The 72,089-nt window shown below is 38.5% G+C and overlaps 1 protein-coding gene and 1 non-coding gene across 2 annotated transcripts in view; both read left to right on the forward strand.

Annotated features, from left to right (window-relative positions):
- The first annotated feature begins 23,175 nt into the window (after positions 1-23,175).
- Positions 23,176-23,283, forward strand: LOC112724614 (small nucleolar RNA R71). Its single transcript, XR_003163769.1, has one exon. It is a non-coding gene; the product is annotated as a small nucleolar RNA R71 (small nucleolar RNA).
- A 45,168-nt stretch (positions 23,284-68,451) lies between these two features.
- The window catches only part of LOC112722256 (protein NBR1 homolog), a 4,937-nt gene continuing 1,299 nt past the window's right edge, over positions 68,452-72,089 (forward strand). Inside the window, exons 1-5 of the mRNA XM_025773244.3 lie at positions 68,452-68,795; positions 69,605-71,250; positions 71,356-71,476; positions 71,584-71,898; positions 71,995-72,089. The exon at positions 71,995-72,089 is cut by the window's right edge and continues 55 nt beyond it. Coding sequence (XP_025629029.1) covers positions 68,772-68,795; positions 69,605-71,250; positions 71,356-71,476; positions 71,584-71,898; positions 71,995-72,089 — 2,201 coding nt within the window. The 5' untranslated portion in view covers positions 68,452-68,771. The remainder of the gene's footprint in view (positions 68,796-69,604; positions 71,251-71,355; positions 71,477-71,583; positions 71,899-71,994) is intronic.

The following is a 72,089-nucleotide window of genomic DNA, read 5'->3' on the forward strand; positions in this document are numbered from 1 at the left end:
AAATGCCACAGACACATAATTGGGTGAACCTTTTCAGATTGTGACTCAGCTTTGCTAAAGCCCCCAATTAGAGGTGTCCAGGGTTCTTAAGCACACTCTTCTCTTTGCTTTGGACCTTGACTTTAACCGCTCAGTCTCAAGTTTTCACTTAACACCTTCACGCCACAAGCACATGGTTAGGGACAGCTTGGTTTAGCCGCTTAGACCAGGATTTGATTTCCTTAGGCCCTCCTATCCACTGATGCTCAAAGCCTTGGATCCTTTTTATTACCCTTGCCTTTTGGTTTTAAGGGTTATTGGTTTTTTCTGCTTGCTTTTTTTTTTTGCAAGCTTTGTATTCACTGCTTTTTCTTGCTTCAAGAATCATTTTTATGATTTTTCAGATTACCAATAACATGTCTCATGTTTATCATTCTTTCAAGAGCCAACATATTTAACATTCAAGAACATCAAATTCCAAAGACATATGCACTGTTCAAGCATTCATTCAGAAGACAGAAAGCATTGCCACCACATGTAATTAATCAGAATTTCTTGTATTAAAAACTCAAAAAATATTGCCTGCTTTTCCTAAAGAAAATCTTCTATTTTATTCATGTTTAATGATGATGAGAAAAATAAATTATAGCTTAATTGGAGATAAAATCAAAATATAGCTACTAATTACTACTATATGACTCCTAAGGTAAAACTCAAATAAAAAAAATTATCACAAGGTTAAGGTTAAGATCAGAACTCAACAACCTTGTCTTTGGGAAGCGGATGCCTCTTTAGTCTGTGGAGTGCTTGGCCCTTCAAGAGATAGTTTCTGACGCTTTAGTTCTCTTAATTCATGCCCTTGCACTTCTTGTTCTCTGAGCAGTTTGCAAAGCATGCTGTTTTGATTTTGCTGTTCTTCCTTCATTTGGTCCATGGTTTCTTGCAACTTAGTGACAGATGCCTCAAGATGCTCCCAGTATTCAAATTGAGGGAGTTCTGGTAGGAATTCTTGCGCCCTCCTCTTGATGGGGTCATCCTGCATTTGTTGTTTTTCCATTGTGATTTTAGTGATTGGTTGCTCCACTGAGATATACTCTGTTATTCCCATCTTTACTCCAGCATCTTTGCAGAGCATAGAGATTAGGCTTGGATAAGCCAACCTGGCATCCTTGGAGTTCTTGTTGGCAAGTATGTAGAACTCAGATGGGATCAGTTGATGAACTTCTACTTCTTTTCCCAACATAATGCAATGGATCATTACTGCTCTTCTAATATTGACTTCAAAACGGTTGCTGGTGGGCAATATAGAACGCCCAATGAAGTCCAACCATCCTCTGGCGACTGGTTTGAGATCTTCTCTCTTGAGTTGATTTGGGACACCCCTCGTGCTGGTGGTCCACCTGGCTCCAGGGATGCATATATCCTCTAGAATCTTATCCAGGCCCTTGTTTGTTCTCATCATTCTCCTATTGAAGGAGTCTGGGTCATCTTTCAGCTGAGGTAGCTTAAAGATCTCCCTGATTTTGTCAGGGTGGATGTGAACAATCTTTCCTCTGACCACAGTCCTATAGTCATAGAGGGCAGCTCCAGATATTCTCTGCCTGTCTGTTTGCCACAGATTAGCGTAGAATTCCTGAACTATATTCCTTCCCACTTTTGTTTCAGGATTAGCTAGGACTTCCCAGTTCCTGTTTCGAATCTGCTCTTGGATCTCCGGATATTCATCTTCTTTCAGATCGAACTTGACTTCCGGGATCACAGATCTTAGACCCATTATTTTGTAGTAATGGTCTGAATGTTCTTTGGTTAAGAACCTCCCTTGATTCCAAAGTGGTTTTGGAACACTCTCTTTCTTGCCTCTTGGAGTGGGTTGTTTTCCTTTAGGAGCCATGATCTTAGTGAGTATAGTTTAGTGATCACGGATAAACACACCAAACTTAGAGGATTGCTTGTCCTCAAGCAAAAGAAAAAAAAGGAGAGGGATAGAAGGAGAGCTAGTGTTGAATGGTGGATGAGAGGAAGGAGGTCGAATGTATTTTTAAAAGGGAGGGGGTGGGTTTTCGAAAATAGGGAGAAAGATAAGATAGAAGATTATGATTTAAAAAGAGATAAGTATGATAAGAAAAGATATAATTTAAAATTGAAGAGATATAAAAGATATTTGAAAAAGATAAATTTGGTTTTTTGAAAAAGATAATATGGAGATTTAAAAAAATATTGATTAGTTGAAAAGATTTTAGATTGAAAAGAGATAGATTTGTTTTGAAAATTTGAAAAAGAGTTGAATTAGATTGAAAAAAAGGACTTGTGCTTATGGATTAAGATACATTTGATATTTTTAAAGTAGGGTTTTTAGAAATTAGGGATTTTAGAAATCAGGGTTTGTAACATGTTTATGCAAGAAATCATGAATTGAAACATGAAAATTAAGATAAAAATGAAAAATATGAAGTAAAAATGAAATTACCTCCTCCCCACCATCCTGGCGTTTGAACGCCCAAACGCTGCATGTTTTGGGCGTTCAACGCCCAACTGCTGCTTCTCCTGGGCGTTCAACGCCCAGCTGTTGCTTCTTTCTGGCGTTGAACGCCAGGAACTCCTTTGTCACTGGGCATTTTTCTGAACGCCCAGGACGCTGTAAATCTGGCGTTAAACGCCCAGAAGGAGCTTCTTTCTGGCGTTCAACGCCCAGAAGATGCTTCTTTCTGGCATTTAACGCCCAGATGGCTATCCTTACTGGCGTTCAACGCCCAGTGGATGCTTCTTTTGGGCGTTGAACGCCCAAAATAGACTTTTACTGGCGTTTTCTTGCCAGTGAGCTCTTTTTTCTGTGTTTTGTGTGCAGAATCCTTCTGTAACCCTGTAAACTTATACAATTGACTCTTTACCTTAGTATCAATGAACTTTATATAAACAAATAAAATCACGAATAGGGAAAAATGCTTAGAGGAAGTGATGCCCCATGGCTGGGTTGCCTCCCAGCAAGCGCTTCTTTATTGTCTTTAGCTGGACCTTGCTGAGTTTTTAATCTAGCCTCAGCCTTGAGCACTCTTGCTCAACATTGCTTCAAGATAGTGCTTGATTCTCTGTCCATTAACAATGAACTTCTTATCAGAATCAATGTCTTGAAGCTCCACATAACCATATGGTGATACACTTGTAATCACGTATGGTCCCTTCCACCGGGACTTCAGTTTCCCGGGGAATAGCCTGAGCCTAGAGTTAAACAACGGAACCTTTTGTCCTGGTTCAAAGATTCTAGATGATAGCTTTCTGTCATGCCACCTTTTTTATTTTTCTTTATAAAGCTTGGCATTTTCGAAAGCAGTGAATCTGAATTCCTCTAGCTCATTCAGCTGGAGCAATCTTTTTTCTCCAGCTAATTTGGCATCAAAGTTTAGGAATCTGGTTGCCCAGTAGTCTTTATGTTCCAGTTCCACGGGCAGGTGGCATGCCTTACCACACACAAGTTGGTACGGAGAGGTGCCTATAGGAGTCTTGAATGTTGTTCTGTAAGCCCACGGAGCATCATCCAAGCTTCGTGCCCAATCCTTTCTACGGGTACTTACAGTCCGTTCCAGGATTCTTTTTAGTTCTCTGTTAGAAACTTCAGCTTGTCCATTTGTCTGCGGATGATATGGAGTTGCCACCTTATGGCGAATCCCATACCAGACCATGGCAGAGTAAAGCTGTTTGTTGCAGAAGTGAATGCCCCCATCACTGATTAGTACCCTAGGGACACTAAATCTGCTGAATATATGTTTCTGGAAGAACTTTAGTACTATTTTAGTATCATTGGTGGGTGTGGCAATGGCCTCTACCCATTTTGATACATAGTCAACTGCCACCAGAATATAAGTGTTTGAGTATGATGGTGGAAAAGGGCCCATGAAATCAATACCCCATACATCAAACAACTCAATCTCCAAGATTCCTTGTTGAGGCATGGCGTAACTGTGAGGCAAATTACTAGCTCTCTGGCAACTGTCACAGTCACGTACAAACTCTCGGGAATCTCTGTAAAGTGTAGGCCAGTAGAAACCACATTGGAGGACCTTGGTGGCTGTTCGCTCACCTCCGAAATGACCTCCATATTGTGACCCATGACAATGCCATAAGATCCTTTATGCTTCTTCCTTAGGCACACACCTATGGATTATGCCGTCTGCACATCTCTTAAAAAGATAGGGTTCATCCCACAAGTAGTACTTTGCATCAGTAATTAATTTTTTCTTTTGTTGCCTGCTGTACTCCTTGGGAATGAACCTTGCAGCTTTGTAGTTTCCAATGTCTGTAAACCATTGTAATTCCTGAATGGCAAACAAATGCTCATCTGGAAAGGTTTCAGAGATCTCAATAGAGGGGGAGGACGCCCCTTCCACTGGTTCTATCCAGGACAGATGGTCGGTCACTTGGTTCTCTGTCCCTTTTCTGTCTCTTATTTCTATATCAAACTCTTGCAGAAGCAACACCCATCTTATGAGTCTGGGTTTTGAATCCTGCTTTGTTAGTAGATATTTAAGAGCAGCATGATTTGTGTACACAATCACTTTTGATCCTACTAAGTATGATCTAAACTTGTCAATGGCATAAACCACTGCAAGCAATTCTTTTTCTGTGGTTGTGTAATTTTTTTGGGCATCATTCAAAGCACGGCTAGCATAATAAATGACATGTAGAAGCTTGTCATGCCTCTGCCCCAGTACTGCACCAATGGCATGATCACTGGCATCACACACTAATTCAAATGGTAATGTCCAGTCTGGTGCAGAGATAACTGGTGCTGTGACCAGTTTAGCTTTCAGAGTTTCAAACGCTTGCAGGCACTCTGTGTCAAACACAAATGGTGTGTCAGCAGCTAGCAGGTTGCTTAGAGGTTTTGCAATTTTTGAAAAATCCTTTATAAACCTCCTATAGAATCTTGCATGCCCCAGAAAGCTTTTGATTGCCTTAACATTGGCAGGTGGTGGTAATTTTTCAATTACCTCTATTTTAGCTTGATCCACCTCTATTCCCTTGTTTGAAATTTTATGCCCAAGGACAATCCCTTCAGTCACCATAAAGTGACATTTTTTCCAGTTTAAAACCAGGTTGGTCTCTTGGCATCTTTTCAAAACCAGTGTCAGGTGATCAAGACAGGAGCTGAATGAGTCTCCATATATTGAGAAGTCATCCATGAAGACTTCCAGAAAATTTTCCACCATATCAGAGAAAATAGAGAGCATGCATCTCTGAAAGGTGGCAGGCGCATTACATAGCCCAAAAGGCATCCTTCTGTAAGCAAATACTCCAGATGGACATGTGAATGCTGTTTTCTCTTGATCCTGGGGATCTACTGCAATTTGGTTGTAGCCTGAATAGCCATCCAAAAAGCAGTAATAATTATGACCTGCTAGTCTTTCTAGCATCTGGTCTATGAATGGTAAAGGAAAATGATCCTTTCTGGTGGCTGTATTGAGCCTTCTGTAATCAATACACATGCGCCACCTTGTAACTGTTCTTGTAGGAACCAGTTCATTTTTTTCATTATGAACCACTGTAATGCCTCCCTTTTTAGGGACAACTTGAACAGGACTCACCCAGGGGCTATCAGAAATAGGATAAATAATCCCAGCCTCCAGTAATTTAGTGACCTCTTTCTGCACCACTTCCTTCATGGCTGGATTCAGCCGCCTCTGTGGTTGAACCACTGGCTTAGCATCATCCTCCAATAGGATTTTGTGCATGCATCTAGCTGGGCTTATGCCCCTAAGGTCACTTATGGACCACCCAAGAGCTGCCTTGTGTGTCCTTAGCACTTGGATTAGTGCTTCCTCTTCCTGTGGATTTAAAGCAGAGCTTATGATCACTGAAAAAGTATCACCTTCTCCCAGAAATGCATATTTCAGGGATGGTGGTAATGGTTTGAGCTCGGGTTTAGGAGGTTTTTCCCCTCCCTGAGGAAATTTCAGAGGCTCTTTTAATTCCACTGAATCCTCTAGATCAGACGGAACATCTTTAAAGATGTCTTCCAGCTCTGATTCGAGACTCTCAGCCATGTTGATCTCCTCCACCAGAGAGTCAATAAGATCAACTTTCATGCAGTCTTTTGGTGTGTCTGGATGTTGCATGGCATTGACAGCATTCAACTTAACCTCATCCTCATTGACTCTCAGGGTGACTTCCCCCTTTTGGACATCAATGAGAGTTCGTCCAGTTGCTAGAAAAGGTCTTCCTAGAATGAGAGTAGCACTCTTGTGCTCCTCCATTTCCAGCACAACAAAGTCAATGGGAAAGGCGAATTGCCCAACCCTGACAATCATGTCCTTAATCACGCCTGATGGGTATTTAATGGAACCATGAGCAAGTTGGAGACATATCCGGGTTGGTTTAACTTCTTCAGTTAAACCAAGCGTTCTGATGGTGGATGCAGGTATTAGGTTGATGCTTGCCCCAAGATCGCATAAAGCTGTCCTGGTGCAATTTCCCTCTAATGTGCATGGTATCAGAAAGCTTCCGGGATCTTTGAGCTTTTTAGGAAAGCTTTTCAGAATGACTGCATTGCATTCTTCAGTGAGGAGAACTCTTTCAGTTTCTCTCCAATCCTTCTTATGACTCAAGATCTCTTTCATGAACTTGGCGTAAGAAGGTATTTGCTCAAGTGCTTCTGCAAACGGAATCTTTATTTCAAGAGTCCTGAGATAATCTGCAAAGCGAGCAAATTGCTTATCCTGCTCCTCTTGGCAGAGTTTTTGAGGATAAGGTATCTTGGCTTTATATTCCTCAACCTTGGTTGCTGGAGGTTTATTTCCTACAGAAGTGGTTGAAGAAGCCTTTTTAGATGGGTTGTCATCAGCACTTGTGTGTGTCTGATGCCTCTCTGGCAATTGAGTGCCAGAGTTAGAAGCTGGAGTGATGTTAGACGCTAACTCCTCATCTATTCCTGGCATCTGAACGCCAGAACTGTGCTTCTTTTGGGCATTCAACGCCAGTTCCTTGCTTGTTTCTAGCGTTGAACGCCAGTCCTGAGCATGGTCTGGGCGTTCAGCGCCAGCCTTCCACCCAATTTCTGGCGTTTTAACGCTAGAATTATTTTTTTCTGGGCTCTTACTGTCCTCAGATAGATTTTGGGTGGTTTGCTCATTTCTTGGCTTCCAGCTGCCTTGAGATGAGGTATTTAATGTTTTCCCACTTCTTAATTGAACTACTTGGCATTCTTCTGTTGTTTGTTTTGACAGCTACTGTTTTGTTTGCTTCAATTGTTCTTCCATATTTATATTAGCCATCCTTGTCTCTTGTAGTCTATCTTTGAATTTGGCTAACTGCTGTGTTAGAAAGTCCAATTGCTGATTGAATTCAGTAGCTTGTTCAGCAGAACTGGATTCAGTAGTTACTGTTTTAGCCTCTTCTTTCATGGTAGATTCGCTGCTTAGGTACAGATGCTGATTTTTGGCAACTGTATCAATGAGCTCTTGAGCTTCTTCAATTGTCTTTCTCATGTGGATAGATCCACCAGCTGAGTAATCTAGAGACATCTGAGCTCTTTCTGCAAGCCCATAATAGAAGATGTCTAACTGAACCCACTCTAAAAATATTTCAGAGGGGCATTTTCTTAGCATCTCTCTGTATCTTTCCCAGGCATCATAAAGAGATTCATTATCTCCTTGTTTAAAGCCTTGGATGTCCAGCCTTAGCTGTGTCATCCGTTTTGGAGGAAAGTATTGATTCAGGAATTTCTCTGTCAGCTGTTTCCATGTCTTTATGCTAGCCTTAGGTTGGTTATTTAACCATCTCTTGGCTTGGTCTTTTACAACAAATGGAAACAGTAATAATCTATAGACATCCTGATCTACTTCCTTATCATGTACTGTGTCAGCAATTTATAAAAATTGTGCCAGAAACTCTGTAGGTTCTTCCTGTGGAAGACCGGAGTACTGGCAGCTTTGCTGCACCATGATAATGAGCTGAGGATTCAACTCAAAGCTACTGACTCCAATGGAGGGTATGCAGATACTACTCCCATATGAAGTAGTAGAGGGGTTAGCATATGACCCCAGAGTCCTTCTGGACTGTTCATTTCCACTTAGATCTATGATGGAGAAAGGGAGATGATGTAAAAATAAAAAAAAATTATTTTTATTTATTTATTTATTTATTTTGAAAATAAAATAAATTAAAATAAAATAAATGAAAATGGGTGAAGATTTTTGAAAAAATGAGGAGAGAGAAAGTGGTTACGAAGTTTTGAAAAGGATATGATGATTTTTTGAAAAAAGGTTTTAAATTTTGAAATAAAAATCTGAATTTTAAAGGTAAATTTCGAAAGTTTGCTTTAAAATAGAGAAAAAATATATTTTTGAATTTAAAGAGGAGAGAGAAAAACAATAAGATAGCACAAGATTTAAAATTTTTAGATCTAATGCTCCTTGTTTTCGAAAATTTTGGAGGAAAAACACCAAGGAACACCAAACTTAAAAATTTTAAGATCAAGACACAAGGAAAACTTAAGAACACTTTGAAGACTCACAAGAACACAAGAACATGAAGAAAGAACACCAAACTTAAAATTTTTAGAAAACCAAAACAAGATTTTCGAAAACCAAAGAAAAATCAACAAGAAAACACCAAACTTAAAGATTGGCACAAGATTTAATGTAAAAATTATTTTTGAAAAAGAGTTTTAAAAAAGAAGGTACCCAATTACCAAGAACACAGACCAACGCTCTAGCCAATTGGGCAGTAAATGTAACACTTGTTTTGAAAAAGTATTTTTAATAACTAAGAAAAAATATTATTATTTTTTTTTGAAAAGAATATAAAAGACTCTGACTCAAAAGACAAAATTTTCCTAATCTAAGCAACAGGATTCACCGTCAGTTATTCAAACTCAAACAATCCCCGGCAACGGCGCCAAAAACTTGGTGCACGAAATTATAATGTCAATGTTCACATTACTCTCTTACAACTTCGCACAACTAACCAGCAAGTACACTGGGTCGTCCAAGTAATACCTTACGTGAGTAAGGGTCGAATCCCACGGAGATTGTTGGTTTGAAGCAAGCTATGGTTATCTTATTATTCTTAGTCAGGATGCCAACAACTGTGTTTTTCAAGTTCAATTGTAAAGAGTGAGAGGGCATAAATATAAATACTTATTGTGCAATAATGGAGAATATGTTGGAGTTTTGGAGATGCTTTGTCTTCTGAAATTTTGCTTTCCTCTGTTTTCTGATTCACGCACGCAAGTCCTCCTATGGCAAGCTGTGTGTTGGTGGATCACCGTTGTCAATGGCTACCATCCATCCTTCCAGTGAAAAGGATCCAGGTGCGCTGTCACCGCACGGCTAATCATCTGCAGGTTCTCAATCGTACCAGAATAGGATTTACTATCCTTTTGCGTCTGTCACTACGCCCAGCACTCGCGAGTTTGAAGCTCGGCACAGTCATTCAATCCCTGAATCCTACTCAGAATACCACAGACAAGGTTTAGACTTTCCAGATTCTCTTGAATGCTGCCATCAATCTAGCCTATACCACGAAAATTCTGATTAAGAGATCCAAGAGATATTCATTCATTCTACGGTGGAACGGAAGTGGTTTTCAGGCACGCGTTCGTGGGAGAATGATGATGATTGTCACGTTCATCACATTCATGTTGAAGTGTGAATGGATATCTTAGATAGGAACACGCATGTTTGAATGGAAAACAGAAATACTTGCATTAATTCATCGAGACACAGCAGAGCTCCTCACCCCCAACAATGGAGTTTAGAAACTCATGCTGTCAAAGAGTACAAAGTTCAGATCTAAAATGTCATGAGATACAAAATAAATCTCTAAAAGTTGTTTAAATACTAAACTAGTAACCTAGGTTTACAGAAAATGAGTAAACTATGATAGATAGTGCAGGAATCCACCTCTGGGGCCCACTTGGTGTGTGCTGGGGCTGAGACTAAAGCTTCTCACGTGCCTGGGCTGTTTTGGGTATTCAACGCCAGGCTGTAACCTGTTTCTGGCGTTGAACTCCAACTTGTAACGTGTTTCTGGCGCTGGACGCCAGACTACAACATGGAACTGGCGTTGAACGCCAGTTTACATCATCTATCCTTGAGCAAAGTATGGACTATTATATATTGCTGGAAAGCCCTGGATGTCTACTTTCCAACGAAATTGGAAGCGCGTCAATTGGACTTCTGTAGCTCCAGAAATTCCATTCCGAGTGCAGAGAGGTCAGGATCCAACAACATCAGCAGTCCTTTTTCAGCCTAAATCAGATTTTTGCTCAGCTCCCTCAATTTCAGCCAGAAAATACCTGAAATTATAGAAAAACACACAAACTCATAGTAAAGTCCAGAAATATGAATTTTTCCTAGAAACTAATGAAAATAAACTAAAAACTAACTAAAACATACTAAAAACTATATGAAATTAACCCCAAAAAGCGTATAAAATATCCGCTCATCAGGTCTCAATCATATAAATGCATGAATACACAAAATGATGGACATAAAGAATCAAACAAATCAAAGATTACAATCATAGAAAGAGAATAATTGCACACAAGAAGAAAAATAAGTGATTATAAGATGTAACCACACCATTAGGCTCAAATCTCACTTGCTTGTGTTCTTAGCTCAAAACATGATCCACAATATATATAATTCAAGAAAGTTCAATGAAAAGTTTTTACTCAAATCAATTGAAGTGCCCTATAGATGGAAATCTTGAAAAATTTCATTATTTTGACTAAGCTTAATTGTGTATATATATGAAAAAATTAAGAAAATGTAAGTAAAAATCCTAAAAGACCTAAAATGAAATGCAAAAGTGTTGGGATTAGAAACTTGTCACCCAAAATTGTCGATTCGGTCAGACGACCTCCCCACACTTAAAAGTTTGCACCGTCCTCGGTGCACTCAATGATGAGCAAGGGGGTACGGCGACTTTCCGAGTTGCTACCTTCAGCTGGTAGATCAACCGGTTGCTGCATGTTCTTTGTCCCACTTCCATGGTTACTTGTGGTGCATTAATCGTGAAAAGCAAAAGTATAACACCATAAGATGAGAAAACACAAAAGCAAGGAAGCATACATTGTTGGAATGAGGTACTAATCACTAGATTTGAGTGAGTGAATTAGTGTGACATTAATGACAAATAAGTGTGTGAATTATAAATTGCACAGTTTAAAACACACATTAGCATAAAAAACGATATCACAAAAGAAGCATGCACGTCACTCATCTTAATGTGCTTGAAATACTTTAAGTAAGCTTGTAAGATAAAACAAGAAATAAAGAAGCATGAGAGCATTAAAGCTAAAAGCATATGGATGTATATGATTATGAAATACAATGCATTAGGATAAATGCACAACATCCATCAAGAAATTGCCTAATCGAGTAAAAGGATTATGATTACATGGTGGCCAAATCATGTAATTCAATAAAATCTACAAGCTCGAAGGCGATTCTCATCACTTGGTATTCTCAAGATGTAGTATGAACAATTCAAAACCAAGTAGCAAAATATAACCTCAACAATAGACTCCAACAATGAATAACCAAAAACAATTATGCTAAGATAGCATTCAATTAGTAATAAGCAGCAATGTATGGTAAACAAAATTCGTAAACCAACACTTATAATGAAAAAGAGAAAAGAAAGAATGGAAACTAAGCTAAAACTAACTAATCAACTAACTAACTAACTAATTAACTAACTAAAATAGATGGTTATCAATGGCGTTTGGAAGTGTTGGATGAGGGATAGAAGAAGGGAAGAAGAAAGGAGAAGGAAAGAAATAGAAGAAGGAGAAGAGAAGAAATGTTTGAAAGAAGGGCATCCGCGTGTACGCGTGCATGGCGCGCGCGCACGGATGGTGGTGCAATGGCCACGACGCGTACGCGTACATGAAGCGTGCACGTCGATGGCTTATTTCGAGAGTGACGCGTACGCGTCATGTACCGGTACGCGCGAGTTGGCTTGCGCGAAAGGCACAGTGCACGGGCAACATTTGCACAACTCTCGGGTCATGTATGGGGGTGGAATTTTTCAATCCACGCGTACGCATGCATGGCGTGTGCGCGTGGGTAGGCGAAAATGATTGATGCACGCGTACGCATGCGGTGTGCGTACGCATGGATGGTGCTCTGTTTTTTCAAAATATTTATATGTTTTTGCACCAATCCAAGCATTCCAAACCTCTAAACAGCTACCAAAACACCATAAAACCTTATTCAACATACCAAACTACCAATTAAACTCAACTAACTAATCAAAACATGAATTTAACTAATTCTATCAATATGTACAAAAGTAAAAAATGAAAAGAATTTACCATGGTGGGGTGTCTCCCACCTAGCACTTTTGTTTATTGTCCTCAAGTTGGACTTATGGGGAGCTCCTCTCAAGGTGGCTTGTGCTTGAATTCATCCTCGAACATCCACCAATGCTTAAGTCTCCAATAAGCTACATTCTTCAATTTTAACATCTTCAAGCTTTGATGGAGTTCTTCACGAACCATGAGCTCCCAAATATGATTTTTGTAATGACCCAATTTTCAGTACGCCTTGGACATACCAGAAACTGAGTGCTACCAATTTGTCACCTAATTATTATCTATTATTTATTATATGAGCCTGATTCATTGTTAAAAGCATAGTTAGTTAGCGAGGTACTTTTTTTTTGAAAATGTTTGAATTAATAAACAGAATTATTTATAATCAATTCACAAATAATAACAGATAAAACAGTTATAAACAACCACACATAAATACATCACAAGTAGTTGACAACATTCGGTGATTCAGCCTTTATTAGAATATAAACTATTAGTTAGAACACCCCTAGATATAGCTAGATAATATCTATATACATATATACATACAACATCCCAGGTCCTGACCTGTTCAAGAGGTCCCTAAGCTGGCACCTAGGCTAGCCTAGACTCTATACTCGTCTAGTCCCTCTAAACTACTAAAGCAAGGGAAAGTACATTCTAGGTTTTCAAAACTCAAGTCAGGTGGAACGTCACCAAAAGGTAGAACATCATCTGCTACTCCTCTGCACGATCAGACTTTTCCACAGGACGTCTCTCTGGTACCTCATGAAGTAGCCACACAACAGGAGTCTCGTACACAGGATTTAAGTTAAAGTTCAAGAACAAACGGGGTGTAGACATTGGCTGGTCTCACAGTATATACATATAAACAGGGAACGATATTCACCCTAGACTCAGAAGACTATCTAGAGCAGAATCCTCTTTGCAGACCCATCATCAACGAGCTACTGTAAGGTACTCTTACTTCCATCTGAAGGGGGAAGGGAGAGAGAAGGGGTAAGAACTGGGGAGTTCTTAGTAGGGCCGGGGTTATTAGTTAAGTTCATTAATTCTGTGTCGCTTAGCAGACATATAGCAGAATACAGAGAAACAGTAAACAGAAGATACAGATAAATAAAGAAACTAAGAAAGCAAAACACAAACAAAAGAATACAAGAAAACAAAACACAGACACAGAGAATAGAATGAAAACAAAGAAAGCATACATTCAAACAACAATCATAACAGAGGAAATGCGCAACCAAGTATGATGCATGTCTGTCCTATGCAGGCCATGAGCTCACGTGTCGGTTTACACCCTGCAGCCCGACATTACCTAGGAACTAGTCCTACATATGGCTTATTTTCTGTAAGTGAACTTCGGCCTACAGAAATAGCACTCCCGTAAGTGAACTTCGACTTATAGGAATAGTCTAAACACAACACAACAACTTTCTGTAGGTGAACTTCGGCCTACAGAAATAACACCTCTGTAAGTAAACTTCGGCTTACAGAAATGGTGCCCCTGTAAGTGAACTTTGGCTTACAGGAATAATATAAACACAACACAACAACTTTCTGTAGGTGAACTTCGGCCTACAGAAATAGCACCTCTGTAAGTGAACTTCGGCTTACAGAAATAGCACCCCTGTAAGTGAACTTCGGCTTACAGGTATCACAACTCTCTGTAGGTGAACTTCGGCCTACAGGAGCAATACCCTGAGATACACAATTGATATTCACTATAGGTGAACTTCGGCCTACAGGAATAACAACTTACTGTAGGTGAACTTGGGCCTACAGGACCTCTAGGGCCAATGGAAAAGCAGCAGATGAATATACAAATATCTATGGAGTTGCCTTAACGCAACAAATGACCTTTCAACAGGCCCTCTGCTTGTTCTTTATTCTCTTTATCATATTACTCTTTTCACTTTGAATTTTTACTCTGCTCTGATTACTCTTTTCTCTATATCTCTTTACTTTTCTCTGGTTACTCTGTTCTCTGTGTTTTCTTTACTCTGCTCTGATTTCTCTGCTTAACGTATGTATTTAAAGCTTATGTAAATTTCGGTATGAATAGTATACCTATCCCAAGTATAGGTTCATTAAGTCTATACTGAAACAGTTTAACTTTTCATATAATACCTAACCCTAGTCGCAACTCAAGGACTAACTATGTTGCCCTAGTTCGTTCACTAATTTCTGTCTGTTTTTCTGTCATTAATACTTTACAGACTTTTACTTCGATTTTTATCTTTTTTTCAACTTTTTTATCTTTTATTTATCTTTGCCTCACTAATATGTTCTTACCACTCCCTAAGTATCTTATGAAGGTAATTATGAGATCCTGCGCTTAAAGCTGTCTTTCTAAAGCTTTTACAGAAAACTGTCTTTTCTGCATTATTTTATTATTTTTATTAAAATATTATTTTTAATTAAATATTACTATTTAATATTTTATTATTATTTATTATTTTATCATTAAATTTTCGAAAATTAACTTACCTTTTACTTTTAACCTTTAAAATTAACTTTTTACCACCCGTAACTTTTAATATTTCTACTTTTACCACCCTACCTTTCATAAATTACCAAATAACCCCTTAAACACCAAAAATTTTACTTCCTTGCCCTTTCTAAGATCTAAAAGGTGTTCTTCAATGTTCTTCATCACACTCAAAGTGTTCTTCGTGTTCTTCGTATATTCTTCATATTCTTTCTCTGTTTTTACCCGTTTTTCAGTCTTTTCAGCAACCGATTTTTACCATAATTCATAATACATTAGCAGCCACTAAAACTCCATCTTTTCTACATGATTTCAACACAAATTGAACCTTAATTTAAGCCTAGTGTTTCGTTTTTCCAGCTGCTCCAAGAACATGAACTTAAAGCTTGAATTTCATCAAATTTCATCAAAATTTCACCAAATTTTCACCAAGAATCAATCATATATGCAACCAATTTTTAGCACAGCCAAATTATACAACATTCACACGACTCAAACACAAATAATCAAGATTAATTTCGTGACACCCTACCTTGATTTGCTGCTCCAAATCCGATTACTCTTTGAAGTGTTCTTAAAGCACTTTTTCCTCCTAAAACACATCAAGAACAACTTTAAAACTCTAAAACATCAACTAAACAAACTTCAGAAGCATCTTAGGAAGGTTATCCTCACCTTAAATGTGCAGGAAATCAAAGATCTTTGGCCCACAAGTCAAGCTAAGCAAGAGATCTAAGGAAGAACATCAAGAAAACACTTGTTTAAGCATGTTTCCTTGAAAACCGAAATTGAAGAGGGAGGGAGACAGCCATCTCACCTTATTTACAGCCTTGATAAGTCACATGGTTATGTAGAGGAAGAAGAGAGGATCATTTTGGTGAAATCGGAGTTTTGATTTGAGTTTTGGTTCAGAAGAAATCAAGCTTTGAAGATTAAGTGTTCATGAAGTTTTCTCTCTTTTCTCTCCTTTCAATTTCGGCCAAAGGGAATAAATGACCAGCCTTGGAGTGTCTTGGGGGTATAAGGTGAGTTGTGATTGGTTGGCTTGAAGGTGGATTAAAATAATATTAAAATATCTCAGGTGTATAACTACTAAAGCTAGATGTATCGGAACACTTGTAAAAACATCTCTAAAAATTATTTTCTGAGCTACTAGCATAAATAAAACTAGTAACATATTTATTATGAGAATAAAACATGTATGATGAGGCCTTAGCATTGCTAAAGTCATCAGAGAGTGCTGGTGCTAAGCTGTACCAGTAAACTGTGAACCCGGTTAAACTGATTTTCTGTTTTTAACTAAAACAGACCAGGTAACCTTATAATATCATTCAAGTATTTTCTAATACTAATATAATGATAATATTATACTATTATCTCTCTCCTCTCATGAATCGAGTCTAGTTCGTCAAACAGAGACTATTTACGAAAATCAAAATCAAAACTGCCAACCGATACGGTTCAAAAACTAGGTTCTTCGTGACTGCGTTATCGAGCTTGCCTCGGAAAAGGTTCTAGCTTAAGAATAACATAATGACAATGAGGATTGAGATACTTGTTGATATAGAAGAGGTGTTCCCTTTACTGATCTTCTGGCAAAATTCGTGCCTTCGGAAAAGATCTCGCATACTCAAAAATCGGGGTTGTTACAATTTTCCTTGTGCGATCCAGGATCCCACATTTTGTTTTGACACCCGTCCTTAAATTGATCATCATTATTCCAACCGGGTGGCATAACCTTATAATTCTCAAAGAAGCTTCCAAAAAACTTCCTAGACCTATGCAATTTGGTTCTCCACCAATCATTACTATACAACTTTGAGCATGCAACCATCATGAACTTAGAGTGATGTTTCCAACCACTACACAAGTCTCTTCTACTTTTAACTCCACAAAGAGCTCTAAGTTGACCATCATTTTCAATCAAATCATATTCAAGTGAGAAAGTAAAGCTTAGGGATAAGAATTTTACCCACTTGAACGTTGTGTGGGATGGTGACTTAGGGAGGGGTGGTCCTAATGATCTTACAAGCTCCACTCCCATGTGCTCTTCCTTAACTATCTCCACCTCTTCGCAAGCTTCTTCAATTTCAACATTTTCCCCCTTTATCACTTGACTTGGTGTTGTCTTCAAGAACTTCGATTTCTTGCTCAATGGGAGGTGATTCAATTTTGGATAGGAATTCATTGATGAATGAATTCATCTCTTGATAAACCTCTTCATATTCTTCAATTTTGATATACACCATTTCAACCTTTTTCCCTTGGCAGCTCTCTTCCGATTCACTCTCTTCTTCATTGCTCACCAAGGGTATGGAGGGTTGTGCACATTCTTTTATAATTTCAACTTCATGTCCAATGGGAAAGGATTCAATTGTAGATAAAAATTTACCCATGATTGAATCCATCTCTTGATAAACCTCTTCCAAGTCTCCAATGATGATATGCCTTGGTGGTTGCGCGCCCTCCTCAACATCAATATCAAGCTTCTTGGAAGAGTGCTCCATGATGCTACATTCCCATGGACCTTCAACATCTCCTAAATCTTCAACCACTTCTTCCTTTTCTTCAATAACCATAGACTCCTCCAATTGCTCTAATACAAAATAACATCCCTCATTTTCCACCGGAGTTTCTAATCTCTCCTTCATGCTATGCTCTTCAATTGATTCTTCACATATGGCTATGGAAGCACCTTGAGTTTTCAAGCATTGGTAGGCTAAAGTATGCCCTACCTTGGTCAAGTTAGTCACAAACTCTAGGGTGTTTGGTGCACGAAATTGTGATGTCCAGGCTCAAACTATTCCTGGCACGTGAGCAACTTGGTACGCGTAATCGTGATTACACATTCATAATTTGTCACAACTTCGATACAACTAACCAGCAAGTGCACTGGGTCGTCCAAGTAATACCTTACGTGAGTAAGGGTCGAATCCCACGGAGATTGTTGGTATGAAGCAAGCTATGGTCACCTTGCAAATCTCAGTCAGGCGGATATAAAGTGATAATGGTGTTTTTGAATATTATATAATAAAATAGGGATAGAGATACTTATGTAATTCATTGGTAGGAATTTCAGATAAGCGAATGGAGATGCTTTTCGTTCCTCTGAACCTCTGCTTTCCTGCTATCTTCATCCAATCAGTCTTACTCCTTTCCATGGCTGGCTTTATGTGATACATCACCACTGTCAATGGCTACTTTCGGTCATCTCTCGGGAAAATGATCCAATGCTCTGTCACAGCACGGCTAATCGTCTGGAGGCATCACCCTTGCCAATGGCTTCATCTTATCCTCTCAGTGAATAATATGCTCACGCACCCTGTCACGGCACGGCTATTCATCTGTCGGTTCTTGATCATGCTGGAATAGGATTTACTATCCTTTTGCGTCTGTCACTAACGCCCTGCAATCGCGAGTTAGGAGCTCGTCACAGTCATTCAATCATTGAATCCTACTCGGAATACCACAGACAAGGTTTAGACCTTCCGGATTCTCTTGAATGCCGCCATCATTCTAGCTTACGCCATGAAGATTCTGGTTAGGAGATCTAAGAGATACTCATTCTAGCTTAATTCATGTAGAACAGAAGTGTTTGTCAGGCACGCGTTCATAGGGGAGATGGTGATGAGCGTCACACATAATCATCACCTTCATCACGTTCTTGGGTGCGAATGGATATCTTAGAAGCAAAATAAGATGAATTGAATAGAAAACAGAAGTACTTTGCATTAATCTTTGAGGAACAGCAGAGCTCCACACCTTAATCTATGGAGTGTAGAAACTCTACCGTATGAAAATACATAAGTGAATGTCCAGGCATGGCCGAGATGGCCAGCCCCTTATTGTGATCTAAGATAGCATACAACTGATCAAAGATCAAAAGCTGATCAAAGATACCTAATACAATAGTAAAAGGTCCTATTTATAATAAACTAGCTACTAGGGTTTACATGAGTAAGTAATTGATGCATAAATCCACTTCCTGGGCCCACTTGGTGTGTGTTTGGGCTGAGCCTGAGTGTTTCACGTGTAGAGGTCTTTCTTGGAGTTGAACGCTAGCTTTTGTGCCAGTTTGGGCGTTCAACTCTGGTTTTGGCTCCTTTTCTAGCGCTGGACGCCAGGTTTGGGTAGAAGTCTGGCGTTGAACACCAGTTTACGTCGTCTATTCTTGGCCAAAGTATGGACTATTATATATTGCGGGAAAGCCCTGGATGTCTATTTTCCAACGCAATTGGAAGCGCGCCATTTCGAGTTTTGTAGCTCCAGAAAATCCACTTTGAGTGCAGGGAGGTCAGAATCCAACAGCATCAGCAGTCCTTCTTCAACCTCTGAATCTAATTTTTGCTCAAGTCCCTCAATTTCAGCCAGAAAATACCTGAAATCACAGAAAAACACACAAACTCATAGTAAAGTCCAGAAATGTGAATTTAACATAAAAACTAATGAAAACATCCCTAAAAGTAACTAGATCCTACTAAAAACATACTAAAAACAATGTCAAAAAGCGTATAAATTATCCGCTCATCACAACACCAAACTTAAATTGTTGCTTGTCCCCAAGCAACTGAAAATAAAATAGGATAAAAAGAAGAGAATATACTATAAATTCCAAACTATCAATGAAACATAGCTGCAATCATATGAGCGGGACTTATAGCTTTTTGCCTCTTGAATAGTTTTGGCATCTCACTTTATCCATTGAGGTTCAGAATGATTGGCATCTATAGGAACTTCAGATTTCGAATAGTGTTATTGACTCTCCTAGTTCAGTATGATGATTCTTGAACACAGCTTCTTTATGAGTCTTGGCCGTGGCCTTAAGCACTTTGTTTTCCAGTATTACCACCAGATACATAAATGCCACAGACACATAATTGGGTGAACCTTTTCAGATTGTGACTCAGCTTTGCTAAAGTCCCCAATTAGAGGTGTCCAGGGTTCTTAAGCACACTCTTTTTTTACTTTGAACCTTGACTTTAACCGCTCAGTCCCAAGTTTTCACTTGACACCTACACGCCACAAGCACATGATTAGGGACAGCTTGGTTTAGCCGCTTAGACCAGGATTTTATTCCTTTAGGCCCTCCTATCCACTGATGCTCAAAGCCTTGGGATCCTTTTTATTTGCCCTTGCCTTTTGGTTTTAAGGGTTATTGGCTTTTTCTGCTTGCTTTTTCTTTTTCTTTCTATTTTTTTTTCGCCTATATTTTTTTTTCTGCAAGCTTTGTTCTTTGCTGCTTTTTCTTGCTTCAAGAATCATTTTTATGATTTTTCAGATAAATAACATGTCTCCTAGTCATCATTATTTCAAGAGCCAACATATTTAACATTCTTAAACAACAACTTCAAAAGACATATGCACTGTTTAATCATACATTCAGAAAACAAGAAGCATTGTCACCACATCAATATAATTAAGCTAAGTTCAAGGATAAATTTGAAACTCATGTACTTCTTGTTCTTTTGAATTAAAACATTTTTCATTTAAGAGAGGTGATGGATTCATAGGACATTCATAACTTTAAGACAAAGTTACTAACTACTAATGATCATGTAATGAAGACACAAACACAGATAAGCACATAACATAGAAAACGAAAACAGAAGAAATAAGAACAAGGAATGAATCCACCTTAGTGATGGTGGCATTTCCTTCTTGAGGAACTAATGATGTCCTTGAGCTCTTCTATGTCTCTTCCTTGTCTTTATTGCTCCTCCTTCATTGCTTTTAGATCTTCTCTGATTTCATGAAGGATGATGGAGTGCTCTTGATGTTCCACCCTTAGTTGCTTCCAATAATTGTGTGGAAGAAAATGTATCCCCTGAGGTATCTCAGGGATCTCTTGATTTGCAGTCAAATGTTCTACCACTGAGCTATAGACCCTTGATGGAAGCTTTTGTCTTCCCTTTCCTCTTTCTAGAGGTTTCTCTGGCCTTAGGTGCCATCAATGGTTATGGAAAAAACAAAAAAGCTATGCTTTTTCCACACCAAACTTAGAATGTTGCTCGCCCTCGAGCAAAAGAAGAAAGAATAGAAGAATAAGAAGAAGATATGGAGGATGGGAGTGTGTATTCAGCCATATGGGTGGGATTGGGTGGGAGAGAGATGTTGAATTTTGAAGGTAGTGGGTGTATGGATGTGAGTGGTAAATGGAAAACAGAAGGGATGATCATGAATAGAAAGAGAGATGATGAGGTAGGTGGGGATCCTGTGGGGTCTACAGATCCTGAGATGATCCTGTGGGGTCCACAGATCCTTAGGTGTCAAGGCATTTACATCCCTGAACCACTTTAGGCATGTAAAATGCCCTTGCACACAACTCTAGGCGTTCAGCGCCAGGTTGGTGCCCATTTTGGGCGTTCAATGCCCCTTTGCTGCCATTTCTGGCGTTGAACGCCAGAACCATGCTTTTTCTGGGCGTTCAGCGCCAGGATGCTGCCCATTCTGGGCGTTCAGCACCAGAACCATGCTCTGTTCTGGCGTTTGAACGCCAGACAGATGCTCCTCCAGGGTGTGATTTTTCTTCTGCTGTTTTTGATTCCGTTTTTGAAATTTTTTGTTTGTTTTGTGACTCCACATGATCATAAACCTATAAAGACATATAACTAAGAAAAATATAGTTAGATAAATAAACATTGGGTTGCCTCCCAACAAGCGCTTCTTTAATGTCAATAGCTTGACAGTGGGCTCTCATGGAGCCTCACAGATGTGCAGAGCTTTGTTGAGACTCTCCAACACCAAACTTAGAGTTTGGATATGGGAGTTCAACACCAAACTTAGAGTTTGGTTGTGGCCTCCCAACACCAAACTTAGAGTTTGACTGTGGGGGCTCTGGTTGACTTTGCTTTGAGAGAAGCTTTTTCTGCTTCCTCTCCATGGTTGCAGAGGGAGAATCTTGAGTTTTAAACACAAGGGAGTCCTTATTCCATTGAAGGACTATTTCACCTCTGTCAACATCAATCACAGCTCTTGCTGTGGCCAGGAAAGGTCTTCCTAGGATGATGGATTCATCCTCTTCCTTTCCAGTATCCAGGACTATGAAATCAGCAGGGATGTAAAGGCCTTCAACCTTTACTAATACGTCCTCTACTTGTTCATAAGCCTGTTTTCTAGAGTTGTCTGCCATCTCTAATGAGATTTTAGCAGCTTGCACCCCATAGATTCCCAGTTTCTCTATTACAGAGAGGGGCATGAGGTTTATTCCTGAACCAAGGTCACACAGAGCCTTAAAGATCATGGTGCCTATGGTACAGGGTATTATGAACTTTCCAGGATCCTGTCTCTTCTGAGGCAATGTCAGTTGATCCAGATCACTTAGTTCATTGATGAACAAGGGAGGTTCAACTTCCCAAGTATCAATGCCAAATAATTTGGCATTCAGCTTCATGATTGCACCAAGAAACTTGGCAGTTTGCTCTTCAGTAACATCATCATTCTCTTCAGAAGAGGAATACTCATCAGAGCTCATGAAGGGCATAAGGAGGTTCAATGGAATCTCTATGGTCTCTAGATGAGTCTCAGATTCCTTTGGTTCCTCAGAGGGAAGCTCCTTATTGGTCACTGGACGTCCCAGGAGGTCTTCCTCCTTGGGATTCACGTCCTCCTCTCCCTCATTGGGTTCGGCCATTTTGCTTATGTCAATGGCCTTGCACTCTCCTTTTGGATTCTCTTCTGTATTGCTTGGGAGAGTACTGGGAGGGATTTCAGTGATCCTTTTACTCAGCTGGCCCACTTGTGCTTCCAAATTCCTAATGGAAGACCTTGTTTCATTCATGAAACTCACAGTGGCCTTAGATAGATCAGAGACTAGATTTGCTAAATTAGAAGCATTTTGTTCAGAGTTCTCTGTCTGTTGCTGAGTGGATGATGGAAAAGGTTTATTATTGTTAAACCTGTTTCTTCCACCATTATTAAAGCCTTGTTGAGGCTTTTGATCCTTCCATGAGAAATTTGGATGATTTCTCCATGATGAGTTATAGGTGTTTCCATAGGGTTCACCTAAGTAATTCACCTCTGCTATTGCAGGGTTCTCAGGATCATAAGCTTCTTCTTCAGAAGATGCCTCTTGAGTACTGTTGGATGCAGCTTGCATTCCATGCAGACTCTGAGAGATCATATTGACTTGCTGAGTCAATATTTTATTCTGAGCCAATATGGCATTCAGAGTATCAACTTCAAGAACTCCCTTCTTCATAGGCGTCCCATTATTCACAGGATTCCTTTCAGAAGTGTACATGAACTGGTTATTAGCAACCATGTCAATGAGTTCTTGAGCTTCTGCAGGCGTTTTCTTTAGGTGAATGGATCCACCTGCAGAAGTGTCCAGTGACATCTTTGATAGCTCAGATAAACTATCATAGAATATATCCAGGATGGTCCATTCTGAAAGCATGTCAGAAGGACACTTTTTGGTCAACTGTTTGTATCTTTCCCAAGCTTCATAGAGGGATTCACCTTCTTTCTGTCTGAAGGTTTGAACATCAGCTCTAAGCTTGCTCAGCTTTTGAGGAGGAAAGTACTTGGCTAAGAAAGCCGTGACCAGCTTATCCCAAGAGTTCAGGCTATCTTTAGGTTGAGAGTCCAACCATATTCTAGCTCTGTCTCTTACAGCAAAAGGGAAAAGCATGAGCCTGTAGACTTCAGGATCTACCCCATTAGTCTTAACAGTATCACATATCTGCAAGAATTCAGTTATGAACTGAAAAGGATCTTCAGATGGAAGTCTATGAAACTTGCAGTTCTGCTGCATCAAAGAAACTAATTGAGGTTTCAGCTCAAAGTTGTTTGCTCCAATGGCAGGAATGGACATGCTTCTTCCATGTAAATTGGAATTAGGTGCAGTAAAGTCACCAAGCATCTTCCTTACATTATTATTATTTTTGGCTGCCATCTCCTTCTCCTGTTTGAAAATTTCTAAAAGGTTATCTCTGGATTGTTGTATTTTAGCTTCTCTTAATTTTTTCTTTAGAGTCCTTTCAGGTTCTGGATCTGCTTCCACAATAATGTTCTTATCCTTGCTCCTGCTCATATGACAAAGAAGAAGGCACAGAAAAGTAATAATAATAATGGAGATCCTTTATACCACAGTATAGGGATCCCTGTGTGAGTGGAAGAAGAAGGGGAGACAAAGAATGTAATATAATGGAAGAAACACAACTGTGAGGATGGAAGAGATGTGAGATGAGATGTTAGGATATGAATGAATAAATAGAATAAGATGGGAGAGAGAGAATTTTCGAAAAAATATTTTTGAAAAAGAGTTAGTGATTTTTGAAAATAGTTTTTGAAAAAATGTTAGTAACTTTCGAAAATTAAGATTTAAAAATTAAATTAATTAATAAATTAAAAAGAAATTTTGAAAAAGGGGAAGATATTTTCGAAAAATGAGAGAAAGAGAGTTAGTTAGGTGGTTTTGAAAAAGTTAAGAAACAAACAAAAAGTTAGTTAGTTAGTTGAAACAAATTTTGAAAAGATAAGAAGTTAGGAAGGTAGAAAAGATATTTTGAAATCAATTTTGAAAAAGATAAGATAAGAAGATATTTTTGAAAAGATATGATCGAAATTAGTTTTTGAAAAAGATTTGATTTTTAAAATCACAATTAATGACTTGATTCACAAGAAATCACAAGATATGATTCTAGAACTTAAAGTTTGAATCTTTCTTAACAAGCAAGTAACAAACTTCAAATTTTTGAATCAAAACATTAATTGTTATTGTTATTTTCGAAAATTTGGTATAAAAATAAGAAAAAGATTTTTGAAAAATATTTTTGGAATTTTCGAAAATAACTAAGAATTTTGAAAAAGATTTGATTTTTGAAAAAGATTTTTAAAAAAAGATAAGATTTTCAAATTGAAAATTTGATTTGACTCATAAGAAACAACTTGATTTTAAAAATTTTTGAAAAAGTCAATCCAAATTTTCAAATTTGATGAGAGAAAAAGGGAAAGATATTTTTTTTTGATTTTTTGAATTTTTATGATGCAAGAGAAAAACACTAAAAATGATGCAATGCATGAAATTTTTAGATCAAAACAATGAATGCATGCAAGAATGCTATGAATGTCAAGATGAACACCAAGAACACTATGAAGATCACGATGAACATCAAGAACACATTTTTGAAAAGTTTTTAATGCAAAGAAAACATGCAAGACACCAAACTTAGAATTCTTTAATGCTTAGACAATAAGAATTCAAGAATGCATATGAAAAACAAGAAAAGACACAAAACATGTGAATGCAAAGATCAAACAAGAAGACTTACCAAGAACAACTTGAAGACCATGAAGAACACTATGAATGCATGATATTTTCGAAAAAATGCAAGATGCATATGCAATTGACACCAAACTTATAACATGACTCAAGACTCAAACAAGAAATACAAAAATATTTTTTGATTTTTTTGATTTTCTAATTTTTTTGGATTTTTTTCGAAAATTATATGAAAAATAAAAAATAAGGATTCCAACATTTTTAACATGAATTCCAGGAATCTTGCATTCTTAGTCTAAAGCTTCAGTCCAGGAATTAGACATGGCTCACTAGCCAGCCAAGCTTTCAATGAAAGCTCCGGTCCAAAACACTAGACATGGCCAATGGCCAGCCAAGCTTCAGCATGTAACACCAGAGTATATTGCTCTTGATAACAAATTGCTGCTCATTACTTATCAAATATGTAACTTGCCTCTGATGGTTTGGAAGCCTCAGTCCAAGAGAATTTAGACATGGCTTTACAGCCAGCCAGGCTTCACATGCTTCATGAAACACTAGAATTCATTCTTAAAAATTTTGAATAAAATTTTTGAAAACATTTTTATTATTATTATTTTATTTTTTTTCGAAAACAGATGAGAAAATTTTTGAAAAATTTTTTAAAATAATTTTTTTTTAAAAAGAAAACAAAAAGAAAATTACCTAATCTGAGCAACAAGATGAACCGTCAGTTGTCCAAACTCGAACAATCCCCGGCAACGGCGCCAAAAACTTGGTGCACGAAATTGTGATGTCCAGGCTCAAACTATTCCTGGCACGTGAGCAACTTGGTACGCGTAATCGTGATTACACATTCATAATTTGTCACAACTTCGATACAACTAACCAGCAAGTGCACTGGGTCGTCCAAGTAATACCTTACGTGAGTAAGGGTCGAATCCCACGGAGATTGTTGGTATGAAGCAAGCTATGGTCACCTTGCAAATCTCAGTCAGGCGGATATAAAGTGATAATGGTGTTTTCGAATATTATATAATAAAATAGGGATAGAGATACTTATGTAATTCATTGGTAGGAATTTCAGATAAGCGAATGGAGATGCTTTTCGTTCCTCTGAACCTCTGCTTTCCTGCTATCTTCATCCAATCAGTCTTACTCCTTTCCATGGCTGGCTTTATGTGATACATCACCACTGTCAATGGCTACTTTCGGTCATCTCTCGGGAAAATGATCCAATGCCCTATCACGGCATGGCTAATCGTCTGGAGGCATTGATGAGTATTTTGGAGGAAAAACGAATTTCTCCCAAAACACACAAAACTAACCGGCAAGTGCACCGGGTCGCATCAAGTAATAAAAACTCACGGGAGTGAGGTCGATCCCACAGGGATTGATGGATCAAGCAATTTTAGTGGGTGATTGGTTTAGTCAAGCTGACATTTAGTGAATTGTGTGAAGTTGAGCAACAGAATGTAAAAATTGCAGAGAAATTAAAGTTGCAGAAAATAAATGTGCAGAAACTTAAAGTGCAAGAAAAGTAAATTGCAGAAACTTAAATTGCAAGAAATGTAAATTGCATTAAATGTAAAGGGGAGAGGGTGCTGGAAATTAAAGAGAGCAATAGATCAAAGCTTAGAGGAAATTTAACTTGCAGGAAAGAAAAGTGTAGTAGAGACTTGTAGAAACTGAGATTTCAGAAAACTAAATTCAAAATTAGAAAATGACAATTGCAGAAAATTAAAAGTGTATCAAAGGGGACTTTCTATTCTACTCTACTCCTAATGCTCTAGCAGAGCCAGCCTCCTCACAAATATGAAAATGATGCCTTATATAGGCTTTACAAAATGGAAATGAAAATGAAATTAAAAACAAATTATAATTAAATGAAATTCCTATTTTATCTATTTCTTGTGCCTTTCAGTGATGATCATGGGCCTTTGCTCTTGGTGGAATTGGGTTGAAAGAGGCCTTGGTTGATTGCTCTTGGAGTTTGAAGAGGAACTGAAAAAGTTAGGGGTCTAACTTTTGGACTAACTTTTCATATCAGCCCACAAAATTTGCTGCTATCCATGTTGGGGCAAAAGTTAGGGGTCTAACTTTTGCTCCAACGTTGGCCTCCCTTATGCACATTTATGGCGCCAACTTTGTCCTCTTGTCATGTTGCCAATTTTATGCCCAATATAGACTATCATATATGGTTGGAAAGCTCTGAATGTCAGCTTTCTAACCCACTTGGAATCACTTCAATTGGACATCTACAACTCAAGTTATGATCATTTGAAGAGGGCATGGTCGCTGGCTTTGGTGTGCAGTGTTTGAGGTAACGTTTGCCTCAAACGTTGGTGAAAACGCCAGTTCTGGAGGCTCAAACGTATTGTCCACCCCATACTATTATACATTGTTGGAAAGCCCTGAATGTCTACTTTCCAATGCCTTTGGAAGCACATCAATTGGAGCTCTACAGCTCGAGTTATACTCCGTTGAAGGTGAAGAGGTCAAGTGGCCTCACTGCAGGTTGCCACCATGTTCATTTATGCACATTGCGGGGCAGTTTTCTCCCTCAATTTTAGTGTCCACCATACAGTGCCATATATGCTTGGAAAGCTCTTGATTCCTACTTTCTAATGCTTTTTGAATCACCTCATTTGGAGCTCTGTAGCTCAAGTTATTCTTGTTGGAAGTATACCCCTTCAAGCTGTTGTGGTGTGTGGCGCCAACGTTAGCCACCAAGTTAGGGGGCTAACGTTGGTGCAAACTTTTGCTCCTCCCCTTGTGATTTTCATGTTCCAATGTTAGCCACCAAGTTAGGGGGCTAACATTGGCACAAACTTTTGGTGCCCAGGGAGGTTCTCTTCATGCCAACGTTAGCCTCAAAGTTAGGGGGCTAACGTTGGCGCAAACTTTTGGTGCCCAGGGGTGAATTTCATGTGCCAACGTTAGCCTCCAAGTTAGGGGTCTAACGTTGGGGCTAACTTTTCACCCAAAAGTTTGTGCAAAAGTTTGATGCTAACTCTAGGTCCAGCTTTTTGCTTCCTGGTTCATTTTCATTTATTCCATTGTCTTCTCTTTACTCCTAGCTATTCCTTCTTGCTTCAACCTTTCTCCAAGCTTTCTTCACCTATCATTGATCAACCAAACACATCAAAGCTATGCTCAAAATCATGAGATATTCATTCTTTCATAATATGTGACAATTTTAGCATAAAACCTCATGAAATAGCATGAATTCATACATGGTTGATTAAATCAAAGGAAGCATGAAAATCTACCCACTTGGCTTGCTTATGGCTCAAGAAAGTGCATAAAACCTATTGAAAACAAAGGAAAAAGCATAGAAAAAATATGACATGGTAACATGTCATCACAACACCAAACTTAAACCTTGCTTGTCCCCAAGCAAGAAAAGAATCATGCAATAAAAATTGACAATCCAAGGCAAGAAGAATAGCAACTCAATGTTCATGGTAAGCTAGTTTTCTAAGCATGCTACAATCACAAAAGAAATGTAAATGATTGATGCTTCCATCTAGCTCAATTTATGAAATCTTTCTCTTATATTTCTTCCTTGAAACAAACTTTTGATTTTCTTATTTAGCTTCTCCTTTTTGAGTGCTTTGCCCCATGAGTTGATAACAAAGCTACGACTTCTAAATGCTTTGTTTTCAAGTATTACCACTTGATACATAAGCACCACAAGCATTTGATTAGAGGACTTCATTAAGCTCATTTTTCTTGACTCTCTAATCATTGATGCTCAGAGCCTTGAGCTTTGAGGGAGTGCTTTTGCACTTTGAGCCTAGCCTTGACTTCTAAGTGTTTTGTTTTCAAGCATTTGGCTTGATACATAAACACCACAAGCACTTAACAAATAAATTGCCATTGGTACTCAGAGCCTTCAGCTTTCTCATTCTTTCCCTTTTTCTTTTCTTGCTCTATTTTGCTTTTTCTTTCAAGGTTTTCATGATTTTCAAAAGATTTCACAAAATGTCCTAGATGAAAACTTCAATTAAATAAAATCCAATGCAATTAAGCAACAATCAAACATACTAGCTTACCAATACTTTTATGCACATGCTAAAATCTTCTTTAATGCCTTGTTTGTTTATGATCATGATACTTTGTTGCTTTTGAATTCACAAAACTCAAGTTGGTAATCATAATGACATAGCACCATGTTGCAATTTAGAAATCAAACTATGCCTTTTCATACACACATGCATGCAGAGAAGGTACAGACAATCATGCAGTTTATAGTGCTTGAAACAAATGAGAGGAAAAGGAACTTTACAACCTTGCAGTTCATCTTCATTATTGTTGTCCTTTTTCCTCTATTCTTCCTCCTTCCCTTGCCAAACTCAAAATACTTGCTCATCCTCAAGCAATAATTAGAACAATGGCTATGGGGCTAAGATGTATCATGAATGTCTTACATAATGAAATGTTAGTAGCACATGTGTTTTAAGCAAGCAAAATTAAAGATAATAATCAAGGCACAAGAGACAGAGACATTGTGATTGCAAGCTTAAGAAGGTGAGCATAATACTTTGCATAAAGAATAAGTGGCACACCAAACTTAGTGTGACACTTTCACTTGGAATCAGTGGAAGTATCCAGTAAAGATTTGAAGCAAACTGTGTTGCATAGCAACACCAAACTTAGAATGCAATCCTATGTCAATTTATTTGAACTAAAACTAAACAAAAGAAACTGTTATATGTTAAGTACAATCACCAAATGAAGAATCTGTTATGAATAAGGATGTCTTGGTGATGTATTAACAAAAACAGTTAATGGAGGAAAGCATTAAAAACAAGTAAATAAATGAAACAAAGAGAAAACAAAAATTATCCAACTAAGAAGAAAAATAACACTGTAAAAGGCAATATGATTATGCAGACAAGTGATGTTGCTGGATTGATTTGCATAGAAAAATAGGTGGCACACCAAACTTAGAATCTTGGTGTGTCACTTTCATGTAAAATTGATGCAATCATCCATGAAGATGGAAAACAGTTTGTTGCAGGGCAACACCAAACTTAGAATGTAACCATATGCCAATTTATTGAAATTTAAACAAAGCAAGGAAAAGAAATGTACCTCCTGTCTACCTGTTCTTTACTTTCTTCCTCTTCTTCCAATTTGTTAAGAGAAATGACTTCAAAGGAGGAGAAGATTCAGCTATTACCCCCTGTCTTGGTCTCTCCTCAGCAAGCTTTCTTTTGTACATGGCTTGATTGATCTTGTTTACTGGATTAGGGATAGGATTGGTGCTTTTGTTAGTTGCCTTCACTTCTTTGAATCCAAGTCTTGGTTGCTGTGTGATTATTGGAGTTTTGCATTCATCCAGAGCCTTTTGAATCGGTGGTTCCATGAACTCTTCCTCACTTGAGTGTAAATTTTCTGGAATGACTTCCTCACTTTCTTGCTCCTCCACTTCCTATTTTACACCCAACATTTGTTTCAATCGCTCTATCATGGGGGAGGTTTGTCGATCTTCCCAACATTTCTTCATCTCCTCGTCATACCTTTCAATCATGGATTCAGATGTTGAGGCATTTTGGTCCAGGGAGGTTTGTGAGAGTTGTGAGTTTTCATGTTCTCTTGTCATCTTAAGTGAAGTTTCAGGTTCAACCACCTCATTCTTCATTGAAAGTTCACTTGATGCAGTGGCCTCCTTATCTTGCTCTTCCACTTTATCCTTTACATCTATCAATTGGTCTTCATTTTCCTTGCTTAGTAGTTCTAAGCGTTTATCTGTGTCCTCCAATTGCTTATCTGCCTCCTGAGAAAGGATTTCTAGTTCCCTCCGGGATTGTTGATATTCCTCCGCCATTCTGTTGAACCTAGACTTAAATTCTGACAACCATGAGTGGTTCATGGAAGTTTGTGTGGGTGGTGAGTCTTGAAAGGGGCTTTCAGTTGAAGTATGGTCAAGTGATGATATCTCTGGATGAATATCATATGGAGCACTAGAATTCCCTTCCCAGCCACCATTAGAATCATGACTTGCATTATTTTGTGGTGGAGAGAAATATCCCATATGATTTTCTTTCTCATCTTGTGGTTCTGAAGCATAGCTCCATGAATTGGAGTGCCCAGAATTTGAGGTTTCTTGGTGATATCCCCAGCCATCATTAGAGATTGGTGATGGTGGTTGATATCCCATAGAATTTGTTTGATCATAAGATAAGTTGAACTCCATTTGAGTTTTGTAAAACACACAACCAAGGAAAATTGAAATTACTCATATCAGAGATGAGAATTTCTTAGTGAGGCAAAAACTCAAACACCTTGGTTTCACTTTGAAACAGAAAACAAAAATAAAGAAAATGCTTGATCTAGACTTCTCACCCACATAATCATTGTCGATCTAATCAATCCCCGGCAACGGCGCCAAAAACTTGATGAGTATTTTGGAGGAAAAACGAATTTCTCCCAAAACACACAAAACTAACCGGCAAGTGCACCAGGTCGCATCAAGTAATAAAAACTCACGGGAGTGAGGTCGATCCCACAGGGATTGATGGATCAAGCAATTTTAGTGGGTGATTGGTTTAGTCAAGCTGACATTTAGTGAATTGTGTGAAGTTGAGCAACAGAATGTAAAAATTGCAGAGAAATTAAAGTTGCAGAAAATAAATGTGCAGAAACTTAAAGTGCAAGAAAAGTAAATTGCAGAAACTTAAATTGCAAGAAATGTAAATTGCATTAAATGTAAAGGGGAGAGGGTGCTGGAAATTAAAGAGAGCAATAGATCAAAGCTTAGAGGAAATTTAACTTGCAGGAAAGAAAAGTGTAGCAGAGACTTGTAGAAACTGAGATTTTAGAAAACTGAATTCAAAATTAGAAAATGACAATTGCAGAAAATTAAAAGTGTATCAAAGGGGACTTTCTATTCTACTCTACTCCTAATGCTCTAGCAGAGCCAGCCTCCTCACAAATATGAAAATGATGTCTTATATAGGCTTTACAAAATGGAAATAAAAATGAAATTAAAAACAAATTACAATTAAATGAAATTCCTATTTTATCTATTTCTTGTGCCTTTCAGTGATGATCATGGGCCTTTGCTCTTGGTGGAATTGGGTTGAAAGAGGCCTTGGTTGATTGCTCTTGGAGTTTGAAGAGGAACCGAATTGAACCGGGTTGAGTTTGCAAAAGTCGGTGCAAAAGTTAGAGCAAAAGTTAGGGGTCTAACTTTTGGTCTAACTTTTCATATCAGCCCACAAAATTTGCTGCTATCCACGTTGGGGCAAAAGTTAGGGGTCTAACTTTTGCTCCAACGTTGGCCTCCCTTATGCACATTTATGGTGCCAACTTTGTCCTCTTGTCATGTTGCCAATTTTATGCCCAATATAAACTATCATATATGGTTGGAAAGATATGAATGTCAGCTTTCTAACCCACTTAGAATCACTTCAATTGGACATCTACAACTCAAGTTATGATCATTTGAAGAGGGCATGGTCGCTGGCTTTGGTGTGCAGCGTTTGAGGTAACGTTTGCCTCAAACGTTGGCGAAAACGCCAGTTCTGGAGGCTCAAACGTATTGTCCACCCCATACTATTATACATTGTTGGAAAGCCCTGAATGTCTACTTTCCAATGCCTTTAGAAGCACATCAATTGGAGCTCTACAGCTCGAGTTATACTCCGTTGAAGGTGCAGAGGTCAAGTGGCCTCACTGCAGGTTGCCACCATGTTCATTTATGCACATTGCGGGGCAGTTTTCTCCCTCAATTTTAGTGTCCACCATACAGTGCCATATATGCTTGGAAAGCTCTTGATTCCTACTTTCCAATGCTTCTTGAATCATCTCATTTGGAGCTCTGTAGCTCAAGTTATTCTTGTTGGAAGTATACCCCTTCAAGCTGTTGTGGTGTGTGGCGCCAACGTTAGCCACCAAGTTAGGGGGCTAACGTTGGCGCAAACTTTTGCTCCTCCCCTTGTGATTTTCATGTGCCAACGTTAGCCACCAAGTTAGGGGGCTAACATTGGCACAAACTTTTGGTGCCCAGGGAGGTTCTCTTCATGCCAACGTTAGCCTCAAAGTTAGGGGGCTAACGTTGGCGCAAACTTTTGGTGCCCAGGGGTGAATTTCATGTGCCAACGTTAGCCTCCAAGTTAGGGGTCTAACGTTGGGGCTAACTTTTCACCCAAAAGTTTGTGCAAAAGTTTGATGCTAACTCTAGGTCCAGCTTTTTGCTTCCTGGTTCATTTTCATTTATTCCATTGTCTTCTCTTTACTCCTAGCTATTCCTTCTTGCTTCAACCTTTCTCCAAGCTTTCTTCACCTATCATTGATCAACCAAACACATCAAAGCTATGCTCAAAATCATGAGATATTCATTCTTTCATAATATGTGACAATTTTAGCATAAAACCTCATGAAATAGCATGAATTCATACATGGTTGATTAAATCAAATGAAGCATGAAAATCTACCCACTTGGCTTGATTATGGCTCAAGAAAGTGCATAAAACCTATTGAAAACAAAGGAAAAAGCATAGAAAAAATATGACATGGTAACATGTCATCAGGCATCACCCTTGCCAATGGCTTCATCTTATCCTCTCAGTGAATAATATGCTCACGCACCCTGTCACGGCACGGCTATTCATCTGTTGGTTCTCGATCATGCTAGAATAGGATTTACTATCCTTTTGCGTCTGTCACTAACGCCCTGCAATCGCGAGTTAGGAGCTCGTCACTGTCATTCAATCATTGAATCCTACTCGGAATACCATAGACAAGGTTTAGACCTTCCGGATTCTCTTGAATGCCGCCATCATTCTAGCTTACGCCACGAAGATTCTGGTTAGGAGATCTAAGAGATACTCATTCTAGCTTATTCATGTAGAACAGAAGTGTTTGTCAGGCACGCGTTCATAGGGGAGATGGTGATGAGCGTCACACATAATCATCACCTTCATCACGTTCTTGGGTGCGAATGGATATCTTAGAAGCGAAATAAGATGAATTGAATAGAAAACAGTAGTATTTTGCATTAATCTTTGAGGAACAGCAGAGCTCCACACCTTAATCTATGGAGTGTAGAAACTCTACCGTATGAAAATACATAAGTGAAGGTCCAGGCATGGCCGAGATGGCCAGCCCCCTATTGTGATCTAAGATAGCATACAACTGATCAAAGATCAAAAGCTGATCAAAGATACCTAATACAATAGTAAAAGGTCCTATTTATAATAAACTAGCTACTAGGGTTTACATGAGTAAGTAATTGATGCATAAATCCACTTCCTGGGCCCACTTGGTGTGTGTTTGGGCTGAGCCTGAGTGTTGCACGTGTAGAGGTCTTTCTTGGAGTTGAACGCCAGCTTTTGTGCCAGTTTGGGCGTTCAACTCTGGTTTTGGCTCCTTTTCTGGCGCTGGACGCCAGGTTTGGGTAGAAGGCTGGCGTTGAACGCCAGTTTACGTCGTCTATTCTTGGCCAAAGTATGGACTATTATATATTTCTGGAAAGCCCTGGATGTCTATTTTCCAATGCAATTGGAAGCGCGCCATTTCAAGTTTTGTAGCTCCAGAAAATCCACTTTGAGTGCAGGGAGGTCAGAATCCAACAGCATCAGCAGTCCTTCTTCAACCTCTGAATCTGATTTTTGCTCAAGTCCCTCAATTTCAGCCAGAAAATACCTGAAATCACAGAAAAACACACAAACTCATAGTAAAGTCCAGAAATGTGAATTTAACATAAAAACTAATGAAAACATCCCTAAAAGTAACTAGATCCTACTAAAAACATACTAAAAACAATGTCAAAAAGCGTATAAATTATCCGCTCATCAGTGTTCCTTTGCATGTCCGCTTGTCCTTGAAGTAGCAAGGTAAGAGAATCATCTATTGGGGCTTGGGATGGATAAGAGGGTTCATTATTTTGAAGAGAGGGTTTATAGTAGGAAGGCGGTTCTTCTTGGTACGGGCATGGAGATGGTGAGTATTGAGGTGGTTCATGGTAGTAATCTTGATAGGGTTGTGGTGGTTCTAAAGATTCTTGCTCATAATGGTCATAAGAATATGGTATGGGTGATTGGTCATATGATGGATATGGATCATAGGGAGGTGCTTGGTATGGGAAGGCTTATGAGTATGGTTGAGGTTCATGTTGAGGATAAGAGTCATAGGCATATGATGGTGGTAATTGATTATCATAAAAAGATTCACCATAGCCATTGAATTGACTTGCACTAGGGTGGTGATTGTACCTATAAGTATCCAGAGGTTGTTGCCAATAGGAGTGATCAATTCCTTGAGGCTCCTCCCATCTTTGATGGTTCCATCCTTGATGCATGTTGTCATTAAAGTCCACATTTTCTACAACACAATTAGAACCAAACTCATAGCCAAAGTGAGAATTCATGATAGCAAAGACAAAAATAAAAAGCACAAAAATAAGGAGATAAAATCTAGCTACTAAATCAAACAAGCAAACTATTCACAATATTTACATATGTACAATAACCAATAACATAACACCATTGCAATTCCCCGGCAACGGCGCCATTTTGATGATTGGATTTTTAACGGTTTAGAATTTGCAAATGAAGTCTCGTTGTAAAGTATAGTTTCTAAACCAACAATAATTCTTTCATACAAAAATTTGTTTGTCACAAGTACAAACCCCTAAAATCTATAAATCGAAGTATTTAAACCTCGGGTCGTCTCTCAAAGGAATTGTAGGGTAGTGTTCTTGTTATTGGTTATGAACATGTATATTTTGGGGTTTTGGGATAAGAAACATGAAATGTAAATAACAATGAAGTAAACTAATAACTATGAAGGTCTTGGCAAGGTTTGGTGGTCAAGGATCTCTATCCTAATCACTAAACACAACATGAGAATTGGCAAGGATCAATCCCATTAAGTCATCCTCTAACTAGGTAAAGGAAAGTCAAATGAGCTATATCAATCCAAGTCCATAAGTCCTAGTTCTCCACCAATTCAATTAGTGAGATCTAGAGTTAATGGCTCCCAATCGTCAATCACTCGGACATTAGTAACTCAAGAGTTCCAAAGTTACCTTCCCAAGCCAAGAGCATAAAATTTATCAAACACTTGGAAGGCAAAAGAATAAAGCATAGTAAATCAATCAACAAGAATAAAATCTAACAACAATTGAATGTAGGAAATCAACAACAACAATCAAAAGGAACACAATTATTATGAATTACCTCTAATTGAATTGAAAGAGAATAGAAGGAATAAGAGTAGATCTATAACAAAGCATAGAAGCAACATAAAGGAAATTACAACAAAAGAATAGAAGAATGATGATTGCAACAACAAAGAATTGAGAAGAAGTAGTAGAAGAAAGCATGAATTAAACCCTAGATCTAAGAACTAAGCCTAATCCTAATCCTAATTCTAGAGAGAAAAAAGAGCTTCTCTCTTTAGAACTAACTCTAAACTAATCCTAATGAGTGTAAAATAATGCTAAGTCATGATTCCCTTTAATCCTTGGTCCTTATATGCATTTTGGCACTAAAGTTGGTTGCAAACTGGGTCCCACAGCTCTCAGAATTCGCTGGGCACGTTTTCTATTTAAAAATCACGTGTGCCCACCGACGCGTATGCGTACAGTGCGCGTGCGCGTGGATGAAGATATCCAAGTCTTTGGCTTTTTCATGTGTTCTCCACTTTGCATGCTTTATTCTTCACTCCTTTGATTCATTCCTAGCCCTTTTCAACCTGAAATCACTTAACAATCAAATCAAGGCATCTAGTGGAATCAAAGGTGAATTAAATTTAGCTAATTAAGGACCTAAAAAGCATGTTTTCACATTTAAGCACAAATTGGGAGACAATCATGAAACCATACTATTTCATTGAATAAATGTGGGTAAAAGGTCATAAAATTACCTAAATTAAGCACAAGATAAACCCTACAAAGGGGGTTTATCAACTATCTACTACTTTCTTCTTCCCTTTTTTTTCATCTTCTACCTCAGGTTCTTTTCTTCCTCTCCTCTACTCTTTTCTTCTTCTTTTATTTATTGAATTTAATTACCTTTCCTTCTTCTCAATTTTTATGTTATCTTAGTTATTTATGGTTTCTTTTTCATGCATTTTTATGTTGGTGTTGGAGCTTTATTTGGATATTGTTTTATTAATTTGACCTTGTGGATCTTATGAGGAGTAATTTGGCGACATGTAATTATTGGCTCTCATATATATTTGGATCCATTATTTTCATTCTTATTTTAACTTGCCCACCAAGTGTTTGTGAAAAAGCGCTTATGGCATTTTGAATCCTATTTTGTTTTACTCTTCTACTTTCATGCCTCTTTTTCACAACACTTGGATTTCACATGTATTTGGGATTATCGTTCACAATTGTCATCATACAAGTGCTCTTTAATTTGGCACATTTAATAATTGATACTTGAGTTATGCTTCTCATGTCTATTACTTGCATGTTTTACCCTCTTGCGTCTATTTATTATGAATTGCCTTCTTGCTTTTAATTGATGTCTTACCTACATGTTGTAGCTACCATGTATTTAAGCTATTATCTTTCCTTTGGCATTCATTATCACTTGGAATTTTCTCCTTCTGGTTTTTAGTTATCTATATTTAACAGTCTTCCTCTTTCCTTCTTCCTTAGGCATGGGTACCAAGAAAGGCAAAGAGAAGGCTACTGACAAGACACCAGTAAAGAGAGGAACCAAGAGAACACCGGCTAAGGCACCATCCTCTACCAGCGTCAAGCTACTAACAAAGCAGGTGAAGAGGATCATTAAAGTTGATGAAGCAGAGAAATCCTTCCCCGCCCGGGACTCCACACGGTTCACTAACCGTTACTGCGAGCAGATGTTCCACATCCTAGCTGAGAGGAACTACAATAATGAGCATCTACTTATTGTCCCAACACATTTTGTTGATTTTATGGAGCCCCGTATTGAGAGGAGACAGTGGGGATTTTTGAGGAGGCAGCCGCGGAAGGTCAACCTATCATGGGCAGTTGAATTCTACTCTAACTTTTATTCGCCTACCCTGCAAACTATCTTTGTTCGTCAGCAACAAGTTCTTGTTTTCGAGGGTGCCATACAGAGAGCACTGGATCTTCCACCCAGTCCGGAGGGATTGGATGCATATCAAGAGGCCTCTCTTAAGCGCCAGATGTATCAGTTCGACTGGGCCAGTGTCCTTGGAGTTATAGCCCAACCTGGTAACACCTGGATCTATGGGCAGCATCGATCAAAACCCAAGAGCATTTCATCCCAATCACTTACAGTGGAGGCTCGCGTGTGGACATAGATTATGTCCCACTATATCTTTCCGAGTACTCACGAGTCCACCTTTACAGCGGACATGGCTGTCCTCATCTGGTGCATCCTGACAGAGCAACCTCTCAACCTGCCCCGACACATCCGGAAAGCCTTGGGACACATGCAAATAGTGGGTAACCTGCCTTTTCCCGCCTTGGTTTCAAATTTAGTCTCTGCAGCAGGAGTGTCCTATCGGGCAAGAGACACAAAGGTCATGATCCCTAGGGCCGACCAGTATGTTCCGAATGGGAAGTACATCAGGCCATCAGTTTCCTCTGCGAGCCGGCCTGTAGGCCCATCTTTGGATACTCCTCCTTCTTCTACTCCACCATCATCCACACCACAAGCACCATACATCTATCAGATGTTCCTTCAGATCCTTGAGAGGTTCGACCGGCAAGACCGACGAATGGAGCAATTAGAGCACCACAACAAGTGCTGATACAACTATCTGAAGGAATTCTTAGTTGGTAACCACCCACCTCCGGAGCAGAAGGACACCCCATACTCCACCCCATTCAGTAGTACAAGGAGCCATGGTAAACCAAACAGCGGAGGTGATGCTTCCAGCCCTACCTTGCTCCTTACTGATGGCACGGAGGACCGTGCAAAGCCTTAAGTGTGGGGAGATCAGTCCCTGACTTCCGGAGGTAATCTCTCTCTCTCTTAACACCAACATTATAGTTTTTCTTTTGTTAGATAGGATAGATTTCATGATAAATATTGTTTGCATGTATGTTTTGCTTGGTTAAAGTAATGAGTTTCTTTTCAAGACCCTATTTTATAATATTTCACTAATTTAAATTGAAAATTTGTGCTAAACTTGTTTGAGGATTGTAATTTGGAACATAGTTTATAACTAAGAACACACAACATGTGAGATTTTGAGCTTAATTATATGGTTACATTATTTAGCCATGATTTTTATTCTTGTATGTTTTCTTCTCTATAATTGCAATCTATAGTTTGTTCCATTCTATATGTCCATTGTTTAGTGTATTTGCATGCATACATATGATTGAGTCCATTAATTGTTATTAGCTCACTTATCCCAAATAGCTTACCATTTCAATTACCATTGTTAGCCACTTTGAGCCTTTTAATCCCCATTTGTTCTTTATATTACCACATCACTAGCCTTAAGCGGAAAAATAATTAATTACCCCAATTGAATCTTTGGTTAGCTTAAGATAGAGATTGTGTATCAATTAAGTGTGGAAAATTGTGAGAACTTGGGTTGGTGAAATTGTGTTGTGTTTTATTGACAAAAGTATTGGGAATTTGGGTGCATACTCATGTGAGACCAGAAAAAAAAACATATGCATTGATATGTTATGTTTGCTTTCATGTTCACATAAAAAAATCAATATATATATATATATATATTACAATATAAATAAATAAATAAATATGGGACAAAATTATCCCAATGTTAAGTTTAATAAAAGATCAATGCATATGTGGTGGAACTAAAGAAACTTTGACACATGAGTATGTGAAATACACAAAAAGTGAGATTTTGGGTAGCTAGGGATGATTTTAGAATTATATAGAATGTGTGTATGTTAGGTGAGAACTTAGGTTAGTCAAAGATTCATATTATAGCTCACTTGGCCATACATATATCATCACCCTTACTTTAGCCCCATTACAACCATAAAAAGCCCTCATGATGTTTGCATTTGTACATTAAATATTTGTTGATTGGTTAGATGAAGAACAAAGTTTTAGAAAGCATGACTAGAGGAGATTAAAGTGAATTAACCCTAAACACTTGAGCGATTAGAGTGCATATACACTTCCAGTGAGGGTTCAACGCTTGATTCTATGTTCCCTGCTTTCATGAGCTATCTTCTTACAAGTTTACTTATCTTTTATTGTGTGGTTTGAATTAGTGAAATCTGATTTATATTTGTCTTGGAGAACTTGTTTACTTTTAACCAAGTAGATAGAAACATCTTACCATATAGTTACATTCACATACATAGGTTGCATCTCATGAGTCTTACTTTCCCCCATTCATTCTTTTTGTCTCCTTGAGCTTAGCATGAAGACATGCTAATGTTTAAGTGCGGGGAAATTGATAAACCACTATTCTATGGTTTATCTTGTGCTAAATTGAGTGGTTTTTATCAAGTCTTTGCACACTTATTCATACAATTTGCATGATTTTACAATTCCTTCCTAATTATGTTCTATTATTGAAAACTTGCTTCCTACGCCTTTAACTTGTGTATTTTTAATGTCCTTTTATACCATTCGATGTTGTGATCTGTGTGTTAAGTGTTTTCAGGCTTTATAAGGCAGGAATGGCTTATACGATGGAAAGAAAGCTTGCAAAAATGGAAGGAACACAAGAAACTAAGGAGCTGACCAGCGAGCATCGACGCGTATGCGTACCTCACGCATGCGCGCAATCTAGAGATTTTCACAGTGACGCGCGCGCGTACCTGACGCATGCACGTGACTTGGCGCACTCCGTAGCGACGCGTGCGCGTACCTGACACGTACGCGTGACACGCGGAAAAGACAATCAACGCGTACGCGTGACTGACGCGTACGCGTGACTGACACGTACGCGTAATGTACGCCATGTGCAGAAAGTGCAGAAGACGCTGGGGACGATTTTGGGCTGAGTTTGGACCCAGTTTTTGGCCCAAAAACACAAACTAGAGCCAGGAGACAAGCAAAGACTCAACACATATTGACACATTCACATTTTAGATAGTTTTTAGTTTTTAGCTTTGAATCTTAGAGAAAAAATACTACATCCTCTAGGGTTCTTCATATTTATAGTTTTAGGATTTTATGCTTTAGATTTGGATATCGAGAAGAGTTACTACCTTCGTTGAAGTTTTCATCATTCTAGTTTGTTTCCTTATTCCCTTACTCTTTTAATCACCCATTAACCCTGTTCAGATATGGATGTTTATGGTTTTGGAATTTATTAATACAAGGAATTATTTTTACCTTTAATTAATTTTCTGTTATTATTTTATTTGAATTTCCATGCCTTCTCTTCTTTCCCTTTTATCGTTTATGAAAATGACATTCATGTTAATAGAGTAGACTCCCAACTTGACTTGGAAGTTGATTAATAGGAGACTGATAAACCATTATTTTATGGTTTATATTGTGTTTAATTATGTGGTTTTATCAAATCTTCACCCACTTATTCATATGATTAGCATGTATTTACAATTCCTTCCCAAAATTACTCCATGGTTGAAAACTTGCTTCCGAGAGACTTTTAATTATGTATTTTAATTCTTCTTTATCCCATTCGATTCCATGATCCCTGTGTTAAGTGTTTCAGGCTTTATAGGACATGAATGACTTGGAAATTGGAGAGGAGGCTCGCAAAAATAGAAGGAACACAAGAAATTAAGGAGATGACTAGCGAGAAGTGACGCGGACGCATGGCTCACGCAACCGTGCAAAATGGAGAAATCGTAGTGACGCGCTCGCGTGCCTGACGTGAACGCATGGATTGAAAACTGTACGAGTGACGCGTATGCGTGGACGATGCGCACGCGTGGCAAGGCAAAACGCTGGATGACGCAAACGCATGGATGACGCGATCGCGTGACGTGCGCGATCTGCAGAATTTGCAGAATTCGCTGGGGGCGATTTTGGGCCATGTTTTGACCCAGTTTTCGGCCTAGAGAAGCAGATTAGAGCCAGGGAACATACAGAGACCGAAGAGACATTCATTCGGCATGATTTTTAGTTTTTTTAGATCTGATTTTACTCCTCCTCTATGTTTTCTCTCTACCCATTCATAGTTTTTAGGATTTTGTTTTTTATCACTTTTTGGATTGGGATATTGAGAAGAGTTATTACCTCCGCCAAGACTTCATCATTCTAGTTAGTTTTCCTTACTTGTCACTTACTCTTTTATATCCTTAATTTGTTCAGAATTACTATTGGATTATTTTTAGAATTTGTTAATACAAAAACTATTTTTTTATTTTTAATTGGTCTTTTTTATTATTATTTATCATATCTTCCTTTATTTCCCTTTCTTATTTTGTGAAGTTTACATTCATAATGAGCGTGTAGTTCCATAACTTGATTGGGAGTTGATTGAAAGGAGAACCTTGAGTTGGAATGCTCAAGAGTAAAATTGTAATTGGGTTTATTGTTGGATCGCCCTCTAGTCACTGACACTAATCCTTCCCAAGGGAGAGGATTAGAACTTGTGAATAGAAATAGACTTCCAACTCGCTTGACTTTCCTCTACCTGGTAAAGGATAACTAAGCAGAACAACCTTCAATTATCAATTAATCTTGGGAGAACTCCAACAAGGATAGACTTTTCGACTAATCTACTTCCGGTCAAGATTTTTATTTATATTACATAAATTTTCTGATTTAATTTCCTGTTTATCAAACTCAAAACCATTTTTGAAAACATCTGATTAATAAAATAGCACATCTTTCTGCAACTCGTTGGGAGACGACTTGGGATTCATACTCCCAGTATTTTAATTCTTATTTTGTGACAACCCTTCTAAATTGATAAGCGGATTTTTGTTGGTTAAGAACTGTACTTGCAATGTATCTCTTATATTAATTTCTTAATCCGCCAATTTCCGCCACATCAATTTTTGGCGCCGTTGTCGGTGAGTTGCAATAAAGTGCTAAGTTATTGATTAGAATTTATTTATTTGCATTTTATTTTATTTTGCTACTATGAGCTGCATGTTTCTTTTATTAAATAACGCGTTCACTTCCTGATCCAAGCTTGCCAGTATTTGATCCTGAGATTGAAAGAACTATTTCACGTATAAGGCAAGCTCGGCGTCGGTTAGTCCTCTCCGAGGGCGAATCTGAAACGTCACTTGAGGAAGAAACGAGCTCCCTTTCTACTGATTCGGTTGATTTACGTGCAGGTGACATGGCAGCACCTAGGAGAGTTACTATCTAGGAAGCTGGAGCCCCTGATTTTACACTGCAACCGTATCAAGCGCATCACCCAGCGGTGGCTGTAGATTTTGAACTCAAGACTGCACTACTCAACTTGATGCCTAAGTTTCATGGCTTACCTGCTCAAGAGCCTATCAAGCACCTTAGGGATTTCCAGGCAGCCTGTTCTACTGTCAGGCGTGATGGTGCAGATGAAACTTCTATTTTGTTAAAAGCCTTCCCATTCTCTCTTGAGGGAAAGGCGAGAGAGTGGTACTACATTCAACCCGCAGCAATTGTTTCTAACTGGGATACGCTTAAAAGAGAATTTTTGCAAAAATTCTTTCCAGCTGAAGTTACTGATAAACTGAGGAAAGACATTTCCATGATTGTTTAGGACGAATCCAAGACTCTCTACGAATACTGGGAGCGCTTCAACAATCTTCTGGAAGCATGTCCCCACCATATGATTGACAAGATAGTATTGCTCGGCTACGTCACACAAGGCATGAGGCCTCAAGATAAGACCATATTGAAAAGTGCTAGCAATGGGTCTATAAAAAAGTACAAGACCACTGATCAGGCATGGCAATTGATCAGCGACTTAGCTAAATCTACTCGGAATCACAGGCAGAAACAAAGCCGGTCAAAAGCTGTTGTAGAGGTATCTTCTAGCAAAGAGACTACTGCTCTGACTCAGAGTATATGTGAAATGACCAACTTACTGAGGCAGATGCAGTTGAGTCAACAACAAGCTCAGCAAGCTCAACCCTCTCCACCACAGCAAAGCCAACAGTTAGTCCCACAAAGAGTGTGCGAAATTTGTGCTGATTATAGTCATTATACTGATGAATGTCTGCAGCTCCAACAGGAAGACAATACTGTAGCAGCCACTCATAACTTTTATGACCGCCCCAATCAAGGATACAATCAAGGTGGCAGCTACAACCATGGATGGCATGACAATTCCAACCAAGGTTGGAGAGATAATTCTAACCAGGGCTGGAGGGACAATAATAACAGAGGAAGCAGAGACAATCAGGGAAATCAGAGGTGGAATAATAACAACAACAGGCAGTAGAACTAGAACCAGCCTTACAGAGCACCTCACCTGAGGTAATCCCAAGGACCACAACACAACCAACAACAAGTTCCTCAGATCACTTGTTCTAATTCCTCTCCAAATGACGAGATGTTTCAATCCATTGCGCAAGGACAAAAGAACATGGAAAGTTCACTTAACGGTCTAACATCCACTATACAAGCTCTCATCTCTCATATGGGATCATCCAATACTTTAAACACTCAACATGCAAGCTCCAGTGGAATTCTTTCTCAACCCTTACCCAATCCAAAGGGTGGCATCAATGCCATCATCCTAAGGTCCGGAACCACGCTGCAAGAGAGGAATCAGGAGGAGCCAAACCCACCAGAACACGCCCCAGCTGAAGAGGTAGTGGAGGTAAAAGATGCTGAAGAGGAAGAGGACGTACAAGACATGGTTGAAGAAGAAGAAGCTCAACCACAGAAAAAAGCACCAAAGGATGCAGACGCTGCAGAAAATGCCCTCCCTATTCCATTTCCACAAATTGCAAGGAAGCCCAGAAAGCAAATGAAACTTGATCCCAAAATGGTAGAAATATTCAAAAAGGTTGAGGTAACTGTTCCCCTTTTTTATGTTATTCAGCAAGTACCTAAATACGCAAAGTTTCTAAAAGATTTATGTATACATAAAGACAAAATTAATGAATTAGAGACTATTCCTTTAGGTAGTTCTATATCTGCTTTAATGGGAGGTATACCTGAAAAGTGTAGTGATCCAGGTCCATGTATGGTTAATTGTACTATTGGAGGTGTGATATTTTCTGACTGCATGTGTGATTTAGGAGCGTGTGTTAGCATAATGCCTTTGTCTATATATGATACTTTGAGGCTCCCTCCCTGAAAAAGGTCGGCAGCTCGTTTTATGTTGGCAGATAAAAGCATTATTACAGTAATTGGAGTTGCTGAAGATGTATTAGTGAGCATTAAGGGGCTCACATTTTCCATTGACTTCTATATCCTGGAAATGCCCCCTAATGTCTCAGGAAGGCCATCGTCAATCCTGCTTGGAAGACCATTCCTGAAGACTTCAAATTTCAAGCTGGACGCATTTTTTGGAACTTATTCTTTTGAAATAGATGGCAGAAGAGTGAAATTCAGTTTAAATGGAGCTATGAAGCACCCTCCAGATGATCATTCTATCTCTCAGTGTGACATCATAGATAAAATCATGGCTGAAGTTCACCAGGAGGAATTAGAAGAGAAGTACATAGGACAAGGTCCAAGTGTGGGGACATTCTCAGAGGACAATGAGAGCACTTCACCATTATCACCAGCTCCAGATAATTCAGAGCCTGGCCATGAGCAGAAATTAGAATTAAAACCCATCCCTCCACACCTCAAGTATGCTTACCTTGAGGACGAGCAGAATTTTCCAGTTATCATTGCAAGGGAACTCACTTCCCAATAAGAAGACCAGCTACTCAGTGTGCTGAGAAAATACAAGAAAGCAATTGGATGGAGCCTAGTGGATATAGTAGGCATCAACCCTCAAGTTTGTGAGCACAGAATATTCTTAGAAGAGGGAGCAAAGCCTGTCCGTCAACCTCAAAGAAGATTGAATCCCACCATCTTAGAAGTTGTCAAGAAAGAAGTGACCAGGCTACTTGAGGCAGATATCATTTACCCCATCTCAGATAGCGAATGGGTCAGTCCAGTACAAGTGGTGCCCAAGAAGTCTGGAATCACAACAGTAAGAAATGAGCATGGAGAGCTTCTGATAACTAGAGTACAGAATTCATCGAGAGTTTGCATTGACTATAGTGTCTCAACTAAGCCACTCGCAAGGATCATTACCCCTTGCCATTCATTGATCAGATGCTTGATCGCCTGTCAGGTAAATCCCATTATTGCTTTTAGATGGTTATACAGGCTATTTTCAAATTCATATAGCTGATGTGTGGAAAACGATCCAACACAAAACTCACCGGCAAGTGTACCGGGTCGCATCAAGTAATAATAACTCACATGAGTGAGGTCGATCCCACAGGGATTGAAGGATTGAGCAATTTTAGTTTAGTGGTTGATTTAGTCAAGCAAATCAAGTATTGGTTGAGTGGTTTGTGCTTTGCAGAAACTAAATTGCATGAATTGTAAAAGGGGAAGGGTGAATTGCAGTAAATGAAAGAGCAGGAAAGTAAATGTGCTGAATCTTAAAGAACAAGTAAAGTAAATTGCAGAAACTTAGATTGCAAGAAATGTAAATGACTGAATCTTAAAGTGCAAGAAATGTAAATTGCTTGAATTGTAAAAGGGATTGGGAGTTGGAATTGCAGAAATTAAACAAGCAGAATTAAAATGCATCAAACAGCAAAGTAAAAGATGAATTAAATTGGAATGGATCTCAAACAGAAGAGTAAAAGTGCTTTGAGAATTATAAAGACAGAAAGGCAGTGCTTAATTTGCAGCAAAGTAAAAGAGGTTGAAGATCTCAGGGTGGAAGAGACTAGATAACAGGTCTAGATCTCAAATCCTTCCTTGATCCAACAAGAATAATTGCAAAAGAAATAAAGAAAAGTAAATTGCAGAAGTGTAGAAGAAGACGCAGTAAATAGCAAATGAAATTCAATTATGCAGAAGAAGTAAATAAGAGATCTCAAGATGAGATTGAAACAGAAGTTCTTCAATTCTTCACCCAAGATCCAAAGCAAGAAAATAAAAGAGTGCTCAAACAAGAACCAAGAAGAAGAGAGAGCAATTCCCCTTCCAAGTTCTCAGAGAATTCAAAGTAAAAACTAAAAAATGAAAATGACAATTAAAAGGAAAATTCAAAGTAAAAAGTAGCTCCCCTAATTACATCAAACTAACTCCTATTTATACACTTTCTATTCTTGGATTTTGGAATTTGGGTGGGCTTTTGATTTGGTGAAGAAATGAATTAAATTGGATTTTTAATCCAATTCCTAGCCCAATTTGCACCTCCAGGGGAAAGCTCAGTTGGAAAATCCAACTTAGCTTTCAAGCATGCTCCAACCGTGTCAAGTGTGGTGTGCGTCCCAGCCTTGGTGTGCCAAAGTGTGAAAGTTCAATGCTCAGTTGGAAAAACCAACTGAGCTTTCCTTGTGTTGAGCTTTGTTGCGCCAATTTGGTGCTGCCCGTGTCATGATGCGCATGGTTTCCTTCTTGGTGCGCCAAAATGTGGGGAAGGATGGGAGAAGCAATGCTAAGTTGGAATTTCCAACTTAGCTTCCCTTGTAGCGCCTTTGCTTGTGGCCTCAAGGTCCCAGGTTCAACACTGGGTGGAGAAAGTGGAGGAAATCTTTGGAGCTAATTTCCTTGGTTGAGTGGGTGCTCCTCCTTATGTTTCAAGGAATTCCCAAGTTCGAATCCTGGAGGAAGCATTTTAGTTCATTTCTTTGCAAGCTGAATGGCGCTCATCCCTTGTGTTTCAAAGAATTCCCAAGTTCGAATCCTAGAGGAAGCGTTTTGGTTTTTTTTTTCATGATTTTCCTTATGCTTAGCAATATAATGTAGCGCTCAGTTAAGTAAAGCAACTAAGCGCCTTTGCCTCCTTGGAGTAGCGCCTTCCTTTCATCCTTCAGGTGCAAGGTTCAAGTCTTGGTGAATGCTTTTTGGCCAATTTTTCTTGTTTTCCTTGCAAGGAGCGTTCCTTGCTTCCCTTGGGTTATGAGTTCGAAACTTGGTGGCTTCATTCCTTGGAATTTTGCTTTGAATTAATTTGGAGAGGTCCCGATAAAGTTAACTTAGTTAACTTAGCTTTGCACCAATTCCTTGCTTTCTTTAGTGCTAAGTTAACTATTTGAACTTAGCTTTGTAGCTTGCCTTCTCCTTCCATCCCTTGTGAAGCTCAGTTAGCTTTTTCAACTTAGCTTCCCTTTCTTCCTTGATGTTGGCCACGTTTTTGGTTCCCTTGGGCACGCTTGTGGCTTCCTTTAGGCACATTCCTTAGGCCACGCTTTTCTTATTTTCTTCTCTCTTCACCTACAAGCAATCAAAACAACCAATCAAAGTATCACTAAATTCACAAGGTTTATAAATCATTAAAATTCAATTAAATTTAGCTTAAACCTCATGATTTAACATCAATTACATGGTGGTTGATTGATTCAAAGAAGTCATGCATTTTTAATCCAAATTACTTTCTTAGAATGCAAGAAAGTGCATACAACCTAATAAAAACAATGAAAAAGGCTAGTGAAACTAGGCTAAGATGACTTGTCATCACAACACCAAACTTAAACCTTGCTTGTCCCCAAGCAAGCAGTAAAACATAAGGAAAATTACTAGAAGCAGAGAAGTGTATAAGCCTTTTATTAGAAGACATTGAATACTGGAAAATGGGATTTTTATGCATGGTATCTTAGGGATTTTTATTCTGGGGCTGAGACATCAACATTCCTTTGGATCCTTACTTGAATTACACAAAAAAATGAGACTTGTTATTGCTTGGGATTTTTTTTTTTCTTGGCTGAGGCTTAATGCTATGTGGTAAGGCAACTTTTTAGAGTAAGCTTTCAGCCAACATTCCCGCCCCAGTTGGTTCAAGATGCTAGGTGTTGAAACACCCCTATGGGCTTACTTGCTCAAGCCTCTCCTTAGCACACACACATCACAGGCATTTAGCTTATTTTGTTCATCTCTGTTTGTTCTTTGAAAATTGATGCCCAGCACCTCTTTGGGTTACTAAATGCTTTGTCTCAAAGTAGCTCTTGATGGTGGACTTTCGGTTGGCAATCCCGGGTTAGTTAACCCAAGTTACCGGGTGATGAAGCACCCCTTAGATCCTAGTTATCCAAGCTTATCTTTGTACAAGAACATCACAGGCATTTATCCAAATTTGCAGCCATTGGTGCCTAGCCTTGTGTATTTCTTTTTGCTTCTTTCTTTTGCATTTTTCTCTTTCATTTTGGACCTTTTTCATTTGTCAAGTCTCATGAAATGTAACTCAAGTTTATATCACAAAGTCATGCCAACATTTAGCCTTATTTATAAATCACCTAATGAACCAGCACATACCACCACATAATCTTATTTTGTCTCATATCATACCAGACTTTTACTCTTTCTCTATTTCACAGTTATTTTTCTTTTATTCAAGCATGAGGAACAAAGCATATAATTCAAGTAAGATGAAAGTGAATCAAGCACTTAGACTAGTAAGCCATAACAGCATGAAAGCAAACAAACTCGCAGACAGTAAATGAATCTAGAAAGATACTGATCAACAGGGGACATTTGCACTTTCAATTAACATATTTGAACTAGAATCAGTCAGAGAACAATACAACCTCTTGGAGTCTATTTGTTTCATCTGTGTCATCATTATTGTTGGGTTCCATGTCCTTCCTCTGTCCATGATGATGTACCTTTTCCTCCAAGAGATTGAATGACTTCCTACAAAAGATCTTGAAAGTTGCTTGTTCCCCAAGCACTTGAGAGGTAGTTAGCATGTATGTATGCTTGTGATTCTGTGAACCTAAGTTGGTGTGGGAACACCAAACTTAGTTCCTTGCCTACTTCTATATGTAGCAAAATAAATACATGCATGAAACATCAAGTACTTTTATTAAGGAAATAAACTATGGACTAGAAAACAAACTATGAACTAGAAAACAACTAAAAACTAGAAACATGACAATTGTTAAGCAGTTTCTCTGATGGTTTGGAGCCGATACTGATCATGCTGAGGGTGCAATGTGTTCTTAATGAAATTTTTGGTGGAACACCAAACTTAGCATCCAACATTCACCCCTTAATCATTTTGGTGTGCAACACCAAACTTAGCTCTTTGCAATACTGAGAAATCTACTCAACTCTTTTATTAAATTAGCTATGAAGAGAAAATTACCTCAGGTTGGGTTGCCTCCCAACAAGCGCTTCTTTATTGTCACTAGCTTGACATGTTGTTCTTCACTTTCTTCCTCTTCTTCCAGTTGGTTAAGAGGAATGACCTCAAGGGGGGGAAAGTTTCAGCTGTTGTCCCCTTTCTTAGTCTCTTCTCAGCAAGCCTCCTTTTGTACATAGCTTGATTGAGCTTGCTTGCTAGTTCAGGGGAAGGATTGTTTGCAGTTGACCTTCTCTTGAATGTTGTCCTTTGTAGCTTGGTCACAATCCTCTTCTCGGTGCTTTTCTTAATTGCCTTCACTTCCTTGAGTCCAAGTTTTGGTGGTTGTGTGGTTGTTGGAGTGATTTCTTCATTAAGAGCTTCTTGCATTGGAGGTTCCATGGGCTTTTCCTCTTTGCACTTCTCTGCTTCAGTTGAGTGTGACTTCTCTTGAGTATCTTTCTCCATTTCTTCTTCATGATTTTCCACTAATTCCTTTGGGAGTGAAGTTTCAGGTTCCTCTATCACCTCAAATAGCTTTTGTGAATATGAAGCCACATGTTCAAACGCCTCCACAACCTCCTTTTCTATTGAAATTTTACTTGACACAAAGGCTTCCTCATCTTGCTTTTCCACTTCCTCACTCACAAATTGGTCTTCATCCTTAATGTTTGATGGTTCTAAGTTCCTCTTTGTTTGCTCTAAGGGCCCATTCATCTTCTTGAGGATGGTTTCTTTCCAGGATTGGGGTTGTGTGTATCTTTCCACAAGTTTTCTATGTATTTCAATGGCTTGGCATTGGCTTTCTAAGGGTTCTTTGGACCATTGAAGGTAATCCTCAACTGCTAATTCAAGAGATGAAGGTTGAGAGTAATTTTTGTGACGTGAATGTGTTGTGGTGAAGTTGTGTTGAGGGGTGTGGAATGAGTTGTGTGATTGATGGGATGACTTGTATGGATTTTGGAGGAAACTTCGTGTTGAGGCATAATCAAGTGATGAAGAACTTTTAAATGAGAAACTGGGACGTGAGGATGGATGCTCTTTCATTCCTTGGTGATACTCCCAGCCACCATTAGAATAATGACTTGAATTATTTTGTGGTGGTGGGAAGTATCTCATATGATTCTCTTGCTCATCTTGTGTCTCTGAAGCAAATCTCCATGAATTGGAGTGCTCAGGATCTGTAATTTGTTGGTGATATTCCCAGCCATCATTGGAAATTGGTGATGGTGGGTAACATCCCATAAAATTTTTTTGATCATAAGATGAGTTGAACTCCATTTGAATTTTGGAAAACACAACACCATTGAAAATTGAAATTACTCATATCAGAGATGAGAATTTCTTAGTGAGGCAAAAACTCAAACACCTTGGTTTCAATCTATAACAGAGAACAAAAATAAAGAAAATGCTTGATCTAGACCACCACCTCACTTAATCATTGTCAATCTAATCAATCCCCGGCAACGGCGCCAAAAACTTGATGTGTGGAAAACGATCCAACACAAAACTCACCGGCAAGTGTACCGGGTCGCATCAAGTAATAATAACTCACATGAGTGAGGTCGATCCCACAGGGATTGAAGGATTGAGCAATTTTAGTTTAGTGGTTGATTTAGTCAAGCAAATCAAGTATTGGTTGAGTGGTTTGTGCTTTGCAGAAACTAAATTGCATGAATTGTAAAAGGGGAAGGGTGAATTGCAGTAAATGAAAGAGCAGGAAAGTAAATGTGTTGAATCTTAAAGAACAAGTAAAGTAAATTGCAGAAACTTAGATTGCAAGAAATGTAAATGACTGAATCTTAAAGTGCAAGAAATGTAAATTGCTTGAATTGTAAAAGGGATTGGGAGTTGGAATTGCAGAAATTAAACAAGCAGAATTAAAATGCATCAAACAGCAAAGTAAAAGATGAATTAAATTGGAATGGATCTCAAACAGAAGAGTAAAAGTGCTTTGAGAATTATAAAGACAGAAAGGCAGTGCTTAATTTGCAGCAAAGTAAAAGAGGTTGAAGATCTCAGGGTGGAAGAGACTAGATAACAGGTCTAGATCTCAAATCCTTCCTTGATCCAACAAGAATAATTGCAAAAGAAATAAAGAAAAGTAAATTGCAGAAGTGTAGAAGAAGACGCAGTAAATAGCAAATGAAATTCAATTATGCAGAAGAAGTAAATAAGAGATCTCAAGATGAGATTGAAACAGAAGTTCTTCAATTCTTCACCCAAGATCCAAAGCAAGAAAATAAAAGAGTGCTCAAACAAGAACCAAGAAGAAGAGAGAGCAATTCCCCTTCCAAGTTCTCAGAGAATTCAAAGTAAAAACTAAAAAATGAAAATGACAATTAAAAGGAAAATTCAAAGTAAAAAGTAGCTCCCCTAATTACATCAAACTAACTCCTATTTATACACTTTCTATTCTTGGATTTTGGAATTTGGGTGGGCTTTTGATTTGGTGAAGAAATGAATTAAATTGGATTTTTAATCCAATTCCTAGCCCAATTTGCACCTCCAGGGGAAAGCTCAGTTGGAAAATCCAACTTAGCTTTCAAGCATGCTCCAACCGTGTCAAGTGTGGTGTGCGTCCCAGCCTTGGTGTGCCAAAGTGTGAAAGTTCAATGCTCAGTTGGAAAAACCAACTGAGCTTTCCTTGTGTTGAGCTTTGTTGCGCCAATTTGGTGCTGCCCGTGTCATGATGCGCATGGTTTCCTTCTTGGTGCGCCAAAATGTGGGGAAGGATGGGAGAAGCAATGCTAAGTTGGAATTTCCAACTTAGCTTCCCTTGTAGCGCCTTTGCTTGTGGCCTCAAGGTCCCAGGTTCAACACTGGGTGGAGAAAGTGGAGGAAATCTTTGGAGCTAATTTCCTTGGTTGAGTGGGTGCTCCTCCTTATGTTTCAAGGAATTCCCAAGTTCGAATCCTGGAGGAAGCATTTTAGTTCATTTCTTTGCAAGCTGAATGGCGCTCATCCCTTGTGTTTCAAAGAATTCCCAAGTTCGAATCCTAGAGGAAGCGTTTTGGTTTTTTTTTTCATGATTTTCCTTATGCTTAGCAATATAATGTAGCGCTCAGTTAAGTAAAGCAACTAAGCGCCTTTGCCTCCTTGGAGTAGCGCCTTCCTTTCATCCTTCAGGTGCAAGGTTCAAGCCTTGGTGAATGCTTTTTGGCCAATTTTTCTTGTTTTCCTTGCAAGGAGCGTTCCTTGCTTCCCTTGGGTTATGAGTTCGAAACTTGGTGGCTTCATTCCTTGGAATTTTGCTTTGAATTAATTTGGAGAGGTCCCGATAAAGTTAACTTAGTTAACTTAGCTTTGCACCAATTCCTTGCTTTCTTTAGTGCTAAGTTAACTATTTGAACTTAGCTTTGTAGCTTGCCTTCTCCTTCCATCCCTTGTGAAGCTCAGTTAGCTTTTTCAACTTAGCTTCCCTTTCTTCCTTGATGTTGGCCACGTTTTTGGTTCCCTTGGGCACGCTTGTGGCTTCCTTTAGGCACATTCCTTAGGCCACGCTTTTCTTATTTTCTTCTCTCTTCACCTACAAGCAATCAAAACAACCAATCAAAGTATCACTAAATTCACAAGGTTTATAAATCATTAAAATTCAATTAAATTTAGCTTAAACCTCATGATTTAACATCAATTACATGGTGGTTGATTGATTCAAAGAAGTCATGCATTTTTAATCCAAATTACTTTCTTAGAATGCAAGAAAGTGCATACAACCTAATAAAAACAATGAAAAAGGCTAGTGAAACTAGGCTAAGATGACTTGTCATCAATAGCTCCTGAAGATCAGGAAAAGACTACTTTTACATGTCATTTTGGAACTTATGCTTATAAGAGAATGCCCTTTGGCTTATGCAATGCACCAGCTACTTTCCAAAAGTGCATGATGAGTCTTTTCTCTAACCTTATTGAGAACTGTATGGAGGTTTTTATGGATGATTTTAGCGTTTATGGTGATTTATTTAGCCTTTGCTTAGATAGTTTATCTAGAGTGTTAGATAGATGTGTTAGTACGAACCTTGTATTGAATTTTGAAAAATGTCACTTTATGGTAAAACAAGGGATTGTACTAGGACATGTTGTGTCTAATACTGGCATTTCTGTAGATCCAGCAAAGGTGGATGTTATTTCTAGTTTACCTTACCCCTCCTCTGTGAGGGAAGTCCATTCGTTCCTTGGCCATGCAGGTTTTTACCGGAGATTCATTAAGGACTTCAGTAAGGTAGCACTACCCTTATCCAGACTACTGCAAAAAGATATTGAGTTTGAGTTCAGTGAGGATTGCAAACAAGTGTTTGATAAGCTGAAGACCGCCTTGACTCAAGCTCCAATTGTGAGAGGACCAGACTGGAGCCAGCCATTTGAAATTATGTGCGATGCCTCCAACCATACAGTAGGAGCGGCGCTGGCTCAGCGTGAAGGTAAGGATCCTTAAGAGCTTCTTGCTATGGTTTTTGCTTTGGATAAATTCCGAGCCTATTTACTTGGTACTAAAGTAGTAGTGTACTCAGACCACGCAGCTCTAAAGTATTTATTAGCTAAAAAGGAGTCCAAACCAAGGCTTATACGTTGGATACTGCTACTACAAGAATTTGATTTAGAAATTAAGGATAGGAGTGGTAACCAGAATCTAGTGGCAGACCACTTGAGTTGCCTTGAGCACATTAGGGATGACTCCACTCCTATAGATGATAATTTCCCATTTGATAACCTGCAAGCAGTATCTGAAGTAGTCCCTTGGTATGCACCTGTAACTAATTATCTAGTTAGCCGCACTTTTCCTCCAGACTTTACTAAGCATCAAAGAGACAAGCTAAAAAGCGAGTCCAAATATTATATATGGGATGACCCATATTTATGGAGATGTGGCGCTAACCAGGTAATTAGACGGTGTGTGCCTCAATCAGAATTCCAGTCCATTTTAGAAGCCTGCCACTCATCTGAGAGTGGAGGACATTTTGGCGCTCAAAGAATAGCTAGAAAAATTTTAGACTGTGGATTCTGGTGGCCTACTCTTTTCAAAGACGCTGCTGAATTTTGTAAATCTTGTTCCCCATGCCAAAGGTTTGGTAATATATCCAAGAGGGATGAGATGCCTCAACAGATTATGCTTTTCTGTGAAATTTTTTATGTTTGGGGCATTGACTTCATGGGTCCATTTTCCAATTCTAATGGTTATTTTTATATATTGTTAGCTATAGATTACGTTTCTAAATGGGTGGAAGCAATTCCTACCCGTACTGATGACGCTAACACTATTGTTTCCTTTGTTAGAAACTATATTATTTGTCGCTTTGGATCACCACGAGCAATCGTGAGCGATCAAGGCACCCATTTTTGTAATAGGAGACTAACAGGATTACTGAAGAAGCATGGGATAATTCATAAAGTGGCAACAGCCTAGCATCCTCAGACTAATGGGCAAGCCGAGGTATCAAACAGAGAAATAAAGCGTATATTGCAGAAGATAGTCAAACCTCATAGAAGAGACTGGAGCACCAGACTACAAGATGCACTCTGGACATACAGAACGGCATACAAGACACCCATTGGGATGAGTCCCTTCCGCTTAGTTTATGGAAAAACCTGTCACCTCCCAGTTGAGGTAGAGCACAAGGCCTTTTGGGCAGTAAAGGAGTGCAACATGGGATTTGAGAAAGCCGGAGCTAAAAGGAAGTTGCAACTGCAAGAATTAGAAAGCCTTCGCCTAGAAGCTTATGAGAACTCAAGGCTGTACAAGAAAAAGATGAAGGTTGTGCATGATAAGCACATTAAGAGGAGAGAGTCCCAACCTGGGGACTTAGTCCTCCTTTACAACTCTAGACTGAGGCTCATGCCAGGCAAGTTAAGATCAAGATGGGAAGGTCCATATAGAGTAGAGAAGGCCGAACCATACAGAGTTTTCCACCTGAGTCATCCTTCAAGCTCTGAACTCATCAAAGTTAATGGACATCGCTTAAAGCTATATCATGGTGGAAGGTGACGAAAAACAAGGAGCTAGAGATCTTCCTCTTGGAGGATCTGCCAACAGCAGAAGACTGAGCTAGTGGAGCGTCCAACTTAAGGACGTTAAAGCAAAGTGCTAGGTGGGAGACAACCCACCATGGTATGATTGTTCCTTTCTTTTATTTCTTTATTTCCTTTCTCAATAACTCTTCTTAGTACTAGTGTCTATAGTTTGCATCTGCATTTGCATATTGCATAAAAAATAAAAAAAATAAAAAAACCATGCGACGCGACAGCATCACTAACGCGCCCGCGTCACAGGTGCGTAACAAAGAAAAAGAAATCAAACAGAAAGTCACGCGAGAGCGTGGCTGGAGGCATGCCTTTGGCACAATTTGACCCATGCAACCGCGTCATCGACGCGTCCGCGTCATGAGGATAACAATGCCTCCCACGCGTCCGCGTCAAGCACGCAAACGCGTGCCCTGTAAATCGACGTATGAAAGGATGTATGGCAGAATGTTACGCTGGACTGGGGCTGGAATGGCGCTAGATGCACAGGCCCTACCACGCGAACGTGTGCCCCACGCGTCCGTGTCGTCTTCCAGTCTTGGCCATTCACACGATCGCGTCCACCACGCAAACGCGTCACCCTGGAATTTGGCAACAATGAGTTTCGAACAGAGAGTTGTGCGAGCGCGAGGCTGCCCTCGCGACACTAGCACAGATCATGTCACGCGTCCGCGTCGTTTCATCTAAGCGCCATTTGCGCGACCGCGTACCCCACGCGTCCGCGTCGCTTGCGCCGCACAATATATCCATATCTTCCAAAATATCTTATCTTTCTCTTTCTTAAATCCTACTTTTTCTTCTCCCTCCTTATTTCTTTCCCACGCTTTTTCTCTTCCTTCTTCCTTCTTTCTCACTCTCTACCTCCTCTCCCTCACCACCATTATCAAGGTTTTTTTTCCTTTCTTTTTCCCTCTTTACTTTTCTATTCTTCTTCTTGTTTTTATGTTTTCTTTCTTTTTACTTTCATTATCCATGTTTTCTTTTTCTTTCTTTTTCTTTTAATTGGTGTTGGAAATTTATTTGGGTCATTATTATTTCTTATGATTTGCTTGTGGATTGTTACGGAAATTGTTTGACATTTATTAATTTTTAAGGGTTTCTTGCATGTTCAATCTAATACTTTCAATAGCTTATTCACCATGCAAGCTATGTGTTTGTGAAAATGCCCGTATAGCATTGTGCACTATTTTTAAGATTTCTTTTATTCTTCTACTCTAACTGCTTGCTTTTCATAAAACCTTTTTTTATATTATTTTATTTAAATATAATTGTTATTAAAAACAGGTTATTAGTTTGAAAGGCTTGGTAATCTAACTTGGACATTGAATGCTTGATCTATGCCACTCATGCCTTTGCCGGCATGCCAATAAACACCTTGCATTTAATTGTCATCATATGCACTTGCTATATTTCCATTGATGATTTTTCACATGTAGTCATGACCATGTGTTAACATCATTCATCTTTAATGTGCATTGATTATCACCTTTCCCATTCTCTTTCTTGCTCTATCCCTTGAAGTTTTAACATCCTTACTCTTCCCCTTTCAAGATGGCCACCAAAAAAGGAAAAGAGAAAGCTACTCCCAAATCAACAGCAAGAAGAGAAACAAAAAGAGCATTAGTGGCAGAGCCATCTTCAACTGCTGTTAAGCCCTCAACAAAATGAATTAAGAGGATTATAAAGGTTGATGAAAAAGAGAAAGCCTTCCCAGAAAAGGACACTACGCGATTTACCAACCGCTACTGTGAGCAGATGTTCCCCATACTGGCAGAAAGGAGTTACAACAACGAATACCTTCTTATCCTCCCGACCCGTATTGCTGAATTTGTTGAACCGTGAATTGAGCGACGACAATGGGGATTCCTACAGAGACAGCCACGGCAGGTTAATCTTTCCTGGATAGTCGAGTTCTACTCTAATTTCCACCTGTCAATCCTGTAGTCTGTCTATGTTCGTCAGAAGCAAGTTCCCATTACAGAAGAGGCCATTCAGCGAGCTTTAGATCTTTCCTTTACTCTAGAAGGACTGGACGCATTTCAAGAGGCCGCACTCAAGCGCCAGACGTACTAATTTGACTGGGACACCGTTCTCAGAGTTATCGCACAACCTGGCAGCAGATGGATCTACGGATACCATCGTTCCCAACCTAAGGGAATATCGGCTTCTGCACTTACCTTGGAGGCTCACGTATGGGCACAGATCATGTCCCATTATGTCTTTTCGAGCACCCACGAGTCCTCCTTCACTGCAGACATAGCTGTTTTACTCTGGTGTATCCTTACAGACCAGCACCTAAACTTACCAGGACACATCCGGAATGCAATGGGACACGTACAAATTGCGGGCAACTTACCTTTTCCCGCCTTAGTTTCAGATCTCGTCTCAGCAGCTGGAGTCTCCTACAGAGCTGGGGACACCAAAGCCATGCTTCCATAGGATGATCAATACGTCCCTAACGGGAAATATATCAGACCTCCAGCAGCCACTACAAGCCAACCTACTGAACCGGCTGGAGACATTCCTCCTTCAACACCACAAGCACCTACAACAAACCACCTGCTTCATCAAATACTTGAAAGGTTGGATTGGCAGGAACACAAAGCAAAGCTAAGAGAGCACCGTAACAAGCGCCGATTCACATACCTCAAGGAGCTACTTATGGGAAACTACAAAGACCCAGTCACCCCGAACTCCACTTTCTTTACCAGCACAGGGAGCCATGACGGTCCCGATTGTGGAGATACTGCTACCAGCCCACCTTTGTTCCTGACAGATGGCACCGAAGACGGTACAAAACCTTAAGTGTGGGGAGGTCGGTCAGTACCTGACTTCCGGAGGTAATTTCTCTTCCTTAACACCAATAAAATAGGATATTTAGTTAGTTTTTCTTTTGTAGAATAGGATAAATTGTATAGTAATAGGTTAGTTGCATGCATGTTCTACTTGATTGAAAAGATAATAAGTTTCTTCTAAGACCCTATTTTTGTTAGAACAAAATTTTACTAATTTTAATCAAAACTTTTATGTTAATTTTGCTTGAAGTTGCATTTGGAACATAGTTTAAAAGGCTAAGAACACACAACTCGTAAGATTTGAGCTTAGTTACATGGTTACCTTATTTAACCATAAATATTTTATTCTTGTGTGTTTACTTCTCTATGATTGTAATCTATATTTTGTTTCATCCTATATGTCCAATGTTTAATATATTGGGTAAAGTATATTTTTTGTCCTTGAAGTTTTCGAAAAGTTTCAAAAATACCCTTAAGTTTTAATTTATTTCAATTTTATCCTTGATATTTTAAATATGCTTCAATTATATCCTTTTTGTTAATTTTTTGATAGTCAACCAATAGTCAACTTTTTATTTCCAATTTTACCCTCTAATCCTGACAGTGTTTGGCACACTGCATAATCCCTTCCAACGCCTCTCCCTGTTCTTCCCAGCTTCATTCCATTCCAACACCTCCACTTTTCTTCCCAACCATCGCTCATCCTCTCATCCATCTCTCTCGTTGCAACCACCGGCGCCACCACCAACCACCACCACCAATTTCTATCTCCGTCTCCCATTGTCTTTTCTCTCATGCTAACTCTCATTCTCCCTTGCTTCTCATTGTCTCACCAACCATCGTGCACAGCCACTGCCACTCATCCCTTCTTCTCTTTATTGTGCCGCCGCACTTGGTAGGTTACAATTTTCTTTTAACTATATTCTACAAGGCAATAGTTCAAAAAATTCAGCATAACCCTTTATTTTAGACAATAAGGCATTGACTATATATTCATGTTGCTAATCACAGCCACATATGTTAATTGTTTCAGTATCCCAAGTGTGGACAAATTTTATCAATTCACACATTTGGCTCAATTGCAAAATAAAGTACCAAAGCTACAGCAACAGCAACAAGTTGAAAATACCAAAATTGAATGTAAAATGGTGATATTGACAAACTAATAGAAAATCATTTGGACAATTGAACCCTAATTGTAGATCTGAACAAGAAATTAAACCTCGTCGCTTTCCATTGGGCTGTTTCTGAAACCAGTTAATGTTCAAGATCTGGACACGGGTAGAGGGAGAGGGGGAGTTAAGGCTGTCGGAGAGGGAAGCCATAGCACACATAACGGTGGACCTCGAGGCACAGTGAAACGCGGACGGTGGAGCTCTGAGCGTGGTGAATCGTGAGCGATGGAGATCCAGGCGCAGTTAATCGTGGACGGTGGAGCACGAGCTTGAGGCGCCGTGAATGGTGATGCTGTATGAGACTTGAGTGTGTCGGATTGGGAGAAGAGAAACGTGATGCGGGATCTGTCTTTTGCTGCTTTATGATCATGAAAATGGAGATGGATGAGTAATGAGGAAGTTGGATGAATGATGTTGGAGACGAAGATGGAGATTGGTGGTGGTGGTGGTGGTTGGTGATGGCGCCGGCGGTTGCAATGAGAGAGATGAAGAGAGGATGGGTGATGGTTGGGAAGAAAGGTGGAGGCGTTGAAATGGGTTAGGAAGTGGGCCAAACACAGTTAGAATTAGGGGGTAAAATTGGAAATAAAAGATTGACTATTGGTTGACTATCAAAAAATTAACAAAAAGGATATAATTGAAGCATATTCAAAACATCAAAGATAAAATTGAAATAAATTAAAACTTAAGGATATTTTTGAAACTTTTCGAAAACTTCAGGGACAAAAAATATACTTTACCCTAATATATTTATATGCTTGCATATGATTGAGGCCATTATTTGTTTATCTCACTTATCCCAATTAAGCCTACCCCTTAAGTTACCTTTGTTAGCCACTTTGAGCCTTTAAATCTCATTTGTTCTGTATTTTACCACATCACTAGCCTTAAGCGAAAAAAACAATTATATATCCCAATTGAATTTTTGGTTAGCTTGAGATAGAATTGTGTGTTAATTGAGTATGGAAAGATTGTGGGAACAAAAGATAATAAGGGAATGTGTCATGATAATATAATGGAAATTTGGGTACCTACTCATGGAAAGATTGTGGGAACAAAATTCATGTGCATTGATAAGCTATATTTATTTTCATGTTAAAAAAAATCCAAAAATATTCAATAAATAAATAAGGGGAAAAAATTATCCCAATGCTAAGTTTAATTTCAAAGATCAATGCATATATGATAAAATTAAAATAAAGTTGATACATGAGTATGGAATGTGAAAAGAAAATTTTGGGTAGCTAGGTATGAAATTTAAAATTATATAGAATATATATATGTGTGTGTGTGTGTGTGTGTGTGTGTGTGTGTGTGTGTGTGTGTGTGTGTGTGTGTGTGTGTGTGTGTGTTAGGTGAAAGCTTAGGTTAATTAATAATTTAATTTATAAGCTTACGTAGCCATATATGTACTCTTACCCTTACCTTGGCCCCATTACAACCTTGAAAAGACCTCATGATGTTTGCATTGGTACGTTAAATGTTGTTGATTGGTTAGATGTAGAACAAATTTTAGAAAGCATGATTAGAGAGGAGTAGAGTGATCGCCCTATACACTTGAGAGACTAGAATGTACATACATCATCAATGAGGGTTCAATGCTTAAATTCTATGTTTCCTGCTTTCATGAGCTACCTTCTTGCATTTTTATCTGTTCTTACTATATAAGAATTGAATTAGTGGAATTCAATTTGTGATTGTCTTGAAGAGGTTATTTACTTTTAATCAAGTGGACAAGAATCATATAGTTGCATTCATATGTACAGGTTGTATTGCATTGCATGAGTTTTACATGTTCCTACTCATTTATTTTATCTCCTTCAACTAAGCATGAGGACATGCTAATGTTGTCGGGAGGTTGATAAACCATTATTTTATGGTTTATATTGTGTTTAATTGTGTGGTTTTATCAAATCTTCACCCACTTATTCATATGATTAGCATGTATTTACAATTCCTTCCCAAAATTACTCCATGGTTGAAAACTTGCTTCCTAGAGACTTTTAATTATGTATTTTAATTCTTCTTTATTCCATTCGATGCCGCGATCCCTGTGTTAAGTGTTTCAGGCTTATAGGGCATGAATGACTTGGATATTGGAGAGGAGGCTTGCAAAAATGGAAGGAACACAAGAAATTAAGGAGATAACCAGCGAGAAGCGACGCGGACGCATGGCTCACGCAACCGCGCGAAATGGAGAAATCGTAGTGACGCGCTCACGTGCCTGACGCGAACGCATGGATTGAAAACTGTACGAGTGACGCGAATGCGTGGACGACATGCACGCGTGGCAAGGCAAAACGCTGGATGATGCGAACGCGTGGATGACGCGATCGCGTGACGTGCGCGATCTGCAGAATTTGCAGAATTCGCTGGGGGCAATTTTGGGCCATGTTTTGACCCAGTTTTCGGCCCAGAGAAGCAGATTAGAGCCAGGGAACATGTAGAGACCGAAGAGACATTCATTCGGCATGATTTTTAGTTTTTTTTAGATCTGACTTTACTCCTCCTCTAGGTTTTCTCTCTACACATTCATAGTTTTTAGGATTTTGTTTTTTATCGCTTTTTGGATTGGGATATTGAGAAGAGTTATTACCTCCGCCAAGACTTCATCATTCTAGTTTGTTTTCCTTACTTGTCACTTACTCTTTTATATCCTTAATTTGTTCAGAAGTACTATTGGATTATTTTTAGAATTTGTTAATACAAGAACTATTTTTATTTTTAATTGGTCTTTTTGATTATTATTTATCATGTCTTCCTTTATTTCCCTTTCTTATTTTGTGAAGTTTACATTCATAATGAGTGAGTAGTTCCATAACTTGATTGGGAGTTGATTGAAAGGAGAACCTTGAGTTGGAATGCTCAAGAGTAAAATTGTAATTGGGTTTATTGTTGGATTGCCCTCTAGTCACTAAAACTAATCCTTCCCAAGGGAGAGTATTAGAACTTGTGAATAGAAATAGACTTCCAACTCGCTTGACTTTTCTCTACCTGGTAAAGGATAACTAAGTAGAACAACCTTCAATTATCAATTAATCTTGGGAGAACTCAAACAAGGATAGACTTTCCGACTAATCTACTCCCGGTCAAGATTTTTATTTAAATTACATAAATTCTCTGATTTAATTTTCTGTTTATCAAACTCAAAACATTTTTGAAAACATCTGATTAATAAAATAGCACATCTTTCTGCAACTCGTTGGGAGACGACCTGGGATTCATACTCCCAGAATATTAGCTCTAATTTTGTGACAACCCTTCTAAATTGATAAGCGGATTTTTGTTGGTTAAGAACTGTACTTGCAATGTATCTCTTATATTAATTTCTTAATCCACCAATTTCCGCCACGTTAGAGACCCTTGAGTTGGAATACTCAAGTGTTAATTTTAACTGGAAATTGTTGGCCAATTCTCCAGTCACTAACGCTAATCCTTCCATAGGAGAGGATTAGGACTTGTGAATCAGAGTTGTCTCAATTACTTGACTTTCCTTTATTCGGTAAAGGTTAACTAAGTAAAAACAACAACATCTTACTATTATATTTGAGAAAATCCAACAAGGATAGAACTTCCAATTAATCTTCTCCTGGTAAAGGCTTTTATTTTGATTATATAAATTCTCTTGTTAATTTTCATTGCTTTAATTTACAATTATTTATTTTTATGTTCTCCAACTCCTTAAAAATTTCTCGGAAAGATTTCTGATCAATAAAATAGCACTCTTTTGTCAACTCGTTGGGAGACGACCTAGGATTTCTACTCCTAGTATTTTATTCTTAAATTGTGACAACTCTTTCTAAATTGATAAGCGAAATTTTCGTCGGTTAAAAATTGTACTTGCAATGCTGTTTTCACCATAATTTCTTAATCGGCAATTTTCCACCCGTCAGCGTACGCACAAGAACCACACAGCCAAGTGTGCCTACGTACAACATCCTGTGCGTGCGCACAAGAAAAAAATCAGCAAGTGTGCGTACGGACACACCTGTGCGTATGCACAAGAACTACATAACCAATTGTGCGTACGCATAACATCCTGTGCGTGCGTACAAGAAGAAAATCAGCAAGTGTGCGTACGCACACACCTGTGCGTACACACAAGAACCAGCGCATGATTCATTTATTGCGAATCGCTGGGGGCAATTTCTTGGCCTCTAGAGCCCAGCTTTTGGACTTTCTGAAGCTGATTCTTCCTATATCAAAGAAGGCCTCACTCCATGTGAAGGGAGGAGAAATTATGGTTAGTTTAGCATCATGTAGGTCATTTTCTAGAGAGAGAAGCTCCCCCTTCTCTCTAGAATTAAGGTTTCTTAGTTTAATTTCGTTGTAACTTCTACTTTAAATTCTTGTTTTCATCTAGTTTCTTCTACCTTTGTTTGTTTTATTGTCTTAATTCCCTTATGTTACCTTGTTAATTTCTCATTTTGGTTATTTTTATGTTTAAGCACACTCTTGTTATTTTAATTTATATTTAATGCAATTTATATTTTCATGTCATTTATTGCTTAATTGAGTTACTATCTTTAATTTCCTTACTTAGTAGTTGTAGCATTTATTAATTCTTGTTATTTTATCATGCCCTCTTTTCATGCTGATGCCAGGGCATTTTGGCCAGTTTTACTGACCTTTTCTTTACTGTTTTAGGGTAGTTTCATGCATTTTCTTAGTTAATAAGCAAGTTTTGGGTAGATAATCACTTACATCTTGATTCAAGCAAACATTGTGAATTTTACATGATTTTATGAGAATTATGCATGAATTGAATGATAAAATGGATGATGCATGATCTCATGAGTTAGAACCTAGCTTTGATGCACTTTACTTGCTTGATTTCAGGACAAAGGAAGCAAGGATGATGCCACATTAATAGCCACGTTAGTCTAACTAATGTGACCATTAACGTGGAATGGAGGCTAGCTTGCAATGTTAATAAGAAAAGTGAACACCAATAAAGCCTGCGTGATCCATCATAGCCCACGTTAGTGTCCATGTTAACTACATTAACGTGGAAGCTAACGTGGAGGAAAAAGAAAGCCCCAACGTTAGTGGTAAAAGTGAATACCACTAACGTTCCAAAAGGTATAATTGGCCACGTTAAGAGTCACGTTAACTACATTAACATGAACTCTAACGTGAGAGGAGCAAGGAAGAGCCAACGTTAGTGACACTCATCTTTGTCACTAACGTTGGACCAAGCCACTATTAGCCATGTTAGTTGCCACGTTAATTACATTAACGTGGAAGCTAACATGGAGGAAAGAAATGATGAGCCAACGTTAGTGACACTCACCTTTGTCACTAACGTTGGAGATGGAAATCACCACCACGTTAGTGGTCACGTTAATACAATTAACGTGAGGCACTAACGTTGGAAGGGGCGTTTGGAGCGTTAGTGACAAAGGTAACTGTCACTAACGCTCTCGAAGCTGAGGCATGCCCACGTTAAGGGTCACGTTAGCTACACTAACGTGGACTCTAACATAGGGAGGAAGGGCAAGAAGCAAATGTTATTGGAAAAGGTGAATGCCAATAATGTTTGCGAAGGACCAAGAGGCAACGTTAGTGGTCAGTTTAGTGCCACTAACGTTGAAGTTAATGTGGACCATTTTGGGTTAGGAACGTTAGTGAAAAAGGTGATCGTCACTAACGTTCTCGAACCCACATTTTCACTTAACGTTAACACCACTAACGTCCTAACTAACGTCCATGCCTAACTAACACTTTTTCTGCAAGCAAAGCTAAGCCCACTGAAGATAATAACTGCTTCAACTCAAAGATCCAAAGGCCCATATCCAAGACTTGAAGAGCCAACTAGAAGATCAGAAGAGTAGTATATATAGGAGTAGTTTTGAACTAGTAAAGAGGAGCTTTTGGGCATTGGGAGAACTACTCTCTGTATAATTTTACTTTCTCTGCAACTTCTAGTTTTACTTTTAGAATGTATTTCCCATCTTTGTTTTCCATTTCCAAAGCTATGAACAACTAAACCCCTTTCATTGGGTTAGGGAGCTCTGTTGTAATTTGATGGATCAATAATAGTTTTCATTATTCTTCTTCTTTCTTTTCTCTTGATTTTACTAGAAAGCTTTCAATCTTCATCCAATTGGGTAGTTGTCTTGGAAAAGAAGCTATTCATACTCGGATCTCTTCGGAACCTTGGAAGAGGAATGAAGAGATCATGCTAGAAATGCTTTCTCATGTTGGACCAAATTGGGGTTTGGATGGATATAATGACATATAATCCTACCAACACTTTGATTTGGGAATACATGTGGTATAATCAGTGACCATACTTCATCTCTTCTCATGAGCAATTAGACCAAGGAATTGGAATTCAATCACTTAAGATTGCCAAGGAGATCAATGAATGCATGATTGAGGAAGAGATGAGAATGAACTTGATCTGGAGAATACAACATCTCCTGAGCCCAATGAATCCCCCATTTATGATTTTACCCATTTTCTTTACTTTCTGCCATTTACTTTTATGCTCATCTTCCCCATAATTTTTCTTCCTTCTATAATTTTTTTTGTTACCAAAACCTTACTATTTACCTCTTCTGGGGTAATGATTTGCCACATTTGTTTCAGAAAATGGGGCGGCACTAACTGGACGCGTTTCATGATTTTTTTAAAAGCAACTCATTGTTGCATTCAACAACAAGAAGGTAAGAAATTAGTTTAAAATATTTTTTAAATTCTTTTTCTCAATACTACTGCTGCAGGAGCCCATTTGAGGTATGGAAGGTCGAAAAAGTTTTCTCTAACATGTCATTATCAGTTATATTTTCTCCACATAATTTCATTCGTAAGGTAATTCGAAACATTGTTGAATTATATTCATTTATAGATTTAAAATCCCGTAGACATAAGTGCGTCCACTCATATCGGGCTTGAGGAAGTATCACTGTCTTTTGATGATTATATCTTTCTTCAAGGTTTTTCTATAGATCTGCAGGATCTTTTAGTGTGAGATATTCATTTTTCAATCATTCGTCAAGATGACGACAAAAGAAGATCATGACTCTGGCTTTATCCTTCTAAGATGCATTATTTTCAGTTTTAATAGTATTTCCAAGATCCATTGAATTAAGATGGATTTCAACATCTAGTATCTATGATAAGTAGTTGTTTCTAAATATATCAAGAGCATTAAATTCAAGATGAAAGAGTTTCGACATAATGAAAATTTATTACCTGAGTCTTCCTAAAATTTGATTAGAGTCTCAAGCTGATAACGTGTTGTAAAATAAATAAATAAATAAGGAAGAGAAAATAGATATAAAATAAAGAAGCGTAAATAAATAACTTTAGTATTAATATTCACCAATATAATTATCTTAATATAATAGAGATTGTTTATATATATCTACTAATATATGTAGCAACTTATTTGTAAAAGAGAGAAAGAGAGAAACAGTATATGAAGAAGGAGAGAAGTGATTTTATTGTTACTATTGTGTGTCATATGCTTCAAATTCTACTACTATTTATACATGTACGAAGGACACTCTTTTCAAACTTTATTAAATATAATCATTCTTGATAACCTGAGTCTTATGGAAAATGGACATCCACCTCAGACAATCTTATCACAACATGCTCTTGTATTTTGTTGGTTGGGTGTTAATAATTTTAACATATAGTCTTTTAAAAATTTATGTGCCACACATCAATATTTCTGCATTGTGTACCAAAAATTTTGTGTTATGTATTAAAATTTTTGTGTTGTAGATCAAAATTTACGTGCTCTAATTTTCTAAATATATATAAAAGAAGATGAAAAAGATGTTGACGATGATGATAATAATAAAAGAGGAGAAAAAAAAAGAGAAAAATAAATTAAACAAGAGAAGAAGAAAACAATGATGACGACAAAGAAGAAGAAGAATAATTAGAAAAAAATTAGGAGAAAAAAAAAACGCAAATAAAGAGAAGGAAGAGGAGAAGAATAAGAAGATGATGATGTTGTTGAAAAAAGAAGCAAATGGATATGTGATTTGATTTAGCCTTAGCCAGTAAAATATTTCGCGGTGTAATTTTATTGATATACAAATACAAAATTAAAGGAATAAAATTTGGATAATAACAAGATAATATCATCAAGAATATTATTATTTTAAAAAATAAATAATATTATATTATTAAAAAATATTATTATTTTTGGTGAATACTTAATAATAATTTGTACTCATATTTACAAAAATTTTGTATGCAAAATATAATTTATATTTATATTTACTAATATTTTATATATTATATCAATACAATTTGTATGTATATTTTTTAAAATTTATACATATAAATTAATAAAATATATTTATTAAAAATAATTTAATATTTATATCGATTAAATAATAACAAAAACTATTAAAAATTTCAGGATTAAGAATTTCTCTTAAAAAAATATGCGGGTCGCATAATTAACTTTGCGAAGAATTTGTTTGTTTGATTTTTCAAAAGGAAAAAAAAAATTAAAAAAGAAAATCGATAATGAAAATTTCTTGCTCACAAAGCCACATCTCAGTATATATGTTCCACTCGTAAAAGCGAGCAAAGCATTGTACGGGTTCGAGTAACACTCTAAATTCCAATCTTCTCTTCTATCTTGCTCCGAGTTCTCTCGTCCGATTAGGGTTAGGGTTTTACCATTTCGTCTTTCGGAACTGCTACGCTTCTTTTCTCTGGAGCCATGGAGTCTACTCAAGTGATCAAGGTTCGCATTCTTATTTCCCCTTTGATTTCTCTGTTTCCTTTTACTCCGTATGATTATTTGGTCTGGAATCATGATATTCACTTCCGTTTACCATTATCTATGGTTTCTGATGGCACTGTTTTTAGTTATTCATCGATTCATGTAAGAAGCATAGTTGATCGTGTGGTTTACATGACGTTGTCAACCGATTAAATTGCTTTTGATTTGTTTTCGATGCTGTTACGGGCTCTGTTATCTGATAGTTGACATGCGTACCATTCTGATTCTGCTTTTGATGATTTTGTTTTGATGATCGGAGCCGGGGGTTGTAATTTTATATATACCTCTTCGTATTTGCGGAGTTTTCAAAAAGAAGAATGGAATTGAAACGCCAATCAATTATTCTGGTTTTGGTATGAGTAATTTGTTGTCCAGGAACAATTTGTGTTCTAAACAGGGCGTAAACGAAAACTCAAGTAAATTTTGTAAGCATTGCTCGATGAGTGAATGCCCCTTTATGTTATTTCTACTTTGGTTTGTTTGAGGAGGTGGGTTATGGGCTAGGACCTAGGAGATCCTTTTGTCATTTGAAATATTTACTCATGTGTATTTCCTTTTAAATTGTGTGAATATTCACTGCGTTTTTTGAGTTAGGTTGTGACGTTAAACATAGCACTTGCTATTTTATCATGTCTGATTTCATCAACAATTATTGTACAAGACTGCTTAATAATTTTGCATGTTGCTTTTAATATATCATAGCTGGTCTCCATTTTGTTTCTGAATAATTCCGTTATCACTTTTCTTTGACATCGCTTCTTGCTATGCAGGTCAAGTATGGAGATACCCTCCGGCGATTCACTGCTGGCGTCACTGATAATCACCTGGATCTTGACATGGCTGGTTTGAGGGCCAAGATACTTTCTCTTTTCAATTTAACTTCTGATGCAAACTTGGAGCTTAAGTATGTTGACGAAGATGGCGACTTGGTAACACTTGTGGATGATGATGATTTGCATGATGCAATGAAGCAGCGCCTGAAATTCTTGAGAATTGATGTGCATATCAGCAATGACAGTGGTGCTAAGTCATGTTCCAGCTTCACTTCCAGTGGAAGTGACACTACCTTAAAAAGTAGCGATCATGAAAAATCTTCCTCCACAGCAAGAGGTCCAAGGCGGATTATACGAGTGAGATCTTCCAAAGCCAATAGTCAACCTGCTGAGTCTGAAAATGGAAAATTTGGGACAGAGCCGATGTCCGAGGCTCTTCAGAAGTTAGCAAAATCAAGAGTTACGACTGGGAATGCAACTTCTGCCAATGGCAGTCAACAGGTGGATACTGAAAATGCAAGTGGAGCTACACCTGCAGTCAAAGCCTCAGTGACTGGGAACCCAACTTCATCTGATGCCAATCAACAGGTAGAGGCTGAAAATGCATCTAGAGCTGTACCTCTTGTTATAGCTCATGATGCTTTGAATTCTGTCCCAGAGCCCCTGCGGGAATCTGTTTCCAAGTTAATTACTGAGTTGCTTACTTCAAGCCCGGTGATTGCTCAGGCTGTTGATTCAGCTTCCAAAACAGCAAATTTTTCGTTCAAAAAATGGCAGGCTATTGCTGCAGCTGCTTCAAGTTCAAAAAATGGTGTCCCTGGAAAATCTTCCTCTCCCAAGGCAAGAGATGCAGGTTCTACATCTGGGGTTGCAGCTTCCAATGCTTGCCAAACGGTGGAATCTGAAAATGTAGCTAAATCTGTAGCTATGGTTATTACTCCTGATTCTCTGAAGTCTCTGCCAGAGAACCTGTGCGATGCTGTTTCTAAGTTTACAACCGACTTGCTGTCTTATGGACCAGTGGCTGCTAATATTGCAGATTCCATTTCCAAAATGGGAATTCCAAGTCCTTATTTCCAGGCTCATGTTTCAGCTGGTGCAAATTCACAGAATGGCATTCCAAGAGGATCTGTTCCTTCTGAAGCAAGGGGATCAGAGTCTGTCCAGGTGGATTCCGCTTCTACTGCTGGGCAACAGGTGGGAGCTGGAAATCCAGGTATAGGTTTTGTGTCAGGAGTTGCCCCTGTTGATCTCAATATACTTCCCAGTGATCCCGGTGCATCTCACACCACTGATATGAATGCTACACCAATTGCACCAGTAGTCCCTGATGGTGATGGCAAGAAGGGTAAAAAGTGTACTGATGTTAGTTCAAGTAGCAAGGATGAAAGTATGGGGGTATCTCCAATTAATGCTGCTCCTAGTAACTTCCCAACCCAGATACCTCCAAATTATACTCCTTCCTATTATTATCCGTTTATGGGAGTGCATCCTGAATCATCATCCCAACTCAGAAGGCAATTTTCTCGCTCAATGAGAAAGAGCCCAAATTCCGCCGAGGCTAGTGGCATGTTCCACAAGGGAGTTCGCTGTGATGGTTGTGGTGTCTATCCCATTACTGGACCTCGCTTTAAATCCAAAGTGTTAGTATGGATTTTAAGTCTGATGATTTTTAAAAGCTCCTTACATATGTATATGATAAAATAGCCTTTTGAGGGTTGTTACCATGGTTTTGTTGTTTTCTGCAGGAAAGAAAATTATGATCTGTGCAGCATCTGCTTCATTAAAATGGGCAATGAGATGGATTATATCAAAATAGACCGTCCTGTGTATCATTCCCCACCATTCTCCTCGGGTGCATATGAACATGTATTAATAATTCTGCCATTTATACATCTATCTTTTACGTTTTCTTCGTTTTTGTTATGATACACATTCATGTCTATTTCTTATCTTTTTTTCCCCTTCGGGTGCAGCCATCTTGTTTCATGAGGCCACCAATGCCGAGACCTTCAGTGATGCAACCACCTCTGATGGGTTCCCCAGCATCGCCACATGCTTTTAGACCAGAGGCTTTGTTCAGGGAGGTCACCAAACATGTAAAGCCAAACCTGGATAGTCGATTTGTTTTGGACGTCAATGTGATAGATGGTACAATGATGGCTCCATCTACTTCATTTACAAAAATCTGGCGGATGCGCAACAATGGCACTGTAGTGTGGCCCAAGGGGTCTCAACTAGTTTGGATTGGAGGGGATCACTTATCTGAGTCTCATTCAGTTTACTTAGAGGTTTGCTGAAACTCACATGGTTTAATCTTTTTTATCTTTTTTGAGATATTTATTTGCATGGCAGTATTTTGAGTGCTCTTTGATTAAACATCCCAGGTTCCTGAGGAAGGTGTTCCTGCTGACAAGGAGCTTGACATTGCAGTTGACTTTAGAGCACCTCAGCTACCTGGTCGTTACGTTTCATACTGGAG

The sequence above is a fragment of the Arachis hypogaea genome, chromosome 11 (genome assembly GCF_003086295.3).
Source record: "Arachis hypogaea cultivar Tifrunner chromosome 11, arahy.Tifrunner.gnm2.J5K5, whole genome shotgun sequence".
Classification (NCBI taxonomy): Eukaryota; Viridiplantae; Streptophyta; class Magnoliopsida; order Fabales; family Fabaceae; genus Arachis; species Arachis hypogaea.